At 49.6% G+C, this 70,184-nt stretch overlaps 2 protein-coding genes across 4 annotated transcripts; one reads left to right on the top strand and one right to left on the bottom strand.

Moving 5' to 3' along the window:
- Positions 1-6,093: 6,093 nt before the first annotated feature.
- On the bottom strand, positions 6,094-7,134 carry LOC141464089 (N-acetyllactosaminide beta-1,6-N-acetylglucosaminyl-transferase-like). The gene has a single exon (XM_074146815.1). The coding sequence runs from the start codon at positions 7,132-7,134 to the stop codon at positions 6,094-6,096; it is 1,041 nt and encodes a 346-aa protein (XP_074002916.1).
- Positions 7,135-28,419: 21,285 nt separating this feature from the next.
- Positions 28,420-47,525, top strand: TFAP2A (transcription factor AP-2 alpha). Of its 3 annotated transcripts, XM_074146247.1 has the most exons (8): positions 31,689-31,733; positions 35,129-35,155; positions 36,482-36,916; positions 39,928-39,979; positions 41,874-42,105; positions 43,066-43,184; positions 45,528-45,669; positions 47,237-47,525. In XM_074146247.1, exons 1-8 carry the CDS (start codon positions 31,689-31,691, stop codon positions 47,523-47,525), a joined length of 1,341 nt encoding a protein of 446 aa, XP_074002348.1. The 3 variants fall into 3 exon arrangements, with proteins under 3 accessions (XP_074002350.1, XP_074002349.1, XP_074002348.1); XM_074146249.1 differs by lacking the exons at positions 31,689-31,733; positions 35,129-35,155 and adding an exon at positions 28,420-28,452; XM_074146248.1 differs by lacking the exon at positions 35,129-35,155 and having other exon boundaries at positions 31,683-31,733.
- The last annotated feature ends 22,659 nt before the right edge of the window (positions 47,526-70,184 follow it).

The following is a 70,184-nucleotide window of genomic DNA, read 5'->3' as shown; positions in this document are numbered from 1 at the left end:
GTGCTGTGTTTCGGATTTAGGATGAGAATAATGTTGACGGCATGCTGATGGTTTTGGTTGTTGCTGAGCAGTGAAGGCCTTTTCTGCTCCTCACATCGCCCTGCCGGTGAGTAGGCTGGAGGTGCATAAAAAGTTGGGACAGATGACCCCAACTGACCAAAGGGATATTCCATGCCATATGACTTTGGGACAGCTGACCCAAGGGATATTCCATGCCATATAACATCATGCTCAACATGTAAAGCTGGGGGAAGAAGAAGGAATAGGAAGGATGTTTGGAGTTACGACATTTTGTCTTCCCAAGTAACGGTTACACATGATGGACCCCTGCTTTCCTGGAGATGGCTGAACACCTGCCTGCCGATGGGAAGCAGTGAATTAATTCCTTGTTTTGGTTTGCTTGTGTGCACGGCTTTTGCTTTTCTTATTAAACTGTCTTTATCTTAACCCAGGAACTTTTTCTCACTTTTACTCTTCTGATTCTCTCCCCCATCCCAACTGAGGAAAGTGAGCAAGAGGCCATGTGAGGCCTAGTTGCCAGCTGGGGTTAAACTATGACACAACTAAGCCATTAATTGTGTAACCACAATCAACAAAGCAAACATGTCTGTGCAAAGCCTGCATCCAGAGCACTGTATTCTGTCTTGTGCAGCAACACAGTGCCTTTTGGAGGCACACCGGCCATTCCTCAACCGTTTCCCTCAGGGACAATACCACATGAAGCATATTCCTGAAGTTCTAGCTCCTCTTGTTCGTGGCTCCGCACAGGCCCCTCAGTTGTGCTAGTGCAGTTTCTATAGAGCCACAGAGTGAACCCTGGGGGAACAGCACCCTGCTAAGAATAACCCTTGCCCTAAAACATTAGAGCACAGGTACAAAACCCGGTTTCTCCTTGTCATACCTGAACTGCTTGTAGTATTTGGCCAGCTTGGGTACCACAATGCAGCACTCCACTGTGCCTGGCCAGTGTGCTCCCGGAAGAGTTGTTCCCAAACTTAGAATCATAGAATCATCTAGGTTGGAAGGGACCTTCAAGATCATCTAGTCCAACCATCAACCTAAGTCTGACAAAAAAAACATCACTAAACCATGTCCCCCAGCACCATGTCAACCTGTCTTTTGAACGCCTCCAGGGATGGTGCCTCAACCACTTCCCTGGGCAGCCCATTCCAATGCTTGATAACCCTTTCAGTGTAAAAATTCTTCCTAATATCCAACCTGAACCTCCCCGGTGCAACTTGAGGCCATTTCCTCTGGTCCTGTCCCCTGTGACTTGGGAGAAGAGACCGACCCCCGCCTCTCTACAACCTCCCTTCAGGTAGTTGTAGAGAGCAAGAAGGTCTCCCCTCAGCCTCCTTTTCTCTAGGCTGAACAACCTCAGCTCCCTTAGCCTCTTCTCATAAGGCTTGTGCTCCAGACCCCTCACCAGCTTCGTTGCCCTTCTCTGGACCCACTCCAGCACCTCAATGTCTTTTTTGTGGTAAGGGGCCCAAAACTGGACACAGTGCTCGGGGTGGGTCCTCACCAGTGCTGAGTACAGGGGGACAATCACCTCTCGAGTCCTACTCACCACACTTCTTCGCCCAATTTCTTGAGTCTTGGCTGCAGTTCACTTCAAAATCCATCTGTAGCCATGTCCCCAGATGTAGCAACTCCTGCCTTTAGCAACAGAGAGGTCCTTCATATCCACTAGTGAACAGAGTGGAGGGCACCTCACGGCTGGCTCTGGTCAGAGGCCCTATGGAGAAGCAGTTGCTCTGCCAGCATCTCTTTCTGAGTAAATAGCTAGGACCTCATTTGCTTTTTCAATGGTATGGCATCTCCACGCGTATTTGTTAAGTTTTGAAGCTAAAGCGGCGACTGCTAAAATGCTGCTGTCCCCACCACCACAACAGAAGCTGTTGCAGGTACCCTGGTAAAGCAGGTCAGAGACAACACCTCGGGTATGTTTCCCAGGCTGCAGTAACAGTTCTGGTCTCTTTGCAACAGGGCAGAAGCTGTCAAGAGGGACTCCAGAAAGGGTCTGGATAAAATAGGACATTCTTGGCATGCCTGAATTTGGGAAAAATTTGGAAAACAAGTGCAGAAACTAGGAAAGATACTTACTATGCATGTTCACAAGTGTATTCAGTCACAGTTCTGAGAGAAGCAACAAGGAGGATGGCTAAATTACTCTGGGAGATGAGCCTCTGACCTAAATACATACTGCTGGCCCCTGGGGATTTATTCACTGTCCCTAAACACATCCTGGCTGTTCATTCCCATAACCACCAAATCCTTCAGTCCTGCCAGCTGAGACATTTATGGGCCTATGTAGTGATCCAGGGCAAGGGCTGATTTACATTTTCCAGGCAGATGTTAACCCAGATCATTTAAGACAGAAAGATCATCTGTGCAGATGAACCTGGTGCCAGTGGCACCTAGCAGAAAGGTCAAAGTAGAAAACAGATAATATTTTTACAGGATATTGCAGTGAACTTCCTGTGGCACACAGATAACATTTCTTCATCAGACTATGGGCTAGCCCTGTTAACATATTTGCTTTGGCTTTGAGGATGCACTCTTGAATATTTCCTTACAGCTTACTTGTCAGCTGGAGGGTGTGCACGGTATAATCTTGAAGATTAAAACAGGCAAAGTTATGACTTTTTTTTTCATTGAGGTTGATGTCAGAGAACTTCCTATATGCAAAAGCTTTAGCACAAAGACTTGAGCATGTGAGTTTTAAACAGGCAAAGTTTGTAAGAGTGGCATAACCCATGGGATTTTAAAGTTAAAGTTTCTATCTCCATATCATCATTTCCTAGAAATATGTCTTAAATGCAATAACAAAAATATATTCAACTAGCAGTGTTGCATTTTCGAATGAAAATTGTACAGAAACTGTTGATACTGATAAAACACGTGCAATGCCTTTAAATATTTCTGCCCTACCATTCCAAGCTCAGATGTTCAAAAATGCCTATGTGCAGGTGGCGTTGTAGAAGGTGGCTTGAGCCAGGCTTTCACTGAAAGTGGAAGGTCTGGCTCCTGATCCTCCTTCTCCTTCCCATTTTCCTCTCCTTTTTGCTCACACCTGCGTGTTAGCCCCCAGCTTTAATTTGTTCTGACTCCAGTGCTGACCAGGTTCTACACCAAGTCAATTCAATTCAGAGACTCAGAAAAAAAGTAGATCGTTTTTCTTCAGATCTAGTGAGTTGAACTGGCAAAACTCCTGGCACAGGGCTGCTGGGCAGAAGGGAGTGGGAAGGGATGTGCAGGAGAAAGTTTCCTATTTTGGCAACAATGAACTTTTAGCGCTCAGCCACCTTGTGCACCCTCACCCTTAGTAAAGATATGGGACTGGTGCAGAAGCGACAGTGCAACCACGCTCTGTTAGTCTGCAGGTGAGCCAATTCTGAAAAAGCAGTTTAATCCAACGCATTAGAGTAGGGGTCAGGCATCAGTGCTCCAGTGCTGGCTTATCCCATGGTCTAGATTAAGACACTGGGAATATCATTTCACCCCTTGCTGCCTGCTTCTTCGAATAGGAAATAAAAGCACCAATCTATCTTGTAAAAGCATGTTGATGTCTCTGAATGAGAACTGCCGCTATTACTTCTCCTAACCTTTATTTTCCTACTTGAATGTGGAGAAATACTAGTGTAAATTACTAGTATGTGTAAGTTAGCAGTGTATGTCAACGTACATATCAGTATGCACCCCCGAGGGATTATCACCTGAGACCGCCTGTACCCCAAGCCATGCATATGCTGTGACCATATTGGATGAAAGCGGGGACAGGATTTTGGCTTAGAAGAGGATTCAGTAAAGTTACCCTGAAGGACTCAGTAGCATGGGCTGTGGATGCACACCTCTCCCACCATGACTAGAACCTACTTTCTGCTCTACGTGAGCAGAGAGGGGAAAGGTGGCCCAGTGGTTATGCTGCTGACCTGGGACATGGCCACTGACCTGCACTGTGGTGGTACGTGAGACCTGGGGGAAGTGATTTAGGGCCAGTCACTTCAGGCCTACATACTTTGCAAATACTTTCCTCTAATTCTCCCATGTTTGTCTTCCTTATCTGAAAAGTGGCTTTCAAGAATTTTCTGTCACAAAGGAGCTGTGTGGGAGATAAGTGGCCTGAGATAAATACCAAAGGTAACTTCAGACTGTTATTTGAAAATCAGCTGAATGGGAAGTCTTTAGCCTTTAAGGGGCCAAAAAAAAAATCTTGGTCTTCGTTGAATGACTCTGGGTAATAAGCATGCTATTTCAAGGTCTGGTCTTTTTTTATCTTTTATCTGAACTGAGATTATCATGGCTGTTTGAAACTACAAATATCTGTTAGGTTTAGTTCTTTCATGATATGCTGTACATCCAAATTGGTCCTTAAATAATCTTTCCGCTTGCCTGGAGGCCTCTAAATATTTCTACTAACAGCTGGACACTGCCTGACACCATTATCTCTCCTTAATATGTCTGAAAAGCTAAAAGGAAGTGGCTTGGTCAAACTTGGACAAGAGGTTTTCGTTAGAGTCAGGAACTGAGTCCCAGGCAAACATTCCATGCACCGACAGGGACAACTTCTCACCCCAGTGTCACTTCGAGCTCTGGATCTGACTTGGATATGTTCAGGTGAGTGTCTGACACCCTGTGCTATGCTCACAAGTTTGGATTCAAAATCCTGGACACAGCAGCCCCCAAGTACATCTGTCAGATCTGCATGGCCACTTTTAGCCAGGGACCCTAAAGTGATGGCAGGGAAAACAAGGAAGAGGAAGGAAACGTATCTGCTATGGCAATATTTCTTCTTTTTCAGATTCCTCTTTTGGATGCAAAGAGAACAAGCACAAAGTGTTACACCAATGTGCAACGCTGGAAAGCATATGGTGATGATCATGGAAATAAACAATGAAATATGCAACCTATGGAAACTACACAGTTCAGCACAGCAATTGGGATCCACCTAAAGCTTTCTGATCGTGGAGAACATGTCTGGTCCCAGGTTTATTGATTTTGAGGCAACAAACTATAACAGGATCATAGCAACCAGCTTCCTGGGCAAGTCAGCTAGCCACAAATAATATATGCTGATGATTATACCGTAAATATCTCGATCAGTAATCATTTGTGCATGTTGTGCATGCCAGTTATAAAATATAATTATCAAAAGAGAAAGCACTACTCTCCGACAGTTATGTGATCATTTGAAAGCAGACTGCCCTTGCAAAATGTACCCCCAGTCTGCTGCTTAGGCTAAAGTAGACATGCTCTGCCTCTCTGTTGCTGCTACTGGTTTTTGTTTCCCACAAGTCACAGTAGGGAGGTGGTGGAAAGAAAAAAATAAAGACAAGAAGACAAGAGAAGAAATTTATCCTTGCTTCCATTGCTCACATCCCTGCTCAGGGCTGCTGTGAAGCTCTAGGGAGTCGGGAGCAGTAAAGTCCTACCTGGTGCTTTTAAAAGCAATGTGCTTGAGGAAGAAGTCCTGTGCGTCTTCCGACCCTTTCCCAGTCGTAAGAGCAAGGTAAAACTAATTTTAAATATTTAAGGTAAAGATGAAAATACTGGCTCTGATTCTGTTGCTCTGAACAAATCCTTGACCTTGTACAATGGAGTTTAGGCACTAGTTACGAGTACAGGTTTTTTTGCAGGTGTTACTAGAGAGCTGGTGTGTGTGCATGTGTGTGTGCACACAGAAAAGCGCATGATGACTAAAAGCAAATTCTAGCCCAAACTCAGATTTTTCTGGCTTTGGAGTAATAGATAGAGAGGGAGGAATTGACTTCTATTTGTGGAAAAATAAAATTCCACCCAGTAAAATGAGCATCTTCACTACAACGCTTACATAGCTTACATATTTTAATCTTTATTCCTTCTCTTTTCTCCACTTCAATTTATACAGGTAAAAGGCTTAAATCAGCTGAAATGTCCAAGGATTTAAATTTGAACTTAGATCCTCTGGGGTTCCTCCTGCTCAGACACAGAGCGGTAATGCACATCCTGAACAGCACAGTCATCTCTCCCTCAATGGGATTAAAAATAAAGGGCAAGTAAGTTTATTTGATAGATCAGCCTTTTATATCAATTAAGATCTGATTAAACTTTTCATCTAGGCTTTGTCACAGTCAGCCTCAGATATATGTCTCTGTGCGTGTGCGTGTGCACGTGAGCACCTGTGCGTGCATGTCTCTGCCTACGGAAAACAAAAGTGGAGGCACACTCACCCGGGATCCTGTTGAGCGTTACCCAGAAGTGCTCATCAGGGCTATAGGTGTCCTCAGACCACACCAGCAGATCGATGGCACGCTGGTCCTGCAGCACAAACTCCACGAAGGGCCGGGTGACGGCCACGTACGCAGAGCCGAAGTAGATGGTCAAGTTGTGGGGCGGGGGTGCCTTGCGCACAAATGTCCTCAGCATGAAAGAAAAGGAAGAGTATAATTGCTCCCTGTGCACGTATTTGGTGCGTGCAGTGATGTGCGGGGGTGGCAGCACCCCAGGGGTGATGTTTTTCCCCCTGAAGCTCTTCAGCAGCCGGATGATCTCCCGGTTGGTCTTCAAGGGGAAGTCCTGTCCGCAGGTGTTGAGCAGGTAGTGCCAGGGCACGGCTGAGGCCAGCAGGTCCCTCATGCAGTGGAGGTCAGCCCGCAGGCGGGAGATGCCACCGTAGACCACCTGCTCCGTCTGGGAGGCGAGGAAGGCGTTGGGGAAGCAGCCCACCAAGCGCTGCACCGCCTGCCGGAATGGGGCGGGCGCCTTGGCATCCACATGGACGCAGTAGACATTTTGGGGCATGTACACTGCCCTGAAGAGCCTCTCGAAGGTCTCAAATTCCTTGTGCAGGGTCATGATGTAGGCGATGGGGAAGGCAGCCTCCTCAGCCGAGAGGGTGCGGGTGACATAGTGGTTCTGCCTGATGTACTCCATGCAACCGGATTCACCAAATGATGTTTTTAAAGTGTTTTCCTTCAGAAAGGGCGCCTTATCTTCAGTAAGTGCTTTACAGGCTTCTGCTAAAGTTGAACTCACTGAGAAGTTCAACCTCTGAAGAGATTTTTGTGCATGCAAATCAGCAGCGTAGAAGACAAATGGAAGCGAAACACTGAGAACCAGAACAGCGAAAAAGCAATATCTGAGAGCATTCATTGCTGCTCAGAAAGAGTCTCACTTGAAATATTACAAAAAGGTCACACCAAACACCTCAAACAGCTTGTTTTGCGGGCTGCGCTTGCTTCCTGCCAGATAACGCATGCGTCCATCCGATGCATAGTATGCAGTTACTGTCCTTACTTTCAATATTAATGGTTTCATATACATCATCGATGTGGAAGCAGCACAAGTAGCAAACAACTTGCAAATGGAAGCTGCTCCACAGGACCCTGAAGATTAAGCAGACATGTAGCATAATTACTGGCTTGGCAATGAACAGGCGGTACTACATATTTCACAGTGTCCCTGAATTCAATTTATGGGCATGTTCTTAACTGCTCCCTCCCCACTCTCCCTGCACGTATCATATAGCTGTAAAATTTCCTGTGCGTGCACCCTGTGGCAGAAAAACCTCATGTTTACATCTTGCATCATTCTATTTTTTTACTTACAGGAACTTTTTTTTGAACCACCCAAGTGTATCAGTCATCACTGCTTCAGAATTACGAAAGGCTTGTTCAGCACACTGTGCTACCATGTAAGGCCACCAACACTCACATATAAGAGGCAGGAGAGTCTTTTTTCCTCCGTGTAGAGTTATATCAGAGTCATCAGGTTTCTTCAGCAATGTTTTCTTCAGTTGTAAATTTGAAATCTACCAAATAGTTTCTACTAAGTGTCATGGATAAGTTGTGATGAGCTCTGGGCTTATATCCACCGAAGGAACTGCGTTAGCGAAACCTGCTATTTAAACTACTTAAGCTAACCTTAGGCTTTCTGATGAGACATTCTTGTTTCTAAAAGCCGTGCATACATTTGGTATAACAACATGTTTATACAATGAGAGCTTCTAGCACAGCTCTGACTGAAGTATAATACTTGGTAACTCTCCCTCTTCCAACTCTGAGTCTGTTCATGTGAATCTGCTGCCATGAGACAGCACGTTTGAAGCATATTAACTTTTTCCACCATCATGATATTTTGCTTCAACATGAAGTAATGCTGAGGAAATATCAGATGATCTGAGATTACACCAGTAGACATTTTGACTGGGCAGTCCAGCCTGCTACAAAAACAGAAGTACCATCACCAACCTTCCAGCTCATGCAGACAAGCCACCTCAGACGCTGGCAGGACCCTCACAGAAGCTGCACTTTCCTCCCATCCTGGCTCCAGACACCCTGGGAGTCTCCGTTCAAACAGATTGAAGGCTGCAAGCAATGGCTTCAACCCATCAGGCACAGTCGCAAACTGTAGTGAGGAGAGGAGTGGTAGAGAAACTTTGTAAGGACTTGTGGCTAGATTGTCTGCCAAGAGGGTCACTGATGCAGGATAGACCTGGCAGTCAAGCTTACCTGGTGATGGCAAGCAGCGGAGCAGCTTCTCACCAGGATGTCAGCAGGGACAGGTAGGGACAGCTGTGGTCACACTGGAGTTCCAGTGCAGCCTTCTTTGTGGACACCAGCACCTTTGGAAGGAGGATGGCTCCGATGGAGCCGAGGGGCTGGAACAGAGCTGTGCAAAGTCCCAGGAAGTAACGGAGATCCGCCTGACGCTGCTGAGAAGTCATCTGGAAAATGCTGCCACAGCCCAACAGTACAGCTTGTAGTACTGTACTGTTGGGGATTCAGAGAGATGAGCAGATGCTGAGCTGAGACCACTGTCCAAGTCCAGCAAAGAAATACACAGCAAACACCACTGTAAAGGGAAAACATGTCCCAGTGCAGTGACTGGTGGATGCTGTCCTGAGGTGCACAGACCTTCCCCGAGTGCTTCAAACCACTGCTTCTTTCTAATTTGATTGTTGCAGTGAATTCTGTCCAGGAGCAAACAACGCTCACTTGCCTAACATCTTAGTAACACAAACTGCCGTGGCCACCGGTAACTAGAAGGCCAGCAGCCTCTTGCTCTCCTCTATGCACTCCATAGACCATTGAGTTCAATGTCTTCCCACCTGCTAAGTAAGCCAGCTGGCTGCAAGACCATTTCTTCCCCTGTGCCATGGTCTTAACATGAGATCTCCACCCAGCTGGTGTTATGAAAATGTGGAAGGAGAAAAACAGTGGATAGGCGCCAGCATTCCTGCAGGAGCCAGAGTTTCCTTGGAGAAGAATCAGCTGGGGGCAGAAAACACAGGTAGCTTTTCCAAAGTATCAAAGGCTGAGGTCTTCCAAGGCATGTAGATGCCTTCAAAACTGTCTGCCTGGGTGCTTTTAAAACTCTGTTTTAGGCACTGTGTAACCTACTACATGGCTAGGAAGACTTTTAAGAACTTAAAATATATATATTTATACATGTGTTTGTGTATACGGAGACTGTTTTTCTCCTAGGTGTTGACATTTGCAGTACTACTGTGGTCTGTAGCAAACAAGTAAGCTACAAGTAGAAAACAAGAGATAGGCCTGCTCATCATGGGAGTGAAATGCAAGGTTTAGCTTTTCCTTGGAGGTGTTTTTTTCTCGCACAGACATTGCTGCCAACACCCTTGTGGCAATCCAGACTAACTGTGATCCTTTGGTACTACTAGCCTTTGGGGAAGGAAGGCTGCATGCTTGGTGCTACTTCTTAATCCTAGTGCCTCAATTCTCCAGCATGGTTAGTATTTAAAAACTTGAAAACATGCATGCAAATGATTGCTGTAGAAAACCAAGCTCTAAAAACTTTTTTTTTTCTTATTTTACTAGTTCTACCTTGTGCTGATCTTTGTGAGATAGGATCCATGCCTGGGATTATAGGCAGAAATCACACATACGCGCACAAAAAAAAAGAGCAGGAAACAATGAAATAGAGCGTACAAGTCACATGAGCCACCTCAATGGAAAAACTCTTTCTCAGGTATTAGCGAGTTGTTAATTTTACAGGCTCATCTGAAGTTCAGATGCAGGGAGAAGCCAAATCTGAACCACATTATGGCAAATGTCGGTGAAAGAGCAGCAAAGTGGCAGTGGACTTCATGACGCTCATCGCTTCTCCTGTTGCAGATTGTATATTTTGCATATTTTGGGTGCAAAAACAGAGTTACTGGATTAAAAGATAATAGAAGATCAAATTTACTATGCTATTCAACAGAGGCTGCATAAGAGGGGTCTGTGCTTGTATAAATAAAACCACTGCTGACTGAGACTTAAAGCGTAGCTCCTTTTTATTGTTCCCTGGGCCTGCATCATAGCAATTCTCATTTCAACATGAAAGGAGCCTTTGGTGTAGCTGCTGTAGCGGAAACACACTCCCCGGTAGGATTAGCAATTGAAACGGCTTCCCACTGGATGCATGGGAACAGACCTTTCCTCATAATGAGGATATTATCTTAGGAATATAGTTAGTACTCAGTAAACTGCTCCTGGCCTTAATCAATATAGGTAATTGGTTTTAGCTAATTAAAAAGCAAGATGCACAGGCTTTGCACGTTGGTTTTGAGGTCCTGTTTGGCCTCGGTCAGTAGTGACAAACATTATACATTACATGTCTATTTGGAGTCACTTGGTATTTTCTATTCTATTGTTAGGACAAAACCATCTGTCTCATGACATTCCTTTTCATGACCCTCGCATGCAAAGCTGTCAGTTTGAATTGGCACCGTTGTTAAAAGCACAGCAAGTCCATGGTCAGCAAACAATTTCTCCTCAGTGTGGTTTTTCTGGTTAGGAAATGCAGGTAGCCATAATCCGCTGTTTTGTAAAGGATCTCCTCCTCCGTGACACCTTCTTGCACTGAGATGAACCTGCCTTGGTCTTCTGCTGCTCTGGGATGCCATGCAATGTGCACAGTCTCCCCAAAACTCTCCTCTTGGAGCAGCCCTGCCTGGAAGCAATCTTCTCTAACGTGTGTCTTACACACCCTGCCTGAGCTGGAAGGTATATAGATACTGTATAACACAAGGAAAAAGAAAGCAGTCTTAACACAAGAGCAGTTAAAGTTTATTCCTATTTATTCTCTTTGGCCTTCCCTTTTTTTCCTGTTCAGAGCAGCCCCTGGCATTCCTGCACTTCCCAGTCAGCCGTAATCTGGCAATTCAAAGAGAAACAAAAATACAAGCCTACCTGAAACAGGAGCTCCCAGGCAGACGCACTAACACCGGACAGTCAGAACGCAGCAGCACTCCCAGCGAATGGGAGGAGAGATGAAATGACACATCAAGGTAAACGCTAGCTCAGCTCACATGGTCCAGTAGAATCATCAAGTAATCTAATCGTACACAGTCAGTGAGCACATCTGTCTGTGCAAACAGCAGGGGCCAGACAGTACACCAACCCCTCCGCTTTTGTCTTGCCGTGCTCTCAAGCTCCAGACACGGAGCCTCTTATACTGTGGGAACTTTGCTGCCTGTCGGAATTTGCAGTAGACTTTTAGATATAAAGGTTTCAGGAATTGATAAGCTGCCTAGTCTCTAGCAGTGTGCATTTTGCAAGTCAGACTTCCTACTGGTCCAAAGCAGAGCACTCTGCTGCTCCCTTCTTCAATTAACTTCCAACAGGGACACGTACTCACCTCTGTGGAAACTACTCCTCATCAGCTGCTCAGGAGCAACAGCACGGCGTTCGCTTCCCTGCTCATTTATCCTCCTGCGTAGAGAAAGCAAGACGTAATTAAACATGTCCTAATAGAAGACAGGCAGGCTGTGGTGGTGAAGTTGGTTTTCTTCTGTTAAATATGACTAGATTTTATAGGTGATACTGGTGTAGTCAAGGCGTGGAGAGGGATCTGTTTCATTACTGCAGATTAATATATGCGTTAGTGCACAGTAAAGCACAAGTGTACACGTGCAGCTATTATTTGCACTGGAGGAGGGTCCAAAGGTAGCTTACACAGGATTTTGCAGACGTTTAGGCACTTGCTAACTTTATGAACATGAACCCAAGGCATTCCCCTCAGTGGGTGAAGTTGGGCAGCTGGTGTCAGACCCTTAGGGAGGTGCCAGGTTGGGGCAGTATCCCTGCATCTCAGTCTCTGCATGGCCAAGGGCCCATTCCCAGATGCAGGTGCCTTTGCAGCTACAGGAGTAAAGCAACTCCATCTGCAGGTTGGGAGCGACCTGCTCTGCCAAGCAAGGCAAACCACAGCCTTGCCTGCTGGTGCGTGTGTCTGGCTATGCCGGGGAGAGAGCAGCTACATGGATCACTCCTTCTATTTCCAATGGCTCCACTAAACGTTTTGCTTTATCATGCTCTTTATCCTGGCAATACAATTTGCTACCAGATGTGAAATGAGCAGAGAGTCCATAGGGATCTAGAAAACATCACCTGTCAGGAATGATGGAAAAATATATGGTTGTTTTGTCATTTAAAAAAAAAAAAAAAAAAAAAGGAAATGGCCAGAAGTTTTCAAATATGTAAAAAAGCAAACCCAGAAGCAAATCCTGATGCAAATAGAAAGGGAGTAGCTGGTTCTCCGTGTTCTCTGTGCATAGGACAAGAACTAATCATCTTAGATAACATCAGGAGAGGTGAAGATCAGACATTAGGGAAGCTTTGTAGTGATAAACAGCTAGATGTGGATTAGATTGTCTGGAGAGGCTGGAATTTGCCTGCTGATGGTTTTCAGGAGCAGGTTAGGCGTAGCTCTTTCAGAAGTTTTGCAGGTCATACTGGTCCAGACTTGGTAATTTTCTTGGTCTTTCCCAGCTCTCTTTCCTATGATTGTTTGTATTACAGTATCTCTTAGCTTGGCTGTAGCTGGCCTGGGGATCCTATTACATCTAGGAACTGTTAACAAAAGGACTCTGTCGTCACTTAGGAAATATGCTCATCATCTCTGCTATTTACATTAGCATTGCAATTTTGTAAACTCAGGGCAACCCTGGACCACTCTACAAGGAAAAGCATTTGTATGAAACTTTTGTGATTTATCCTAAGCATAAAGAAAAATTATTTAATAAATGATAAATCTGTAACTGTTTACATATTGGCAGGTATTTCACCTCTCATGTCTTTTCTCATCAGAAGACAAATTAGCTTGATGCCTGTCCCATCTTAGTTTTCTTTCAGTGAATTATCAAGATCCTCTTTCAGAGGGCCATGGTAGGTATCTGTTGTCTTTAAAGTTGTTCTGGCTGGAACAGACTTTTTGTTAGGTTTAGGTAGAACCAAGCCAGGACTCGTCTTTAAAAAGTCTCTTTCCCACTGCACCAGGCTATGAGCAGTGGTGAGGTGCCACCTGGTTTGTAGGGCTCCAGAGTCTCCCAAAGGGCTTTAGGATTGAAAGTGTCCCCATCACACTGCACTCCAGATCTGCTCAGGAGATGATGTTAGACATCCATGACCATTAGAGCCTGCCGGGTTCTTAGTGAGTAATGAAAAGCCACTGACAGAAGTAACTTGTGACTAGTGACAAACACTGGCTTCCACAGTGGGAAAGAAGTGGGCCAGTGCTGTGCAGCTGCAGTTTTCTTCCTTCCAGCAGAAGTGCTGCCATTTGTATCCCAAAGTACAAAGTTTTTCTTAAGGTTTAGCCTAAGATTAACTTCCATTGCCTCGTTTTCCTCCGGAGGCTTTACTGTATGCCAAGGTCTCCTCTTTGTATGACTGACGGTCTGGGCAAAGCAAGCTGATCCATCTGCCTCACACTGTGTAAGACCCAAACTTGCACTTAAAATTGCCACTGTCTTGATGTGAAGGCAGTCTTTTTCCACTATTCTTGCCACATACACCAGTTAACCAGTATCACCCTTTTCAGAACCAGCCCCGCTTCAGGTTCTATTCAGTTTTCACATCCATCTCCATGTCTTTTTCCCGATTGTCTTGTAGAGCAGCTGACATACACATAGCCAAAACAGCGTTCAGCAAAAGCCCCAAACTCCAATCCCAGGTATTTCAAATTGCCAAGCACTTTCTTGTTTGCTTTTGTTTTGGGTGGAGGCTCCTGCTTATGTTTTGGTCCCTTGTTCTACTGCTTATGCAAAGACTTTTTATGGCTCTCTTACGGGAAAGGCAGTGGCTGCAATCATCACTCACCAATGAGGTCGAAGGCAGACTCTGATGGCATTACCAAAGCTGGGACAATCTAGTCTCCCCATATTGGATTGCTGGAAGGTTGTAAAGAGGCTAGAAAACTACTAGAAATCTCCTGCCTTGCACAACATCTCATTCCTCAGCTCCTGCAGCCAGCCTCTTCTTGTCCGGTCCCTTCCTGCTAAGCTGCCTCTCCTAGGCCAGGGTTTTCTTATTGGGTTCCCCAGTTACCATACATACCTGGCAGCTGGTATGGGCATGGGTTTTCCATTCTGTGATGGGTTATTTCACGGTACTTTCTAGGACCTTCCTTTTTCAGCATGTCTGCATCCTGCCTTGAACTGCAATTCCACTCCGCAGTCTCAAAATTCTGCAAGTGTCTATTTCTTTTCTTCCAGGTTGGCTCAATTTCTCTATTTGGGAACTACTTACAGCTTCTCGCCTGTTGCTCACACTGAAGATACTCCTTGGCCTGAACCCCAAGCCTGTATTTAGGTTAATTTTTGCTTTACTTCTTTTTATTTGCAAAGAATCTGCACAAAGGCTTCTTTTTTCCCACACCTACAGCAAGCAGTAGAAAACAGGCTGCTTTACTCCTAAATCTCTGCTTGCTCCATCTCTCTGTGGTCTCTGTTAAAGAAGTGGCTGGGTAAGTTCATGAGAAAGGACCATTCTGGGATACACAGCAACCATGTCCATCTCGGGAAGACCCTGGTCTGCATATGGTTGGAGGCTGGAAGGCTGTCAGGGTAAGAGCTACATTTGCTTGCCTTGCTCCTTTGCTGTTCCAGAGGCCTCAGCTTCTGGCACTTGCTGGGGACATAATACTGGGCTGGGATGTTATGACCCTCCTAAGTTCCTGCTCCCTCTCAGAAGTGCTTTTCTCCCTCTCAGATCCTTTTCATAGACACACGTATAGCTCAAGACAGCTGCAAACTCTGCCCTGCTCCAGGCTGTTGGTTGTCAGTGGATACTGAAGTTTCTCCAAGTCAGGTCTTACTCAGGACATTAGACGCAGTCAGTGTCATGGACAGTGGCTTCTGTTGTTTCGGTGATGACTAAACAGGACGGGAGTTTGAGTTGCTCCCGGTGGTTAGCCTGAGCAGACCACAAAAAGGGACAGTGCATCCCTCAGCAGGCTCTGAGGATTCTTACGTACCCAGCTTGCTGTGTCCAGGATGAGGCCACCATGTCCTCTAATCAATGCAGCAGCTGTTGAGTGACTTGGCTTCTCTGTCAAAAAATAGTGCCTGAATTCATGTGCCTGTATTCAGAGAGCCCCATCTCAAAAATTTCAGCTGGGCCATCTCATAGTGGAAGTAAGACTTTTTCCAGGGGCATTAGCTGTGGGATCTCCAGAGTTATAGCCACATTAATCATGAATTCCCCAAGAAACTGCCCTACCCCATTAAATACACTGGCATATTTTTTAATAAGGTCACCTGCCTTGTGTCGGCTGAGATGGAGTAATTCCCACTTTCATTACCAGTTTGATCAATTTAATATCCAGCCTGCTCAGGGACTGAGCTCTAGTGATGCTGCTGTGTGTACAGCATAAAATTCGTGGTGGCTTGCATCCTATTCGATTGGTCTAAAAGCATACCACGTCTGTCGATGTCCCCCTGCTTTACCTTTCTCTTGCAAAGGTGGGTTCTTGCTCTCTCTTCCTTCAGCCAGTCCTGATGCTGCCACATCAGTGTGGAAAACTGCGTAGCCAGCTATGGAGCTGTGGCTGAAGACTCCACAGGGTTCTCACTTTCTGCTAGAACCTGACTGCTTCCATAAGGGCACCAGGAGGGTGGTCTTCTTCCTGTTGGCTGACTGGTCTTAAGTACCACATATTCCACCATGGTTTCAGTTGCATAGGTGCTGGTATCATATACCAGCTCTTTGTGGCAAAACTGTTGCAGGCCACCGTACTGTCCCCAAGCAGCCTGTCCTCGGCATTCACCAGCCAGCACCTTCTGTCCTGTGGTGATAATCTCCACTGTGGCAGCAGGACCTGCTGCATGACCTGGGGCCAGTGGCTGTATTGGGGTGTGCAGAGTAACCTCTGGCTGTCCCATCTATCTGGCATTTGCAAAAAGAAGACAATCCTTTTGACTCTTCTTATGCAACCACTTAAACCCAAGCAGTTGTTTTGGGGTTTTTTTTCATCCAATTAGTAGTGGAAAAGGACTGTCATTGGCTCCTTTGGGTTGGGCTTTGGTCCTTTGCGACCCAACTGATTCAGACCCAACTGTTTCCCTCTGGGCAACATGAAATGCCAGCATGGCCAAGCCATGAAGAGCAGGTGGGTGCTAGATATGTCCCAAAGCCCAGACCAGATCAATGTAAATATTGCAAATTTTCTTGGGAAAATAATGACCCTATATTTTTGCAGATTATTTTTACCAATACTCTTCTGCACTAGTTACTTAATGCTTGAGGTTTTGGGGAGCATCCTGGCTAGCAGCATCTCAAAAAATTCTACGTCCAGGTGAGTGTATTAGAGAGACCATTTTTTAATTTATTTAGCTCTGCAATCTATGAAGCAATAATAAAGCAAACATCTATTAAAGCACCAAAAACCTACACCACTAAAACAAACTAACTAACTAACAAAAAACCCCACCTGCAAATACAAACAGGATTTAGGATCCACTCCCAGCCATTCTTTGAAACAGGATGGATGCCCTTCAGCTAGTGCACCATCCCCTAGTTACGGTAAATGTTCACCCTCTTCTCTTCAACATCCCAGATAAGAGCAAGCTGGTGCTAGACAGCGATGCTGCAAGCTATCAGAAAATGACCTATTCTGTCCAACCATTAGCTTGCTGCCCAAGTTTGGGCCAACCTGTGGAGCCGCGTCATCACCGGGTACAGCGATTAAACAGACTAAGGAAGGTGTCGTCCCCCCCCACAATCTTGCCGGCAAGTCTCTCCCCTGTCATTTGTCCCCTCTGCCACTGGATGGCAATGCTGACTAAAGTACGGCGGAGGCGAGGAGAGCAGGGGCAAGGCGGGAGCGTCCTGCCGGGTCCATGGGAAACGCGTCCTGCTGGGACATCGCACCCTTTGCTGTTACTTCCAACCTGACAGGAGATGCAGGACCCACAGGGAGTGGCTTCTCAGGACCTCCAGATGTGGAGGACTTGGATAATGGAAAACTAGTATTGGGTGTCGAGGTTCTAAGCGTAGGAAGGGGTTGTCGGGCAGGAGCGACTGAGTCACGCATTGGCATGGCTTGCTAGAAATTGCCCAATTTTTATACTTAAAAACTGTACTTAGACTTTGTAAAAACGACTTTGTAAGCACGGCATTGCTGAGCTCAATGACTATTCAGTGAACTCATTTGAATGTGCATAGACAGGGCTTGCTTGAACTGCTGCATCAAAGAGAAATGCTGAAATGAGTCATTTGTGAATCACGGCTTATTTTCTGTTGTTAGCTCATCTGGAATCCCAGGGTGATCAAACAGCCTTTTACAATGTGTTAATACATCGCTACTCCATGTGTTTAGCAACAGCTCAGTTCCAATAAATTGTAGGTAGTCACCCATTATAAAGAGGTAGTGTTTTCTGCTGTGTGTAAACTGGCTGGGACCAAGTTGGAGGTGAAAACGCATGCGAAAATTCATGCTGTTCCAAACACTCTTTTCCTCATTGTTTCCACTCTGATTTCCTACCCGCTTTCTCTACCCCCACTTGTACAGTCCAGCCAGAAAAGACTGCCTGTGAGGGTGAGTGATCCTGTCCTCCAGGGGGGCTGCAAGTAGCCTCTCCAGCAGGAGCCAAGAACACTCCAGACGCAGGAATGGAAGGGAGGCAGGAGAAAAACGCCCTTGGCAGCAGTTTAAGGTAAGGCCCTGATTTCCAAATTGGTGGCTGTCCCCATCCTACACCTTCAGCTCCATGGGCTTGAGACCTTGGGCCAGACTATAATCAGGAATTGAGCTGCTAAAATTTGGAAGTGAGAGTAATCTCCCTTCCCTTTTTTTTTTTTCCTGTAATGAACGGAATCAATCCAGCAGGTCTGCAACAAGTTGACAGGAGACTGAGGAAGAGGGTGTGAATCTCTCAAGGCTGCTATTGTCATTGAACTCTCAGTGGTGTGAAACCACAGCCTGAGGTGCTGAGCTTCTCCAGAGAGCAACTGAGGCTCAGGAACCAATTCCCTTCTGCCAGCTCTTTTATTGGAGTGAGCGGCTGGAGATGGAAACATCTTCAACCAGCACAGCAAGCTTCACCGCAACCCGTCTGTCAGTGCCCTAAGCCCTGTCTGCTTGTATACGAGTTACATGGCATAAAGGCCAAAATACTCTCTGCCATCAGCTACTTAGACTTCTTCTGTCACACATAATTGTAGCTCAAAGGTTCTGAATAATTGCATTCATATTGGGCCTGATCCAGCCCCCAATAATAATCTTAATAATGCTGCTCTTAACCAGCCACATCAATCCCTTTCAATCCCCAATGCAGGCTCAGTCATGCTGTAATTCAGTAGAGGAGGCCATTCACTGAAGGGCTAATTTAGTTTAAAATGCAGACAGCCTATTTATGGGACAATTTTTTGTTCCTGCTCTAAATTCTTATGCTCAATCAACAGCCTGTAAACCGGGTCAAGCCAACACATGACCCATTAGCGTAGGCAGTTGGGGCTTACAGCCCTTAGGATCTGTATTTGTGCTGTGCTCCCTCACATACGGGCTAGATCCCCTATTTACCTAATGGGCCCTGTTGTAGGGGAAAAAATACAGAAACCCTTTTTCTACACTGGAAATCAATTTCATACCATTGCAGGGTTGAGTTTGACCCCACACTCACCCACTCATTAGCCACTAGCTTTTGCAACCAATGCTGGCCATCCAAAATGAAGAAGCACCACTTCTGTGCAGGAAGAACTGAGAACTGAGGTAAACAAAAGAGCATCACCCCGTTGAGATGAAGACAGTCCTCCCACCGTCTCTGCTGCAGGGAGCAGGATTCCCAGGAACATGGGGAAGGCTTTCCTCCTAGGGAGGGTCCACATGAACATAGGACTATTAACAAAGCTCGGGTTCCTTGATGGGTCTAAAAGAAGATTAAGTAGCTCATTAACAGGTTTTGAAACTCAACCTGCAGCACGTTGAGAGACTGGGCAGCAGTTAACACATGCCTGTATCCAGCAGGGAGGTGGGCAGGAAGGTACGTGTCTTGGGTCCTTACCCAGGACAAGACCCTTGATTTAAGCACCCCCTCCCTTTTCTCTCCAAGGTTATTCTTAAGCCATCTGACTAACTTCAGCAGTGTGCCTCACCAAGAGCTTTGGTGGGGCAATCTAATACTGTGGGAGGGGAAGGGTGGAAACAGAACAAGAAATCAGGGGGAGGGAGGTGAGAGATGCCTTTGGGGACAGCTTCCCCTGGTGTGGGGACCTGTGGCCTTAGGGGCCAGATTTACCTGTGACAAGGGAGCCTGTGAGTGAAGAACCGGTGAAAGGAGTAATAAGCACTCCAGGTGGGAAACAAAGGTAGGGTAACCACCCACCCATAAATATAGGCAGGGCAGGGCCACATCTACATTGCCTACAGCTGGGGCCATCTGTCTAAAGGCAGGGAAGGGTGAGATAGGCGTCAGGAGAGGAGGGCTTGTTCCAGGTTAGTGAGGTTAAGTGCAAAGCAGGTGATGCTGATTCTGGGGCAAGTGATAGCCTGCCTGTGTTTGCATGCCGTATTTTTCCAGTGACACTTCACAGAGTGTGTGCCTGTGTGTTTTCTGAACAGCCCCAAATAAGCACCGCACCCCACAGGCCTATGTCTCTCTTATGTGATTTGAAGTAAGTACTGATGGCTGGAAGATGGGAAAGGGGACAAAGACTTGGGAGACTCGGTTTTATACCGAGACCTCCAACAGAGTAATTCTTGCTAGAACTCAGCCTGGCTTGGTTTCTGTCCTCTTTGTCCAGCTGTCTCACAGAGTCCCTGCACCCTTAGGAGACTCACTTCATTCCTCTGTGTCCCAGTTATCTTGAAGATGCAGGATAAATAATGCCACCTAAGTCACAGAAAAATGCTTACAGTTTCTCTTTGGATTTTCCTAGGGTTTTATGCTGAATTTCCTCTGCTCTGCCTTTGCCTTTGAAGAACTCAGGGATTTATACTGCAATCTGATGCAGAGGTACGGGCATGTATTTCCCACAAGCACAGTGTTGCCTGTCTAATTTGTAAATCTGACCCCTTGAGAGCCTAAGATACTTTGAAGTATCTTTCCTATTTTTCCTTTTTTTTTTTTCTTTAAGGCTCTTTCCAGTCTGTACCTCACGCATACTGGGAGATACAGGGATGTAGAAAAGATGATGATAAATGTCACGACTCCAGGAAGTGGTGCTTTAAAAACATTAGTCACTTTGGATGAAGTTGCTGAAGAGAGTAATTCCAGCATCTAAAGGAGGATAGGTAAGGATGGGGAAATTGCACAGCTCAAATTAGGGTCGACTGTTGGGTAGCAGTGTCCAGGCTGCCCTCGCAGAGCTCTCCTGCGTTCAAGCAGGGTTTTTTCTGGTTGAAGAATAGTCTGGGGTTGTTCTGCCACTGGATTTCTCAAAAAGGAGACACACAGGGGCGCCAAAGACTTAGGAAAAGAAACCTAAGCCTGAGCCTTTCCCTGCCTGGCTCCTTTCTGGGCAGGCTCCTCGCCCCGAGGAGTCAGGCAGCGGGAAGGGCTCAGCTCCGGAGCGGGTAGTGTTAAGGGAGCAGCTTATCAGGCCTGGCCTGATTTTTTTTTGCAAATGCGCTGGGGCTTCGCAATCGCTTAAACTCGCCTGGTGTAAACAGGCTGGGTGGCTGCTGGCTGCTAATAACCCTGCGCCTCTCGCAAGAGGAGTCCCAAGGAGCTGCTGCCGAAGGAGGGACAGCGTGCGTTCGGGTGGGGGCCTAACTCCAGTGGGAGGCTGATGCATCACTTGGTCCTTCTCACACAGCACTGGCAAGAACGGCCCCAAACTTGCTCTGAACAAATTGCCCAGATAAATTCGCTCCAGTATTATAATACCGCCCTTTGGAAAATAAATATTTGCTGTCCAGTCTCCCAGTAACTGTTTGCTTTAATGGGCATGACGATGATGGTGGTCCAAACCATCATCCAGTTGGTTTGTCCTTATGAGGTGAATCTGGCGTGGTGGTGTCTGCAGCTGCTGTAGTGGACACCAAAGTGAAAATTCTCAGGACGCCTGTAACGTGGGTGTACATCAGCCGTAACCTTCATCCTCCAACCGCACCCTCGTTTCCCTTTAGCATCGGGAGGAGGCTAGCGTAAGAGCGATTACATCAGGTCTTGACTGCCATTAGATTACACACACATAGCGGGTTGATATTCCTTCAATGGCCATATGGAGCGATTATACCAGATTACCCAGCTCACAGCCTGCTCTTTCACTCCCTTCCAGAGGTTTTACACCATAGTTGTCAGGCAGGCAGGGAGCACGCGCTGGTATAAAACACCACATAAATACAACTGAGCCAAGAAAACTAGACCCACAGTATAGGCTGCCATGGGAAAAAAAAAAAAAAAGCCATGCTGTTCACTGTTTTGTTTTGTTTTACTCTCCACCAAGTGATATATCTTAGTGACAAGTTGCTCTAGCCATACAGCATTGCTTTTAATACCATAAAGTGTCATGGGGTGTAGGCATGTGCTAGGACAATGGCTAGAGCTAATGTTAAAGGCTAAATGTATTGCAGCTGCATGCAAGCTGGGCTAGATTAAAGACTACAGCTTTGGAAACTTCTCATTTAAAAAAAATCACTTAGAGTTTTTTTGTGCATATTAATACTGTCTTGGACATCAGAGCCACCAACAGTCATTTTCCAGTAATACGGCTTTTTGTAATTATTCGACACTTTAAAATATATGCCTTGTAGACAGCAGTTCTTATGTTAGCATAGACATATCAAAGTAGATTTTATTTAAACTCTTCTGTGGGTAATACCAAGCTTTGTTTTTTAAGCATGTCTTGGAATTATTAGGGTGTTTTATTCAATGCGCTAAAGAATGAAATTCCACTTCCAATATATTATATCATGCCAGCATGGATGCAACTCCACAGTATCATTAGAGAAGCTGACAGTTTCAAATGTGGGTGCCCAAGTTTAGCTATCAAAGAGCACAATCAGGCACCTGACCGGAAATGCCCTGGTTTATGTAGCTCCTGATCACCTGCCGCTCCTCTTAATATCACTTTCCTGGCTATGGGACATGCTGTCACCAGCAGTGGAAGGAGCAGCTACTGATCTGGTGGTTAGTTCAGTCCCGATTCTTGGTTTCGCTTCCTTTCCTTCACTTGATCTCCAGGAAACCAGCTGCAGACCTTGGGGAAATTCCTTATCTTCTCCTTGCATCAGTTTACTTATCTGTAAAGCAGATAAACTAATAACACTGCACCTCTCGAGGGTTTTTGAAGCTTATTATACGGTAGTGAGTGCTTTGAGAAGGAAGTCATTATAAAAACGACAGTGTTAATACGACATGAAGGTAACACGGAGGAGCCCCGTTCTGCCCCATGCAAGTTAGCGGAGCTCTGTTATTTGCTTTAGCAGAAACGGGGATTTGGCCTATGCTTAAATGACTTGCATTTGTTTTTCTTCTTGAATGCTAATATATAGTTAAGAGATAGCATTACAAGGAAAGCTCATTCCTGCCTATGGGTAAATATTTAGCAGCTGAATAGGCGTTATTTAGCAGGGCACAGTTTCTGCTTCTCCACAGTTTCTAAGGATGTTGGTACAGACTCATTCTAAGCTGCTACAGATCAGAAGATACACCAAAATTACCAGATCAAAATCCTTTCCATATAAGTGTACACATACAGAATTTATTTTACTGGGCAATTAAATGTGTAAGATAAATATCCCTGGGGGAGGAGGGTTGTTTGAGGTTTTATGGCATATCTTATTATGGGCTCAGTTTCGAAATCTTAATCCAAGCAAAACTCTCCACGTAGAGGCTTAACGCTGGAGTGTAACTTTGTGTTTCGTACTCAGGATATGTGCAGTTGCATCAGTGGATTTTAGGGCAGAGGGGGGAGTGAAGTCACTGAAGCTTCACCTGAAGAAAAGCAGCCCTTTCTGGAACGTTAGTATTAGCCATAACACTTTGATCAGGCAGGTCATGTTGAAGGACTTCAGGCAGCACACTTTTCTGGATTTCACCTGACAATTTTATTGATGAAAAATTAAAAATAAATGTCAAGTAAAACTTATTTGCAATTAGATTTGGGTGGCACGGTCAGTAAAACTGCAATCTACTGCAGCTATGAGATTGTTGGCAAAATAGTTGCCTATGCAAAAGCTTTTTTGGAGGACATGTGAGCAGTCAGAATTGCCCAGAAAATACTCCAATTTTATATCCAAGCTGTAAATGCAACTATTTTCTTAAAACTGGGTGGTATTTTCTATTTAGGAAATGAAAGGTACAACAGAAAAAGTGGCCAGGTTGGAGGAGTAAACAAAGAAATAGATCTTGACATGCTTATAGAGTATAGATTTCTTTTTCTAAAGACAAAAGCACTTGGTGCCTTTAGCATGTATTTATTGTGCTTTACAAAAAAAAAAAAAAAGACCAATTCCTCACAAACATTTTTATTTGAGACCATACAACTGCTTCCCCAGTAATCAAAAAAACACACAAACAAACAAACAAACTGAAAAAACTGAAGCACAAGTTTGGCCTTAAAGGGCCAAGCTTGAGGAAGAGTTCTCTGGTGAAGCAGAAGGTACCTGTTACATTTCCATAGGGCGTCTCCAGCATGGGAATTCGTACCGTGTGGTTGCTCATGCAAACACCGGCCGGTCCTCAGTAGATGGATTGCGTTGGTACCTCAGTGTGCGCTCAGGTTTAACTCGTGATTGCTTCCTGGTTTGGCTTGTTTAATTGCTTTAGAGTAGTTAGTTAAGCAATTAAATATTAAAGGAGCAGGCCGAAGACCCACGTGCTCCTTGGAAAAACTTTGCTTTCTCTCCTCCCTCAAAAAAGTTTTCATCTCGCTTTCAAAAAGTGGCACTCCGATCCTCCCTGCCCCTTCGTTTGGCATTGGAACAACAACAACAACAACAAAAGCTGTTTATATGCAGAGTTGATGTCCAAACTGCTCAGCCCCCTGACAGCATTCTGGGGCTTCAAAGCGCCGGGCCGGGGGCCCCGGGGGTCTCTGGGCGGGGTGCGCAGCAGAAGACAAGCGGAGAGGTGCCGCAGTGCCGAACCCAGGGGCACAGCATCTTCATCATCCTCCTCCCGCTCCTCCGCAGCGGCACCGCAGGGACGCCGGCCACGCCGTGCCCTGGCGCCGGCTCCGCGTCCTGTCCCTCGCCTGCCCCACGCGTGTCGTCCCACACCCGCTTCCGAAGTGTGTCTTGGAGCAAAGCCCCGACGGGGAGAGCGGGAGGAGGAAAAGGAGGGAAGGGGGTTGCCTTTCGTGAGGTGCCGGCAGCGGGCTGAGGCGACCTGTTGCACTCAGTGAGCTTCTCTTCCGTGGGAAACGGGCTGGAAAGAAAACAAACTCTGCCAAAGTGAGCAGCCGGGTGTCGTGGTTTGGGAGACAGCACTGTGGGCAGGTGGAAGCGGACGGATTTCTTCTCTCATCCTTTGTTTCCTCTCCTTCACACCATCCCCACATCGCGCATGGGAAGGACGTCCCCGGACCCGCCGGGGAGAGGTTTGGGGCTGCTCCACCGCGGTTCCCCCCGCCCCGTAGGGCATAAAAGCAAGACACGAGCCCCAAGATCAGGCGAGGAAAAACCTCTCCGCTAACGCCCGAGACGCGGCACTTCCCCTTCTCTGACACCAGCCCCCAAAACTCATTGAATCATACTGGACTGCAAAGTGTGAGGCGAGGAAGGGCGGGGGGTGCCTACTTCCTTCTTCTTCTTTCCCCTTTTGTCTTTGTCTTATAGGGTTTTGGGTGGTTTTGTTTTTTAGCCGTTTTTTGCTTCTTTCCTTCTGCTCCCCCCCTCTGCGCAAAGGTGCGCCCGGGAAGACGTCCCGTCCCCAGGGCGAAGGGGACCCTCATCCCGGGGCCAGCCTCTGCCCCGCTTCCCCCCGTCCCCACAGAGCCAAGGCAGACCCACACCAACCTGAAGCTCTCCTTTCTCCCTCCGAAAACACCGGCGCCAGGAGTTCAGCCTGGAGAGGGGAAGGAAGGGGAGAGAAGGGGGGTTCCCTCCCGACCACGCCGGGGAACAAGCCCGCCCTGCTGCCGGCCGCAGCCCCGAGACGGGACGGCGCGGACCTCTGCCGGCCCTGGCTGGGCTACAAGTGGCCCTACGGGGACAGGCTGGCCACGGCCAAAAATGAACTGAAAAAAAAAAAAAAGTGATTTAGGTAGCAGCGAGCCGATGGAAGCCGCGCCTCCCCCCAGCCGGGCGGCACTGGGGCAGGGAGAAGGAAAAAGCAACAGTGCGAGGAATAACCAACCCTAAACTCCCCAGAGAGCATCGGGAGCCGGGTTTATCCCACGGTCCTGCCCTGGGGGCAGGCAGGAGGGAGAAGGGAAGGTCTGTCCGGCAGCTGGGGGCCGGGCAGGTAGGGATATTCCCAGCTCAGGGTTCAAGGACCCGTCGGTAACTCAGACCGGCTGGGGAAACTCCGTACCGGGCTCCCCGAGAGCATTTCTTCTCCCCTTTCCCGGCTGGGAAGAGATACGCGGCGGGGTTTAGCCGCAGGGGTGCTGCTGATGGAGGGGAAGGGGAGCGGGCAGGGCTTTGCCCCGTCTGCTGCCCGCGCTGTGACACGCGAGGAGGGACCCGGCGGGTCCATCAGATATAAATTACAGGGGGTGGAGACCGGCGGTGACTCTCTGCCATCCACCTGCCAAAAATCACTGCCGAGCTGTGAAATAGCCGGTGTTACAAAGACGGGAGAGGGAAAAAAAAAAAAAAATAAAAAAAAAAAAGCAAAAGGCGAAAAAAAAAGCTGCATAGGTCTTTGTTTTAAAAAAGACTGTTTTGTCGGGAAAGAGAGGTTTCCTCAGCCTCATCTTCCCTTTGCGCGGGGAGGAGGCAGGCGGCAGGGCAGGCAGGATGAGGAAGACACCCAGGGCTGGCACCTCAGGGGTGACAGCAGCCCGAGGTGGTGTGGTTTCAGACCCCTGCACCTTCACCTGTCGGATTTGCCCTCAAGGCTGCTAAGGAAAGGAGTCCTCCAAACTCCCGGGCCGGGGAAGCCGAATTAACCCCCGAAGTGCGGTCACCAAACGCCCCGAGGAGAGGAAAAGGAGCGCCCCACAACCCCCGGGCTCCGCAGCACGCCCAGCCCGTGCCCTCCTCCCCTGGGCTACAAAAAAGCGCAGGGATGAGCCCGATGCGAGCCAGAGCTGCCCTGTAGCCCCAAAAGCCCGGGTCCCGCCCCCGCCCCGCGGGCTGGGGCCGCCTCTCTGCCAAGTCCCGCGGGGCAGAGCCGGGCTGCGGGACCTGGGTCCCGACCGGGGAAATTTAACCCTGCGTGGGGAGCGATGGAGGCAGGGAGAAGGGATAAAGATCCCTGAGGGGACGCCCCAGAGGAAAGACAACAGAAACGCATCATCCGACTTCACCGGCAACGTTTCGCCGAAGGCCACCTTCCAATCGGATTAATTCCCATCCCCGCAAAAACAATAATAAAAAGTAGCATTTAAAAATAATTGTAACGGCGCCAAAATCGCCGTCTCTCGGAGGGGCAGGGTGACCGGGGAGCGGAAAAGCAGAGGCGGCAGAGTCCCACAGCCACGACATTTTCGCGCGTCTTCCCCATCCCTCTCCCACTTCGCGCGGGGCCGTCTGCTGCTCCGCGTCTTCCCCGGGAAGGAGCCTCCGTGGGACCGGAGGGGTGGGGAAGGGGCAGGGCTGGGTAATTAAATTCCGGTGCCCGGCTAATTGCTGTAATTTGACGCTAACTGTACACCGCGGGCAGGCGCTGGGAGCGGCGGTGTGAAGCGCGCCTCGCACGGCCCATTGACCGCGTCCCGCCCCGCCGCCACGCAGAAGCCGCCGGTCCCCGCCGACCGTGGCTCGCTGGGGCGCGGGCGGGGGGGGTGATGGTGGTGGGAAGCGGAGCCCCGCGGCACTGCAGGAGCTGGAGCTTCAAGTGCCCGCGGCCCCGGCGCTCCCCCGGGTCCGAATGGCTGCGGGTGCCCGGTCTCGCCTCCCCCTTTTCACCTGCCTGGAGACAGGGCCTGATCCTCCTTCTGCAAGGTCCTTGTCCCCAAGCTCTTAGGGTGAGGGCAAGAGGGTGCGTTCCTCTTCCCTCCACTGAAGGCTGAGACCAGCCCAGGACCCCAAGACCCGACCCGGCACAGCCTCACAGGTGGGGGGCAATGCGCCCCGGCTTTTAGGAGGCCTCGAAGTGACCCCCACACCTGGGATACGATGCCACCTTCCTCTGTCTCTGAAATGCGAAGGGCTTGCTGTGCAACTTGCACAGTGGAAATTAAGTGCATCCCTCTCCAAAATCCTGTAGCTGGAGTACTGTTTCCCCCCCCTCCCCCCTGCCCAGCCCCTGGAGCTGTGCCCCCTCTCTTTCAGGGTGTGAAATCAGAGCTGTGCCGCACCCTGGCCACTTCCCGGGGCACTTCGGCACTTGAAACCCCGAGGGGGGAAAAAAAAACACGGGCGGGAACAAGGGGTGCAGTCACGGAGAGGTCCCAGGGCCACAGAATGTCGCAGGCCGGCTTCTCCTGGCGGGGGTGTGTGTGTGTGTGTGTGTGTGGCAGCAGCCTCCCGCCCGGCCGCTGCCGCCCAGCCCCGTGTATCATGGGCTGGGAGCACCGTCTGCACTTGGGGGGGGTGTTTGTCTCCCCCGGACTCCCCCGGCCGCTTGGAGCGCCTCCGTTACCCGCTTGGGCTGGTTCAGACACACCTTCCCCCCCCCGGTGCTTTGTCTTTTTGGGTTGCTGTTGTTATTATTATTATTATTACTACTACTATTATTGCTACAAGCACGCCCTCACTGACAACTTGCCACCAAGGAAACCTACCGGCCCCCTCGGGGGAGGTGAGGGGGGAGCTCACCCGTCCCCAGCAGGGCGGGTAGAGCTGCCCCCCACTCGGGTTTGGGGCTGGGGGAGCAGCGAAGGGGGCAGCTGCCCGGCGGCTGCGGCATGCCCGGGGGGGAGGTGGCGGGGTCCTCGGCGGGCCGGTCGCCGTGGGAGCGGGGTGGTGGGGGACAGCGCGCAGGCAGCGCGGAAGCAGCGCGCAGGCGCAGGCAGGGAGCACCCAGCTCTTTATGGCCAGGTGAGAGAGTCCCGGCGCAGGTAAGGGGAGGATTTACCCACAGGCATCCCGGGCGGCTGGCTCGCCCGCCCAGTCCATGACCGGCAGGCACCTGGGGATCCGGAGCCCGCAGCCAGGATGTCTATCCTTGCTAAAATGGGGGACTGGCAGGTAAGGCGACCCCCCCTGCCCTGTGCGGGGAGGGGAGCGGAGCGGGGGGTATTGTTATTTTGGGATGGGAGGTAAGGCTGGAGCGGGAAAGGTGACGGGCCGGGAGGGAGCGGGGGCAAAAGCGGTGGCGATTTTGCTGGCTCCCCGCGCTGGCAGCTGCCCCCGGCCGCAACAGGTAGAGAGCGGCGGGCCAGGGCCGGGAGGGGCGAGAGCTGCCCCGCTGCCGCCGCCGGGGGTGTCCCAGCCCGGGGGCTGAGCTGCCCGCCAGCGTGGGGCGGCGAAGGGCGGCGTGTGCCCTCCCGCCGTCCCTCTGCTCGGGGCTGGCGGCGGCCGTCCCGCCGGGGGAGCCCTGGGGGCTGCCCACGACGCGCGCCGGGACCCCACGCGGGGGCAGTGCCCGCGGGGCCCGCCGAGCTTCGGGAACGGGCCGCGGGGAGGCTGAAATCTCGCTGTGAGCTGGCACCCGAGCCCGTCCCGTGGAAAAATAACGCTGCCGGGTCCCACGCAGCGGCAGACGCGCCCGGAGCGCCCGTGAAAGGCGCTCCGGTGGAGATAAACTGGAGGGAAAAGCAGTACCCACTAGCGAAAGCGGCCAGGCGGGGGAAACGCCTCGCCCAGCCCCGCGGACCCGGGGTATCTGCCCGCACCACGGGCGAGCCGACACGTGTGGGGTTACGGCGGGTCCCGAGGCGAGAGACACTTGGAAATCCCTGCAGCAGGCCGGATCCCGGTGTTTCCCGGTTGATAAAAGGGAAGAAGAACCGTCCGTCCAGTTCAAACCCCCGGGCTTTTAGTACCGAAAACGGTCTTTTTTTTTTTTTTTGCTCCCCCCCGCAGGACAGTCCAGTTCAAGATGGGAGCCTGGCTTCTTTTTCTGCTCCCAACTTTTCAAAATCTCGCGACTAAGTCTTTCTCCGGGCTGCCTTATTTAATTTTTTTTTTTTTTTAGGGTAGCAGTAAGTCGGCTGCAAAAAAAAAAAAAAAAAAAAAAGAAAGAAAATGCAGTAAACAAAAATATCTTTTAAAATTATTTTTATTGTGTTTATAGTCAGAAGTGGCGTCTTTTTATCAGGTCAGTGCGGAGAAGCGATCAAAAGAGGATTTAAGAACTTTATATATATATTTCATTTTTTTCCACTGAAGTCAACTCTTATGTAATCTCACTTACGGACTATCTGCCTTGAAATCTATTCCCGACTTTTCCTTACACCCCCGGCCTTCCTTGCTCCCGCTCCCTGGAGCTGCCGTCCCTCCTCCCCGTCCCCGCCGGGGCCAGGCCGGGCCGGAGGGGCCGGGTCGGGCGGACCCGCTGCGGGGCGGGCAGCAGCCGCCTCCCGCTGCCCTCGGTGGGGGGGGTCTCTTGAGGGAAAGCCTCCCCCTCCTCTTCTACCCCCGCACGCCGGCCGAGCTGGGCCCTTTGCCCCGGGGCCTCGCCTTTGGCCCACGGGAGTCCCGTGCGGCCGCGGCCGGGAGGCTTCCCGGCCGGCCCGGCTCCGCCAGGACGGCGCTGAGGGGCGACGGGCCCCTTCGTTACCCGCCTCCCCTCCTCTTTTTCTCATCTCATTCCCCCCCCCCCGCCCCCGGGGGCATTAACTAGGCTTAATCTGCCAGCTCCATTTGAACCTCAATGGGAGTAAAAACAACAATTTACTCTCCTGCCACTTGCAGACAAAAGCGCTGGTGAAAAAGAGCATCGGGGGGGCGGAGGAGGGGTGAAGAGGAAAGGAGGGTGGTGGGGGGGAATAATCCATTTTGGGGATGTAAATATATGTATGTGTGTGGAGGAGCAGGCCCGAGAGCCTGGAGGCTTTGTAGCCCTTCCCGGCGTGGGGACGCGTGTGCCGGGCCCCTCGGGGGGCCCACGGCGGCTTCCCCCCGCGGAGTGGAGGGGGCCGTTTGGTCCTGGAGGCAGTATATTTTTCCCCGGCGGCGGGGGGTGGCCCCGGGAGGGTCTCCCAGGCCGACAGGGCAGGTTTTGCTGTTGGCAGAGGGAAGTTTCGGGAGGGAAGTTTCGGGGAGCGGTAGGACAGTCAGGTGCTCGCCCCCCACCCCGCGCCGGGATGCCCAGCCCCGGGGGACGCGTGGGGAGCCGCGCCAGGCCCGACACGCCGGCCCCGAGGAGAGGAGGATGCCTCGCCGTTAGGAGCGGCGCGGGATCAGCGAGAGGAAAAAAGAAGAAAACGGGAGAAAACGAAGTCTTTCACGGATGGATCAAGGCTGGGCACCCGGGGAAATGAAAGGAAAGGGTGGAAAAGCAACCCCCGAGGAGGGGGGGGGCCCGAGCGCTCGTTTAGCGGCGCATTGTTAAGCAAACGAAGCGCTCCACCTAAGAAAGTACCAAAGTTTTATTATGGTCATTGTTTTGTCCCTTCGCTCAAGTGCTTGCAAAAGACTTTTTGGCTCCTGCTGCATTCACATTACCACTCGCCCACTTCTATCCGGGAGGTTATGTTGGGTTTGTTTGGTTTTTTGGGGGTGGTTTTTTTTTTTTTTTTTTTTTTTTTTTTTTTTTGGAAGACCAATAGCCAACAGATCCGAGAGGAACAAAACAGCTTGCAAAAGAAAGAAGCTTTTCAAATATCCACCAAAAAGATCAAATCAAAACCAGAGCGCAACAGAAGCCTCCGCAGACAATAACCTTCGTTAGAGCAAGACCCGAGTCTCGTTTCTGCTCGCTTTGGTATCTTTAAACCCCGTGGAAAGAAAAAAAAACAAAAAACGGGGGGGGGGGAGGAGGGGATGGTATCATGGCTAGCCCCAAACATTCTGCAGATGAAGGGACGGTCGCCTTTTTGATTTCGCTGGCCACTTTCCTCCCCGCTGGCAGGCAGAGGCGCGGGGGGAGCGGCGACAGGCAGGCAGGGCCCCGCTGTCCGTGTGTCCCCCCCCGCCCCGCGCCGGGGCTCGGCGGGTTAGAGAAAGCCGATTTTTTTTTTTTTTTTTTTAATTATTTTTGTGTGTGTGTGTGCTCGTGGGTCCTTTCTACCTGTGTCCATCGCTGCAGGTTGTTGTGCTGGCGAGCAATTGGGCTGTTGTTGATATGCTAATGAGGCGATTAGGCTGTGGGTGAAGAGCTGGGAAAAGGGAAAAGTTTCCACCATTAGAGGGAGATCTCCGAGCGCGGACGGGAGCGCTGCAGAGCCTCCGCCAGCCGCGCTCCCCACGCCGCCCCGGCACCGCCACCGTAGGGAAAGGCAGGGAGAACCCAATCCTCTCTCTCACGCCAATCCATGAAAATGCTTTGGAAACTGACGGATAATATCAAGTATGAGGAATGTGAGGTAAGCGCTTCCCCCGGCCGGGGCAGAGCTCCCCGGCCCCGCAACTGCGAGCATCCCTCCGTCTCTCAATTTCGTTTAGGAAAACTTCTGCTCCTTCGCCAGGCTTCCTTGCGGTCCTGCAGCTGGAGAGGGGCTGGGGTCCTTCCCCAGGAACTTCGGGGCTTGTGGAAACCCGGCTTTGTCGGAAGTGTATGAGGAAAGGCAAACAGGATCCAGCAGCAGCTTGGTCTATAGGTAGATCCTCCTTAGATAAGGCTTTGTAGGATGCTACACTCATCCATATGGATGGATGGCTGAATGAATGGACGGATGAATGAATGAATGAAAGGGCAAAGAGACAAAGGGAAGGGAACTATTCTTACACGCCAGGTACCCGAGGCATCCCAATAAATTGGCTCAGGACCGACGCTTAAATTCAGCCTTTTCGATGTAGCTGCGAGTTGATTATACCGAGCCGCACAAATTTGCAGGGGTCAGCTGCTCAGCCGAAATCACGGCTTTGGGAGTGGTGTTCCCCCAGCCTCCTAATTTTCAGGGCCACGCTTTCACGGCTTTCAGCAATAATATTTTAACAGCCTGGGAAAAAAAAAAAATTACAAGCCACCTAATTTGGTTTTGGAGCCGTTCAGCGCAGATTGTGTGCGCGCATCTCTGTGTCTGCGTGTGCATCCCTACTTTTAGAAAGAGGCGATTGTCTTTTTAATCTGACAAAAAAGGAGAAGCAGAGGAAAAAGAAGAGCGGTGCCCAGGACCCATGCTTAGTCCCAAACCAACGAATACTATTGTCACCCGTTTCGCAAAAGTTGCCTGCGCTGTGCGTTTAAACCGCGCAATAAAGGACTCCACTTTGCAAATGAATGCAGTGATTTGGTGGTGACCCACGCGGGAAGGTCCCCCCAGCCTCGGCGGAGCCTTGCCGACATGCATGTGTGGGGCGAAGGGGGGGGGGGGGGGGGCCGCGCTCCCATCCGACCCTGCCGCTGCTTTGGGCGATGCTGTAGCTTAGAAATGGGACCGAGGACTCGCCGGACTCGCCGCCGACTAAACGATTTGGTGGTTTAGTCCTGGATCGAGGAGTTTGGGGTAAAGCTGTCTCCCGGGGCGGGAGCTGAGCTCTAAGAGCTACTCGCTGGAGGATGTTTGATTTCTAAGAATGAGGTGTCAGGGGTGCTTTTTGTAAATTTTTTTTTTTTTTTTAAGACGGAAGAAAATAGCATATATTCCTCAGCTGGATTTCGGGAAGCTGGATTTCGGGAGGAAAGCGTGTCTCTCCCCCTCCTTCCTCCCCAGGATCGGTGTTCAAGCGCGCACACGTGCTGAGCGTGTGGATTTCATCGCAAACGGCTTTTGTTGCCTTGCGCTAATGGGACTTTGCACCGAGGTGCTACCAAACACGGCCAGGGAGCAGCGGCCGCTCCGGCGGAGCCCGCCGGCTTCCGTGCGGGCGTGTGCGTGCGTGCGGCTGGCTCCCCCCGTTTTTCCTCGGGAGCGAGATGATGGAAAAGAGGGTGGCTGTACCCTGACGGGGATACCTGCCTCTAAAAGAGTGGGGGGAGAGAAAAAGAAAGAAAGAAAAGCGGAATAAAAGCCCGGCAAGCTGCTCTCCGCGCCCGGGGCGGCGGAGGGCCGGGAGCGGGCGGGCGTAGCGTGGAGCCGGGCGCCGGCGGCGCGGAGGCTGCGGCGGGGCAGCGGCGGAGGAGCGGTGCCTGCTTGAGGGAGTTGTTTGGGAGTTGCACAGCCAGTCCGACGGGTTGCGCCGGAGCCCCGGCTTGTCTGGGCCGGGAGAAGCGCTCGCCTTGCCTCTTTTTTTTTTTTTTTTTTTTTTTTTTTCCCCCGACTCCCTCTCCCCACCGCGTCCCTCCCGCCCTCCTTCCCTCCCCGTCTCGCCGCCTCCTGCCTTTTCCCCCCTGCCTTTTCCCGGATCCTCCGAGAGGGGGGCCGCGGGGAGCCCGGCGGATGCTCCTTGGGCTCCCCAGCCCCCCCGCCCCGGGCGCCCGCCGGCCTCGGCGCTGGGTTCGAACCGGAGGAGGAGGAAGAGGAGGAGGAGGAGGGCTGACACCCAGAAGGGGAGACACCCAAAAAAAAAAAAAAAAAAAAAAAACTTTCCCAGCCGGTTTCCGGGACGCGGGGCACGGAGGCGAGGAGCCGGCTCGGCGGCGCGGGGCGGCCGCCGCGGGGGCAGCGGCCAGGGGAGCCCCTTGGCGGGGCGCCGTCGAGGCATGGACGGGGCGGCGGCGGCGGCGGGCGGCCCCGCGGAGCCCACCCCGCGGAAAGGCGGCGGGGCGGCCGAGGGCAGCAAGAGCCAAGCGGGCAGCCAGCAGCCGCTCTTCTCCCTGGGCTTTGAGGCCGGCTACGCGCAGCAGCCGCAGCCCGAGGTGCGCCCGCGAAGGACCGCGGGGCTGGGGGCAGGGGGAGGCGGCGGCAAGGGGGGTGGGTGGGGGGGAGGGAGGGAGGGAGGAGAAGCAAAGGGAAGGGGAGGAAGGGGGGATCCCGCGCCCCCTCCCCTCTCTCCTTCTGCCCGTCTCTCCCACCACCACCACCCCCCCGCCCGCACCCCCCTCCTGGCTCCCACCCTCTCCCTCTCTCCGGATCTCTTTCTCTTTCACTTTTGCATGCCCTGCAACCTTTTAAAATGTTGCCCCTTTCCTGTGATTCGTCAGACGCAGCAGCATGTCCCCCCTCTCTCTCTCCCGCTCCCTCTCTCTCCCTTTTTGTCTCTCTCTCCCTCTCCCTCTCCCCCATCTCTGATTAGATACACTGATTCTTCATTCAATGGACGTCATTTAGAACAGGCTCTGCCTTGAGTTGCCTTCTCGCTTCACGCTCGATTTCCAGCCATTCTTCCCTTATTAAGTATTCGTGTAATATTAATAGTCATGAATATCTGCTATTAGGAGTCTCCAGGAAGGCAGCAGATCTGTTATTAGGAGCTCAAGTGAAGCAGCAGCTAAGTCAAAGGAGAAAAAGAAAGAGACAGAGGAAAAAAAAAAAAAAGGATTGACACACACACGCTAAAAACAAAACAAAACAAAAAAGGCAAAAAAAAAGCGCAAAACAAAAAAAAAAAAAAAGAAAAACAAAAAAAGCAACCAACTTTGACTCCTCACATCACGCCAGGATAGAGAGCTCGCCTTGGCAACACCCGATGAAGGGCAGCAGAGATCGGTGCAAGTTCTGATGGATTATCGTGGCGCGCCCGCGGTGCAGGAGCAGCCCCGGCGCCCTGGTCCCGCCGCCCGCGCCTAGCGCCGGGTCCGGCCGCGCTCCCTCCGCGCCCGCGCACCGCCCGCACCCGCGGGGCTCCGCCGGGGGCTGCGGCTCCGCCGGTCCCTTTCCTCTGCCTTTTTTTTTTTTTTTTTTTTCTACCTTGACTTGTAACCCCCGACTCTTCGCAGATGTTAGTACACAGTTTTTCGGCTATGGTGAGTTGCTTCACGTTTCTCTCGGAGGGGGTTTGGTGTGCGCTGGGTGTTGCTATTGTTGTCGGCGGTGGCGGTCGGGGTTTCGCATCCAGCTTTCCGGAGAGGGCTTTTTTTCCTTTCTTTCATTTTTATAAATTCGGTGGTTTGCATTTTTTCCCCCCTCTCCTTCTTTCTTTCTGTTTTTTTCACACCCCCCTCCTTTTTTAAATTTTTTTTTTTTTTTTTGGTTTGCTTCGAGCGAACGGCAAAAGGCTTTGCTTGGACCCGACCGCTTCGGTTTCTTCACCTTGCCACCTGCAAACGGGATATTTTCAGCTTTCTCGTTTCCCTTTTTTCGGGATCATGGCTCTTTCCCTTGAATCCTCCTCTTCCTCCTCCTCCTCCGAGGAGGCCATGCCTTTTTTCCACGGACATACCTGTGGGCTCCTCTGCCCGGCTGCGGCAGCCGGCACAGCCCTGCCGAAACGCCGGGGCGCATTTCGGTTGCCGCTGGCCCCGTCGGTGCGGCGGGGCTCGGGGCGATGCTCCCCCCTCCCGCCCGGCGCATTCCTCCGCTTGCCCTGCCGGCCCCCCCCCCCCCCCGCCCCGCTCCCAAATCGCCCGCTGGCGAGCTCGGCCGGGCACCGGGGAGGCTCTCCCCGTAGGTGGGGAACCGCGGCAGCGCCTTCCCCCCGAAACCTTCGTAAAACTCACGGGGGGAACGACCGGTTTGTTTAGAGCCTCTTTCGGCGTCTTCTGGTAACAAAATGGCAGTGGGCTCGGATTTTCCAGGGTTTTCTCGGGATGCGTTATCGGTAATCCCAGCGACGGTATTTGTCTCGGCTCTGTCCAGGGCCAGGGGGAGGATTTTTGGGTCGTGGTGCAATTATTATTTTAATAATGCCCGCTTATGAATTAATCTTTTCATTTGCGGGAAATACCTGCTCCTGAAATGCCGGGGCGCGATCTGTTGGGAATCCACGCTGTATCGCCGCAATGTTTTATTAATTATTATAAACAATCGTGTTATAATTATTGCTATTATTGCTGTTATCGTTCTTGCCGTTATTATTATTATTTACAAAGCGAGGCTGCCTCTTAATTGTGTGCGAAGGGAAATCAGAGGCAGAGAAACCCCCAGATCTGCTTTTCTCCGCCTCGGAGCGGACGAATTGCCCATCGTTGCCCGATAGGTGAAATTCTCAGGACGATTTTGAGGAGAAACAGTTTGATTTTTATCTTTGTTTTTCTTTTCTCCCCCGTCCTTCCCCCTCCCCCTCTTCTTCCCCCTCTCCCCTCCCCCCGTCGCTCCCCCTGCTCTTCCTCCCCCCCCCCCCCCCACCTCAGGAGCGCCACGACAGTACCAGCAACGGGACAGCCCGGCTACCCCAGTTGGGGACCGTGGGTCAGTCTCCCTACACCAGCGCCCCGCCGCTCTCCCACACCCCCAACGCCGACTTCCAGCCCCCCTATTTCCCTCCCCCTTACCAGCCCATCTACCCCCAATCTCAGGACCCCTACTCCCACGTCAACGACCCCTACAGCCTCAATCCCCTCCATGCCCAGCCGCAGCCCCAGCACCCAGGATGGCCGGGACAGAGGCAGAGCCAGGAGACGGGGCTGCTCCACACGCACCGGGGTTTGCCCCACCAGCTCTCGGGGCTGGACCCACGCAGGGACTACCGGCGGCACGACGACCTGCTGCACGCCCCCCACGGGCTAGGCTCGGGGCTGGCCGACTTGCCCCTCCACTCCATCCCACACGCCATCGAGGACGTGCCGGTAAGCAATGGGGCTCCCCCTGGGGCCCGCTCGCCCTTCTCCCCCCTCCCCGTCCCCATCCCTGCGGGAGCCGAACTTCGGGAGGAGGAAGGGGGACACACACTTCCTCCCATTCGAAAAAAAAAAAAAAAAGGGGGGGGGGAGGGAAGAAAAGACACCCCTCCTCTCCAGGGAAAGGCGAAGCCCCCACCTAGAACAATAGGTTCTCGAAGCTCGTCCCTGCGCGACGCCTCCCCGCTAACGCTCCCGCTAAAATATAAATAAATCAAATTACTGTCATCGTTAACAATATCTTTCCTTCTCAATGACAATAAGCTGTTACGATTGGAAGAATATATAATATCACCACAGGGCCGTGCATTTGGGGATTTCTCGCTGCCTTGGGAAAAACACGAGTCTGAAATGCGAGATCTCATTAAATGTCCTCCCAGGCAAACGTAAAGGGGGAAGGAACAAAAAAATAAAAGAAAAAGTGGGTGAAAGTGGCCTAAGAAGGAAAAATTGGTTTTCCCGTGATCACAGAATTAGCATATGGGATAACGAAACCCGAAGTTGTAAGAGGATAGGGGCAGATCCTCTTTTCTAAAGGAATTAATTGACAAATCAGAGAAGAGGTATATTAAAACGCTGCCTTCTTCTTTTAGCAGCGGTGCAAAGGGATGACCTCATAAATCATTAGCTATAGGTTATCAAATTCGAGCCAGACCTGCTACACCCCATATTAAATTAAATGTTGGGAGCCTATTGGAGGATGCGTTATTTGGGGGACCTAATTCTGTTATCGATAAATACAGATTAAAAAAAAATGATTTCTAATTAAGCATGACATTAGCGCATGGGCTATTTACAAAGCAAGCCAGGGCTATTGTTCGGTTAGGAAACTGGCCTTATGCGATGCAATAGGCTGTGATCAAAGTTCATCTTTCTGGGTTTCTCCCCAAAAATGGAATTAGAACATGCCAATAAATTTATTAAAGCCCACAGAGCTTGTGCTGAGGGACTGAAGCTGCTCGACTTGCAGGAGGAAAGAGGAGGAGGGAACTGTGGTATCTGGATGTGATTTTTGCTGAAATGCCATCCCAAATTACAGGATCAAATATTACAACAATATATTCGCTGACAGTTTAATGAGTACAGTTTCGTGTTGCAAGGATAATGTTCAGATGAACTTACCTATTTTTGGGGGTCATTTTGAAATCTTTTGTAAATTATACTCGGGGAAAATAGTGAATTTATTACAGTCCTCATCTGGCTAAATTAGCCACAGAAAATTGCTGGTTATGTTTAGCAGTTTTGCAATAAACGCATACGTTTCCCAAAGTGGAGGATTTAGTAACCAATTTGGATCCGTTAAAAGCAGGTCGATTCTTTAAACTTGAAATAAAATAACATGGAGGCAATAGTAAGAATAAACTTAATTTGTTGACTGCAAGCCCCTGATTGCTGTAGGAAGAACATGACCTAAAATGTTCTTTTGAATTCTCCCTCTCCTCAATGGTGCTCCGTGGCAGTGGGCTCATCCGGGAAGCCTCCTCTGCAGATATTTTAAGTACAAATCATTTGATTTGCCTTTCAGGGATCTATGAATTAATAGCATTGCTGTACTTCGTGAAAACCAAATGCCATCTGGTTTAAATCCTTAAACCAGCCCAGCCAATTTTTTTTTTTCTCTCTGTAAAACTGAATCAGCAGGCTGCATGAAGAAAAGCATATAAATAAAAAGATGTATCTTTTTTAGGACTATCTTATCTAGTTTTTTTAAAAAAAATCCTTTACAGAAATATGGGTCAGGAAAGGGTCGGTTTTGAATTTTTCCGTTGCTGCAACAGTTAACCTTTAATAAAAAAGACTGCTAAATATTTAAGAAAATCAAGTAGACGGTGAAAATTATTTAATCATAAATATCTCTGTGGGATTTTAAACTTAACAGTCCTCCCTGTATGGAATATATGTAGAAATAACACAAATAAAAGTATTATGCCACACTACATTTACTTTATGGGTTTAGGGTGCATGCATAAAGGGATCATATTTCCCCATATAGTTAAAACACAAGAACTGCAGCAGTAGTCATTTCTGAACATTTCTCAATTTAATTATACTTAAATCCAGAAGCACTTTAGGCAAGTTACAAATGAGAGCATTGAGTATAATAAAACCTGTAATAAAGCAACTTAGTACCATCCACCCGGAATCATTGAGATCAGGCACAATTAACAGGAGCATAAATCCAAGACAGAATGGAAAATGTTAGAATCAGTATTATTGTTGGACAAAGACTAGAGAAGGAAGTAATAGTTTTTTAAATGGTAATGCCTGGGTTTTGTAACGATTGCGAAATCTTCTATCTCAGCAGCACTGGTGTTAATTTGTAAACACAGCCAGACATTATATTGCCTGTCAGTTTTTGGAATTAGAAAACATGATTTCATTTGACTTTCTAATCACGTCGTGACTCCGCCGCGCGAACCCCAGCTGTAGCCGCGACCGCGGAACCTGCGAGGGGACAATAGTGGGGGGGGAGCCCGGGGGTGCGTGGGACCGCGTGGGGTCCCCCCGACACTGCACCGGTCCCCGCTCCTTTGTGCTTTCCCTCCCGCGGGCGTGGGAGCGGGGAAGGGCCGGGCCGGGCCGGGGTCGCTTCCCGGGGAGGAGGGAAGGCGAGGGGGGTTCAGAGGGAGCCCGCAGAAGCTGGAGGCCACTTGGGTTTTGGGCTCGGCCGGGCAAGACCCGGGGGGTTGGGGGGAGGTTTATTTTATTTTTTTCCATTCCTTGGGGAACGGGGGAAGAGCAGGGAGGGATGCAGCATTCCTCCCGATAAAGGAAATCCTCCCCCCACCCCCCGCACCCCCCCAATCCCGTCTCCCGCCGAAGGATGTGTTGTTTCCCTCCCTGCATCATGCTCAAGGTGGTGGGGGACACAACTTCTCCTGCACCCCATTCCGCCCCAGCCCCCCCTGCCTTTTGTTGTGGTTGTGCATTTACATCCCTGCCTGTTCCTTTTGTTGCAGCACGTAGAAGACCCCGGTATTAACATCCCAGATCAAACTGTAATTAAGAAAGGTAAGCCGTTTCCTTGCGCATACCAAACATGTCGTCACAAGCTGGGGACTACTTGCAGGGAGGACTTACCCGGCCTTCCCCCAGCCCCCCCTCTCCCCTCCATCCCCCCTCCCCGCCCCGGTCCCCCGGCCCCGGGCTCCTTCCTCTGGCACGTACTGTTGGCCAAAAGGTTGGAGGCAGGGAAAGAAAACGGGCGATGCGGCTCGAAATCCGCCCTCTTAAATGGCCGCGTTTGCCGGGTATTTTAATTATTGTTGTCGTTAACGAGGAAAAATGTTAGCAGATGATCTAGAAAATCCGAGCCGGTATTTGAGTGCATTAGCGAGCAATTCGGTTTCACGATCTGCCCCGTGGATCCGGCTGAGCGGCGGGGTTTAATCGTTGTCGGTAAACTGGGATGTGAAAGAGCAAACGTTGTCCCTCCTTCTTCGGGGTTTTCTTATTTAAATCGCGGCGGTGATGAGACGGGTTGTTGGAGAACAAGGGGGCGAGTTTCTGCCAACTGATGTCTGTCCGTCGGGGCGGTTTTGGGTTTCGTTGGCTTTGTGCGCTTGTTTCACTGGGAACAGAACTGCTGGTCCCCAAATCATGCAAAATATTTATGGGGCGTTTTCAGTGGGTTTTCTTTCCCCGTCTTTCTTCGGGCGGCTGAAGGATCGGGAAAGCTGGCACCAGGGCAGTTTGCAAAGGAAGTTGTCAGTGTAAAGCGGTCGGTTTGCGTTTGGATCCTGTGTAGGGAGCTGCTGCTGGAGTTAAAACTGGGGGGGGGGGGCTGAAGGCATAGCGGGCTGCTGCGTGCGCTGAGGGGTGCCACGGCTCTCCAGCCGCCGGGAATTTGGGTACCCCGGCCGCCACCGAAGCCAGGTGCTGAACAGAGCCGCTCTCTTCTCTAACCCTAATGGCTGCACAGCCAGCCAGCTCAAAGTTTCATTTCCCCCCCCCCCCGTCTGCGAAGCCTTTGTCACGTCAAATTAGATGTGCAAGGGATAAATCTTAAGAGATGCTCTTTCCAAGTCGACATGATAATTGGCTCTTTTATTAGTAATCTCAAGAGTTCGTTTAACTCCTGTTGTATCTATTAGCCTTCCCAGAGCTATTAATGTCACAAGCCATCTATCCAAAACGCAGAGAGCCCCCCGCTCGGTCGGGCCGTGGGGTAGGGTGGAGGAGACGGGGAAGGCGACCGCATGCCGGGGCGGCGGGGCCCGGCCCGGGAACCAGAGGCCGGCGGGCACCGCAAGCCGAACGGTGACCCGGCCCGGCTCCTCCCCGCCAGCCACCGCCGGGAGGGACCGGGCTTTATTTTGGGGGAGCGGGGGGTAACGGGATGCCCGGGCGCTGGCTCCCGCCGCCGGGGGCACACGTGTGGCGGCTGCTCGCCGCGTTACGGCTTTTTCCCACGCCAAAAGTTGTGCGCTGGCGGGGTGGGACGGGACGGACGGGGGGACGGGCACCGAGCGGCCACCTCAGCGCTGGTTGTGTCGCTCCCCGGGGCGCTGCCTGCCCTCCGCCGTGCCCGCTGCGGGCCGGCCTTGCCCGTGACGTCTTCACACGGCCGGTGATGACGTCCTTTTTAACAAACCGCCATCAAGCTTCCCCCGACGGCGTGTGTGCGCTCTGGGCTGGGGGGCGCGGACTGTGTGTAAATCTCTTTGCTGCGGGTGGAGGGTTGCCCCGCTCTCTCCCTACTCCCCCCGGCGAGCGGGGGGTGTCCTCGCTGGCCGCCCTGCCCTCGCCCGACCCCGGTCCCCCTCTGCAGGCGGTGCGGGGCCGGGGCTGGCCGCAGCGAGCGGCTCGGATGCCCGGCGAGGGTGATGGCGGACCCCCACCATCCTTCCCCGTCTCCCCGCCCGCTCCTCCTCACCCTCACCTCCCTGCTCCTCCCTCCCTGCAGGCCCCGTGTCCCTCTCCAAGTCTAACAACAACGCCGTCTCCTCCATCCCCATCAACAAGGACGCGCTCTTCGGCGGGGTGGTGAACCCCAACGAGGTCTTCTGCTCGGTGCCGGGCCGCCTCTCGCTGCTCAGCTCCACCTCCAAGTACAAGGTCACGGTGGCGGAAGTGCAGCGGCGCCTCTCGCCGCCCGAGTGCCTCAACGCCTCCCTGCTGGGCGGAGTGCTGCGGAGGTGAGTGAGAGGGGCGGGGGGGAAGGCGGGGTGATGGCGGCGGCGGATAACGCCCGCCGCCGCCGTGCCGGGCGGGATGGAGGGAGGAGGATGAGGATGAGGAAGGCCTGGAGTTGGGGGGGGGGGGGGAGGCGCTGGGGCGGCCGCCGCTAGGGGGCGGTCCGCGCTGCTAGGCGGCCGCGGGGGGGGGGGAGGGAGGGGAAGGGGGGCGCTGCGCTGTAACCATGGCAACGTGCAGCCTTGTGTGGCCCCCCCCCCCCCGCGGTCCCAGCGCCGCCCGTCGGTGTGTCTGTGTCCTCCCACCCGTGTCAGATCGTCCCGTCATGGCGATGAACCCCCCCGTACTCCACACACTCACTGGGAGTGGGGGGGTTACTGGTGGGTGCCCACCCTGCCACGCCGGGGGTCTCACCCAGGCAATTAGGCAGTGCCCAGGCAGGGAATAGGATCCAGGATTAATTAAACCTGCTCCCACCTCCTCGGCCTGGCTCTGCTGAAAAGCCACAGGCCAGGCAGGGATCAGTGTGGGGCTGATGGGGGCTGCCCGCCTTACAAATCTGTCTCCCCCATAACACCTGGGGGCTGCAGGGAGGAGATCCCCTCCCCAGGTCCCTGGCACCTTGGGACCTCAGGTGGCACCTCAGGGATCCAGTCCAGCCCTGGCCACAACATGGCCTGAACTCTCCCTGCCAGCTTGGGGGCTGATCCAGATCTGAGTGAGAGCCCCTGCTCCCTAGACATGGAGCCACCCAAAGCCCCATCCCTGTCCCTGTGTCTGAGACTCGGTAACACTCGCTCTTCAGCCCCCACAAACATGTGTGTGTGTGTGTGTGTGTGTGTATCCCAAACCCTTTACTCCCCTCCACAGGAAGGTGATGTGTCAAGGCGCTCTGTGGTTGGGAGCATGTGTCCCCCCGCCAGCCCCGTGTCTCAGTGCTTTTTTTTTTTTGTGCGGAGCAGGGCAAAGTCTAAAAACGGAGGGAGATCTCTGAGGGAGAAACTGGACAAAATAGGATTAAACCTGCCGGCCGGGAGGCGTAAAGCTGCTAACGTTACCTTGCTCACGTCGCTGGTGGAGGGTAAGTGACTCAAAAAGCCTTTGGATAATGTGCCTGTTGCTTTTGCCTAATGGGAGAAAACTTGATGTTGAGGGTTTTTTTTGGTGTGGGTTTTTTTTTTTTTTTTCCCCTTGAGTTGGTGTAGCTTGTTGGAAATTGGAAGTGCGTTATTTCTTATGCCTTGAAAAAAAATTCTAATTGTGTGCCTTTGCCTTTTGTTTTAACCCGAAGTGGATTTGGTGAGTCCTGCAGACTCAGCATTGCATTCCACTGTTTTTATTTGCTTTTAAGGCTCTGAACTAAACGTTTTCAGGGCCCCATCTTTCTCCCTCGTTCAAGTGAGTAATCTCTCCCCAGAGTAAGTGGGTCTCAGTGGGAGCAGCACAGGGAGGATCCCTGCCAACAGGAGCTGTGGGCTCAGCCCTGGAAGTGACCCCCGAGTGTTGAGTTGGAAGTTACAGGGAGCAGAGCCTTTAACGCTTCACTGCCGTCCTTCTGCCACAGGTGGACAGCCAAGCAATTTTAAATGTCAGAAACTGCAGCTACTTTAAGTTTGTTCTCCCTCCCAGCCCGTAGCCACATAACAGTAAATCATTTAAGTTTTCTGACATCTGCATTTGAGAAATGCGTGACCATTACTTCCTGAATTAATTTGGGAATCCTTGACCTCAGCCATGAATTAATGGTGTCCTGAAAGCCTCAAAGTTGCACCACCGCCCCCCCCCCCCCCCCTTTTGGTTCTCATTTTCAGAACATATGTTTCCTTGGCTATAGCGTTCTCCTCTACTTTGCTCTGGCCAGAAAAGTTGCAACTTACTTTTAACGCCCTAAGATGTCCTACACTGTCAGAACTGGGAGATGGGAAAGTCAAAGAGTTTGCAGTCACTCACTTTTCGAAGCGGTTGCTGTGTCAGACCAACCGGCACAAAGCAAGCCCAAGGCCAGCAAATAGATCTCCCTCCCATCCCCTCGCTCCTGGGTTCGACAACGTTTTAGACCAGTTCAGTCCGCAAAGCGCTTCTAAGCTCAGCCCGGGCTGCGCAGGTTTAGCTTGAGTTTGGTTGTGTAGGAGGGAATTTGTTGCTTTGTTTTGTTGTCACTTTGCATTCTGTGAGAAATGTTTCATGTTCAAAGGGACGGGGAAAGAAGTGCTGCACAATGCCAGCTGTCATTTTTTTTTTTTTTAAACATCAGGATTAGCGGCCGCAGTATATTTACACTGTGAAAATGTCTGTGTCTTCATGTTTTTGAAAAGGCTCTGCAAGTGCATCCACGGGCTGTAGTAAAAAAGCACAAGGGGAAAACTTGTAAAAAGTCTAGATTTGGTAGATGCTTAACATTATTTGCAATGTTAATGAATATGGAGAAGGTTTTATGGTAATCTATTGTTCTGTTTGGCTTTCACATACAATGGCTTTAAAAGAATGATTTTTTTAAAAAACAAACAAACAAAACCAGAGGCCCAATCTCCAGATGACTTAGCACGGTGGCTAATTTTTTTGGGGGGGGGATGATAGTATAAACATTGCTGGAGCTTTTGAGTCCTGTAGCGATGAGGCAGTTTCTAGAGTACTGTTATTGTTTATGATCCGCTCCATTTTATGGAAACAAGCTCACTGGACTGAGGCTTTGAAGCTCTAATTGGCGCATGCGTTCTTCCGGAGCTAGAGCTAATGGCAGGAAGCCCTGCAGTAAAAACCAACTGGTTCAGGAAATTAAAACCAAAGATTTGAAAATCAACAAAACAGACAGACTCGGTGGAATGACCTTAAAATTCTCATGGTTAATCGTTTGGGGGTGAACATATAATTATATGCGATCAAGTTAAATTTTAAACACTTAGCTGTTTAATGCATTTTATTTAGAAGAGCTCTAGGAGTAATTATGATCAATATTAATCATTGATGCATTGCAAAAGAATATAGAGAGGTGGCTGAGGCAAACAAACATTTCCAGAGTAAATAGCTGTGAATGGAATGTACGTAAGTGGCTGTGTATAGGTATGGATATGTAAATCTAAGCTCACTTTGTAGGTGGATGGAGCCTGCCTGTCTAAAAGTATCTGTTAGTCAGTGTAAACTTTAAAAAATTCTTATGGGAGATTTCACTTGTTACAATTGTCATGAAAATACACGTTTGCATTGCCCTCAACTGAAGCAAAGCAAACTCCTGCAAGATAAGATGTGATTAGCATTTCTTACCCTGCCTTTTTCAAAGCGAGAAAAAAAAAAAGTCCAAGCCTTTTAGAAGAAAAGCCCAAGTAGAATGTAGTGCTTTTTTTCCTAATGGATTTTTGCCTCTGTGCGATGTGTACTGATGAGCTGTGTGTTTCCCTCTCATCCCCACCCGTGCCTCCCTTTTCAGGAGAAGCAGTACATCTAGCTAGAGATTTTGGGTACGTTTGTGAGACAGAATTTCCTGCCAAAGCAGTAGCTGAATTTCTCAACCGACAACATTCCGATCCAAACGAGCAAGTCACAAGAAAAAACATGCTTCTAGCTACAAAGTAAGACATTTACCTTTCTGGCATGTTGCTCAGAAGTGAGGGGAGGGTGATAAACCCGGGTTTGGGGCTTTTATTTGTGAGCGTTTGCCATATCGCCAGTGGCTGCTGGTTTTGCAAATTCTAAGGGGGTGCATTTGCCCTCCTGCTATCGGAGAACTCTATAACCCAGCTTGGTTTCCATCAAGTCAGTTTGTGCAGATTACCTTGAAAGCGAGTCGTGATAATTGTGGGTGGATGTTTAGTTAAAGAAAAAGCAGTAATTCTTCAGAGGAAAACATTTTCTGGGCCTTTTCACTTAGCTTGTCAATTTAGGTAGAAGGGGAAGGCTTCCTATTGACAGTAAAATAAAACTGGCACATTAAACTGATTTCAGTTCATTAAAATCTGCAGCGGTTCTTTCTGCCTAAGCAGCTCTGTTACTTAGTGAATATAGGGATATTAAAAATATATTTTAAATGACAATCTGTACGCAGTTAAAATGCTAGCAGAGTTTATCATTGGTGGGGCTGCCTAGACTTCCAGGTGGTGCGTGAAAAGAAAATGATTGTTTTGATATGTTTGCTGGAAATTAAAAGGGTTGTTTAGTAGACCTTAATTACCAATGGAGGTGTCACCAAAGGGCACAGTGCCAGAGGGCGCAGGGAGAAGATGGGAGCCGCTTTATGGCTGGGAGACATTAATGCGGGTTTTAGAATACAAACTCTTTCAACACGCCTCTGAGCTCTCTTGCTATAAGGTGTGTTATTTCCCCGACCATTTGGGCAGCGGCTGGATGATATAACATACATAACTTCTGCTCCATGCCCTCGTATCCTCTCTTCCCACCTCCCTGGAAGGAAATTTCCAGACCCCAGTTAGCGTCAGCCTTTCCCTTTGTGGGAAGGTCCCTTTGGATTTGGAGATAGAGGTGTACATATATAAATGTTTCAGAATACCCTAATTTAAAGCCTCGATTCCCCTCTCTGCCCTCGCTCCTTCTTCCTGACACACAGGCGTGTTTGAGCCTTGTGAAGGAAGAAGAGGCCAGCGCCTCTCCCCATTTCCAAAAAAAAAGATCTTCCAAGAGCTGGATAAATCCCTGAACCTGCCTTTGCATATCGCGCCCCATCTACTCCCTTCCGACGCTCTGGGGAACTTCAAACTACCTGACCGCTCCAAAACCCAGCTGGGCAGGGATGTGTCTTGGTGGGGGGGTGGCTGCACCATGGGGGTCGGCGGGAAGCGGGTGTCTGTGTGTGCCTGTTATTTGTCCCCGCGTTGGCTGGGGCCGGGAGGCGATGCGTGTGCGCAGTGGTGTGTGCAGGCGAGGTGAAGGGGAGAGGGTTGTGCGTGCCGGGGAAGGGTGAGAATTAGGGGGGAGGATGTGTAGAGGAGAGGGGGAGGCGAGAGAGCCGTGTGTGTGCACTCGTGGGCAGCAGCCCCCTTCACCCAGGGGCTCGTGTAAGCTAGCAGGGAGCACGCACAGGCTTTGCCGCCGCCAGTGATGGTTCATTTCTCTCCCTCTCTCTTCCCTTCCCTCCCTTCCCTCCCTCCCTCCCTCTGTCTCTCTGCTCCATTTGTGCTACAGACAGATCTGTAAAGAGTTCACCGACCTGCTGGCTCAGGACCGATCTCCCCTGGGGAACTCGCGGCCCAACCCCATTTTGGAGCCGGGCATCCAGAGCTGCCTGACCCACTTCAACCTCATCTCGCACGGCTTCGGGAGCCCGGCGGTGTGCGCTGCCGTCACCGCCCTGCAGAACTATCTCACCGAGGCGCTCAAGGCCATGGACAAAATGTACCTCAGCAACAATCCCAACAGCCACACAGACAACAGCACCAAAAGCGGCGACAAAGAGGAGAAACACCGAAAGTGAGGATCCCCTCCCTCCCTCCCCTACACACACGCTCCTCTCCCTTCCCCCTCATACCCCATCGATCCATTCATCTCCCTCCTCCCTCTCCCCTGCACCCAGCACCCCAGGCTACAGCAGCAGAATGAGCGTCCTTCTGCCAATCCTGTTCTCTGACTCCGCAGGACTGCTCTGCCCCTTTCCCCACACCCCTTCCCAGCATCCACGTTTCCATTTGCTCCCTCTTAATTTCCACACCCCCCCCCGCCACTTCCCTCTCCCCACTGCCGCCGTCGTTTTACCCCAGTTTGGAGCCTAAGAGAACAGAACAGGGGGACGGAGCCAGCAAAGAAAAAAAAAAGTTCTGTCTTGAGTTTGTGAACTTTTTTTTAAATAAAACAAAAGGAGGAAAAAAAAATCCACAAAAACAAAACAAAAAAAGAAAAGGACTTTTTTTTTTTTTCTAAAAAATATATAAAAAATAAAAAAAAAACCAAAAAGAAATAAATAATACTTAAAAAATTCTATGAGCTTCACCGGACTGAATCACCACCTTCCCTTACATAAACTTCAGTTAAGATTGTAGCCATATTAAAAACGAAAAAAAGTGAAAAAAGTACAACAGCAGCAGCAACAGCAAACAAACAAGAGGCAAAAAGGACTGATGACATTTTATCAGTATTGTGAATAAACTTGAACACAAAACACAAGCAGTTCCATGTCATATCTTCAGTTGTAGAACTTTTTCCTGTCCAAGGTAAAGCGACCAACTTGAACTTTCTATTGCAACACGATTCACGGTTATTATATAAGGGAATCAGTGTTCATGTATGTATATATTTATTTATGTGTAATTTAATGGGAATTGTAAATATGGTGAGTCTGTTTTAAGCCTTTTTTTATTTATCTGGTGATCTCGTTTACCTCTTGTTTAGTGGGTTTTAAATCTTCCCCTCTTAGTTCATCATGTGGTTCATGGTACTTATTTAGATATCAGAGGTTTTTTGGGGGTTTTTCTCTGGGATTCATCATTTTTAGCCCTGTTGTAGCATGTTAAAGGCGACAATGAAGCAGCTGAACAAATAAAAAACCATGAACTTTTATATATAATTAGTATGACATTTAGTTTCTCATTGAAGATAAAATAAAGTGATGTTGGACCCTGGCAAGGTTTTTAAACATGTTAGTGGTTTTACAACCCTTATGTGTTGTGGAAAATGAAAGAAGATATTTTCATCCACTGTCCTTCTCCCGAAAGCACCATCAGAGCAATAAATTAATATTGTCTTTTAAAACAAGATTTAGCTTTTCTTTCCTTCCCCCCACCTTTTTTTTTTCTTCTTTCTCCCTTTCTTTTGTTTTTCTTTTTCTCCTTTTTTTTTTTTTTTTTCCAAAGAACTTCAAACATTCGGGACCACCTGGTATCCTGTATTTCCACTGGCCATATTGGAAGCAGTTATAGTTGTATTGTATTGAGTTGTGCCGGCAGTAGTTTCCATGCCTGTCAATGTATCATAGTCCTTTGTTGCCCAGATAAATAAATATTTGATACGCTTTATGTCGATTTTTTTATTCAGTGGCTGTCTTTACCCAGGCGTATTTTTGTTCTTGGCAGTATTTTTTATTCAGTATGGTTACAGTAATTGAGTTTAACTCTCCCTTGACAATTGCTCCTTGCAATAAGCAGCTGAACCCATTGTTTCCCTCAAGTATAATAAAAACTTACTTTCAACTTGGAGTTCAGAGCAGGGTATCATTTAGATATTCCACTGAGTCTGTATTCAGACAAATGACACAATAAAGCACAATGTATTCTTTTGGATAAAAAATTGTCTGTACTACTAACAAAATGACACAATATCTTTTCTTTAACCAAAACATAATTTTATTTAAAAAATAAAGTTTTATTTTATTTATGTTGACCTCTAGGTTTTTATTTATGTTTATATATAGCATGCAGACTTATAAGCCGATAAAATTTTGTACGTGTAGTTGTCTTAACGGAGAGCAGAGATTATTAAAAAACATTATCTCGAGAAGGACATTTTAAAAGGAATCATTACTGAGCAAATACAGAAAATTAGGTGCTATGAAAAAAATTATATACTGGTGAATCAGAGCCGGGTGCTCCCTCCCCCTCAAGAAAAAAGAAAAGCTCCGTAGTTGATGCCAACAAAATCATCTCACGGTTGTGAACTTTAGTGAAATCTTGCAGGAGACAGATTATTTCTGATTGATGGTTCGTGTTTTAGTGGAATGCACAGATTGACATTTTGAGATGGTGGTGTCAGTTTATACGGGACTGAATTTTTTATCTTGAGTTTCTTCTTGTGGAAACCAGTTGGAAAATAGGGGAGTTTGCTTTTAAAAAAATTGGAGCGTGCGTCTTGAAGATGGGCTGTAAAAAACATGTGAGAATTCAGACTTTGAATCTATTTTCTTTGGCCCAGGGGGTAGGTGAAGTCAGGATCAGGCTGGATTATATTATATCATAGGAAGGGAGGCTAATGCAGTTTAGAATGTAAAGGCATTTTAAAGAGATGGTCTCCTTTAAGTGCTGATGGTATTTTGGTGGTGGTGGCTGATTTTTCTCTATTTCCTTCCCTCCCTGACTGTCTCTCTCTCTCTCTCTCTCTCTCTCCTTTTTTTTTCCCCTTTTTGCTCAGGCAGAAATTGAGGAGGTTAAGAGGGAGGTGTTTACAATAAAGCTGCAAAGAGAATTAACATTTGCTCATATATTTTGACGTTTGGTAGGGCTGGTGAAGCAAAGCATTAGATAAAGCCCAAGATGTTTCATTTTCCTTTGGTAATCTACTTATGGAAGGCAGTGTAAAATCAATCTTGCCAAGCAGAAAGAGAGTTGGTGGAGTCTAAATTCTATTTTCGAGAGCCAGCCAGTTTATAAAAATGGTGAATATTTTTTTTCCTATAAATTGAAAGTGGATCTTTTGAATGCAAAGCTGCAATTGTTTTAAAAACAGTTATTTATTATTTCCAAGAGAGACTGGTTAACTGTAAAGTAGATGTAACAAAATAATGAGGTGAATGAACCCTAACTGTACATATTCTTGACATAAATGAAATGCACAGTATTGTAGCAGGTGAAGTGAAGCATTGTCTATCAGGGCTGTTTTTCTTGGCTGCATCTCAGATTGTGTGTGGGATCCTAACCTCAGGCACAATAGCATTCATAAACAGCAATACATTGCTGCTCTTTCTACAGCAACACATAAATACTCATTTTTAAACGAAAACAATCTTATTAAATACCATTCATTCATATCTGGATTTACAGATGCTTGTTACTTTTTGAAACCTGTACCCAATATAATCGTTTTATACTGGGCAATGTATAAAGCAGTCTTATGCTAGAACATTATAAGGTCATAATAAATAATGTTTTAAAGATATAATTAGCTACTTTATGCTAGGAGAGCGCATTTTAAGTATCCTGCTGCTGCACTAGCAAGCCACCAGAAAAGAGAAAAGAAATGACCTTGCATAGATTCCTTTATTGCTATTATTTCTAAGGAAGGGTTTTACAGGCGATAATGGAAATTAGACTAGCTTCGGTTCAGCCTTTTCTGCTGTGACCAATATGCGGTTACTAAAACATGCTAATTACTTTAGCGTTCTTTGGATGCGTTTTTAACGTTGTGATCAATGCGCAGCAGTGAAATTCTAGGTCATGCTTTTATACACTAAACAAAAATCTGCTGTTTTATTTTTTCCCCCCAGATTGGCTGAAATGAGGGTGAGCGGTGGCTGAGCGTTAGACCGTTGCTGCCACACTAAGCTAATTCCTACATGTGAACCAAAATACAGCTCGGTGCTCTTTCACCGTGAACAAGGACAGCCCTCCTCTTTGTACCGTAATTTACCCCACCCTCCAAAAATCGAATATTAATATAATTTGAGATTTAACTGGTGGAACAGCCATCAGGACAGCAATGCCCCGCAGCTGAAATAATATTTAAAATAGAAGGGATTTGACATTTGAGAAGTCAGTGGCTTGAAATACCCAGTTGTACTTAGCTAATTCAGTCCTTAACCTCTGGTTTCAAATAAATCAATTACAGTCGATTCCACTTCAGTTCAGAAGTGCACGAGGTTTTTAGTTAATTGAATACATTTTATTCACTTGCTAGGAGTATTCATTTATCCAAACCCTTACATTTAGAGGCGATTTCTTTATTGTCCATGATAAATTCGACTGCGTAATCAGATCAGCTCCTTGTTTGTTTACTCGTCTTCTGCCTCGCATTTAAATTCCAGAATGTGCACTTCCCATTTCCTCCTCAGTACATGCGTGTCTCAGCCCAGAACAGATTCCCAGAGTGTCAGCCCTCGCGTTTGCAAAGTGGAGCTAAAATCACAAGCGCCCTTCCGATGGGGAGCACCGTGAAGCCCGTCCCAGCTAGTGAGGGCAAAGTGAGTTAAACCGGCTCGATAATCGAATGCGAAAGGTCGGGAGTGTAAAAAATAAATGGTGTCCCATGTACCTTTTCTGAATCGACGGGCTATGTCTCGGCTCCCTGCCCTGCGAGGGATTTGGAGCCAGCTCAGTGTCGGCTGGAGAAGATTTTTGTCGCGCGCTGGGCAATGAAGTTGTGTCGCTGATCCGGTGTACTTTGTGTGCGTTGTTTGCGGAATCCTGCTGGCGTTGGTTTGCTGTTTTGGAAAGGAAAGGGGTTAATTAGCGTCATTATCAATCACTAATGCTTGTCTAACGTGTCCAAAGAATAATCAAGTTAGGGGACAGCATGAAGCTAACATCTGCTTCATTCCAGCTAAAGATTTTTCCCTATATCGTTCAATTATTGGAAGTCCACACCGGTTTCAGGCTTTGTCAGGGCCATAAAACAGGGTCAGATCATTAGAAATCTAGAATGGAGGGGAAAGTGCAATATAAATAACAAATGGCTTCATTATTTGAGTTACAGGTGCAAGAATGGCCGTGAAAATGAGCAGGGATTACTAGAATGTGTTCCTTCTTTTTATCTCCAATATGGAGGGGAAAAGAAATCAGCCAAACCCAGTTCTTAAATCATTTATTCTGCATAGGTTGCAGTCTGTCTATTAGCAGTATGTGGTTTGGTAACCCCAAACTCTACAAAATAAGTAGTTTAAAGCAAGCGATTGGAAGCAGAGGAAAAGTATAGGTCTTTCATGGACCCATTACTAGTGGAGATTTACCAGCTTCAGAATACCAAAATAGCCTTGTTTCTCTTCCTCTAGTTGAAGATTCTAGGCTTTCTTGGGTGGCTGAAACAGCTGATATTTCAGGCAGGGTAAACAGAAATATAGCTTATGATGGCGGTAAAGATTTGTGTCCTTGAACTGTTACCCCTCCATTCTGGTGCTGTAGATACAAGGGCAACGGCTCTGTGGTCTTTTATTCCCTCTTACAACCACTGTAGTCATGTCTCTCTGATGCCGAGTTCAGCGCTGGTGGCTCAAAGGGCCAAAATTTCATATCTAACCAATGGAGCTGTTACAGCACCTTCACTGAGAGAACACAGCATGGAAATCAGACAAAGACTAACTGGAGCTTTCTGGTAGGATAAGAGCCACCCGTTGGTTCCCAGTGGCTCTTTTCTTTTAGGCCCTGATTTTGCAAGGCAGGTGCCAGCGCTCTGAGCCTGTCCTTGAGAGCCTGTGTGAGTCCCTCCCTCTCGAAACCAGCGCCCTGAGGTTACTCCAAGCTCCATGATCATTGTCCAGTTCGTAGTCATGGAGCTCGTTTGTGCAGACACCTTCAAAGCAGGGTAAGGAGGGTAAACTGGAGAAGCACAACCTAGGTGAAGAAGGAATCATCTTGTGTTCGGAGCAGGGAGGTGGAGGACTGCCGGGTGTGAAGTGCGAGACATTTTACCATGTCATTGCTCGAATGTGCTGTGTCCTAGTTTCTATAGGAGACCTGCAGGATCTACATGAAGACCTTCTCCATCCAGAGATGCTCTCAAGCCCCATTGCTGTTGTTGCCTGTGGTATAGTTAATTCCCTTTGTAATACTCTATTGAAAGCAGATGCAGGGGCTTTGAATAGAGAGCTGTTTTCCAGCAGAAGTGTGGGCTGTGCAGTTACACTCGCAGGCTGAGGGGTGTATATTGCTTCTCCACGAGTGTTTTGGTTATGTTCCTTCCCGCTCATTCATCCTGCAAAACTTCCTGCCTCGGTGCAGCTTTGGGCACAGCTGGCCCCCTCCTCTCTGTGTACAATCCACCCTGAGCCCCAAAGCTGAGGATAAAGAAGCAGAGGTGTGAAATATTTGGGGCATGTTTCTGATTGTAGAGCAGAGCATTTTTCGGAGCTCCCAAGAGGAAGGGGAGAGCTGCCTTCCCTTTCCTTCTCTCTTTCTTCTTCCCTCCCTCCTAAGGCTACTGGCAGCCTCCCCTCCCTCCGCCATGCCCTCCTTGCCCTCTCCCTTGCTGCTGGACGCTTGGTCCCTGTGCTTGTCCTGTCTCTCCTCTCATGCTGTGGCCATTCCTCTCCTGTGACGGAGGTTATCTTTCTGTCTTGCAAGCGGGCCAACTTGGACGATAGCTGGGGAGACACCCCACGCTGTGCCACATGCTGGGGCGCCCAGACAGGGGAAGGGCAGTGGAGCAGCGCTGTGGGGGGGGAAGGCAGGGTCTGCGCCTGGCCTCAGCACTCCTTTCCTCGTTAGGTCCAATGATCTACACCATAATAGCACTAAAAAGGTGCTCCTGCCATCCCTGCCCAGGTTTTGGAGCCTGTGGCTTATAGTATGGGGGTAGACGATGCAGGCCAGAAGCTGATGGGTGTCCTATTGCCACAGAGCCTGGATGCAGGCTGCTATTGGGGTGCTGGATAGGGGCTGGCAGTCTGGCTGCTGGGGCTTCTCTTCTGGGGCTGCTGGAAAGGAGGGTTTTTGCAGGAAGCTAGGGAAAGGGAGAGAAAGCAGGAGGTGAATTAGGCCTGGAAGAAAATCAGGTGGAAAAGGGGCAATTGAGGTTTTTGCCCTGTATCTCCAGGGGAGCCTGGACAGAGTCCTGGTAGGAGGGGGAACAGAGATCACCCCATCACTTGCTGCAGCTGCTTTTGGAAAGTTTCCTGGGAAAGGGCTGGGGAAACTAGAGCCTCCAGCAGAACTGGCTGCTGCTACGACCCTCTCGGAGGCCGGCTGTTTATTTGTTCGCATTGTCATACCCGGGGAGGTTTTTCACCTACGGTGCCTCTTTCTCCCTGCCTGTCTGCGTGTCTGTGTGTAGAGATGTGTACGCGTGCAGCTGTATGTGGAGGTGTGCGTGCATCTATCTTTATGGGTGTTTGTGCGTATGTGCATATCTATCTATTTATCTTTATGGGCGTGTGTATTTATCTCTCCATCCCTGAGACTTTTGGAGAGGCTGGGAGAAGAGGGGGGGGTGGGTGGGCTGTCTCCCGGATAGTTGATATTCCAGGTTCAGCCTCTTTCTCCGCTCTCATTCTCTAAACCCAGCCAGGGGGAGTGTCGCCCCAGGCCGAACATATGCTTCTTTCCATTGCACTAATCCACCTTCAGCGTGGAGGAATAATTGCTCGAGTGTCCATGGCTCCTCGGCGCTTTGTCCCTCGCTGGCTCCCATCAGCTTGGCACACGCCATTTCAATCAAATCCTTTCAGAGCCCTGTCTCCTTTTATCACGTCCCCGCTCCGGCGAGAGGAGGGAGGGGAGGACCGGGCTCCCCGCCGCCCGGGGGTGGACGAGCCGGGCCGGGTCCCCCTTCCCTCGGGGCGGGGGGACGACTCTCCCGCCCCACCGGGAACAAAAGGGCCACCGAGCAGCACCGGGCTGAGTTCCCCCTGCCTGCAAAGGCAGAGTATTTTTTTGTTGATGATGGAAACAAAACAAACAAACAAAAAGAAACGGAAAAAAAGGAAAAGAGGGACTATCCCGCCGGGCGGTTGAGCTCTTTTCCCCGATGCGGCAGCTCCGGTAGCCAGCCCGGCCAGCCAAGCCGTGCACACCGGGGGCAAGGAGAGGGGCTGGGAGGATGTTTGTGAAACCTCCACCTCTCGGTAGTTGAGCGGCTGGTGACAGGGCAAGGACTGGGAATTAGCGGCTGGAAAACTCCCCCGACCCCTCGTGGCCAGGGAAAAGGGGGGTGGGGGTGGTTTGCAGGAATCTGCCCTCGCCCCAGCTTTGCCCCTCTCGCCCCGCGGGACAGAGCCGCTGGGCACGGAGAGGGGCAGGGGTGCTCCTACCCTCCCCGGCAGGCCCGGGGGGGGTCCGCAAGAACGGGGCCGGGACCCTCGGAGGGGCAGCATGGGGCAGGGTCTGCCCCGCGGCATCGAAGGGCTCCGTCATTTATTTATTTATTTATTTTTCCTCCGCCCTCAGGCGAGGGGGTCATGGATGTTGCCGAGGGTGTTAAAAATTCCTCCTAGGAGCCCCGAGCTGAGGGAGTGAACGGAGAGGCAGGCAGGATGGTTAACCGAGGGAGATTTAACATTAGAGGAAAAAAAAAAAAAGAGAAAGAGAAAGATGTGCGCGATCTTGACATCCTTGCGGGACCGTTAGGCTCTTTCTTTCCTCTTGTTTTTGGGCAGCTGCCTGGGATGGCTGATGGGGGCCAGCCCCCACCCCAGGCCCACCTTTCCCGGGAAGGCCGCCGCGCTCCCTGAGGCAGGGGGAGGGGGGGCTGCCTGCTAACCTGCCCGCCTGGCTGCTGGGGAGCCGGGCTGGCTGCCAGGCGGGAAGGATGGGGGAGCTCTAGGGGGGGGGGGGGTCCCGCCTCTCCCGTCAGCTCTTTGGGGTTGCCGCAGGTGAGGACAGAGGCAGGGTGTCAGGGCACCGCCGGGATGCTGCCCCGCACTTCGCACCCCTCCATCCGCCCTCCCTCCCTCCATCCTCCCCGTCCCGGGCTCCAAGGCATCCCGCAGAGCCCCGTCCCAGGGCTTTGCCGGGAGCACCGGCGAAAGCTGCTGCGGGGGGAGAGGGAAGAGCTGCCCGGCAAACATGCGACGGCGTTTTCTCCTCGCAACGTTTGCCTCCTGAGTCCCTGAATAGTTGGGGTTTTTTGTTATTGTTGTGGGTTTTTTTGTTTGTAGTTTTTTTTTTTTTTACTAAAGCGTGGTTCTTTCCAGCTGCTGAGAAAAATCGCCTTTAAAAAAAAATTAAAAAAAAAAAATATTCCCTCTCCACTAGGTTTAGATTTAACCGCAACACCCACAGAAACTGCCTTATGAAAACCAGACTTTTCTATGCAAAGACTCTTCTGGCAGCAATTAGTCTGGCTTTCTTTAACAAAATTCTTTGTAATGTCATTCAGCGGGAAAAAAAAAATCCCAGGATAATTTTGATTATCCAGTGAAAAAAAGTAAAATAATAAAAAAAAGAAATTAGCACAATTCGGTTTGTCCTGTTAAAAGAAAAAAAAAAAGTTAAAATTTCCCATTGATGGGAAAAAAAGTCGCTAAAATTTTGCGAGGTTGGGCTTTCACGGTAAATAGGCTCGTTCAGTTCCTGTGTGACGGGCGTAAAAGGCATTAAATGCACACACCCGTTACCGACTAATTTCAGGGGCTTTGCCTCAGCCTCATCACGGCTGGGAAGCGGCAGGCAGGCGGGAACGGGAGTGGGAGGTTCGTGTCGGGCCCCACGCAGCTGCGCCCGCCCCCCGGCAGGCAGCGCTCGGCTGAAAATCGCGCGGCTGCTCTGCGCGCAGGGAGATGCGCTTTCCTCCCCACCCCCCCATCCCGGGAGCAGGGGGATCCTGCGTGGGTTCCGGTCCCCGGCGGGGCAGCAGTGCTCACCCCGATTCCTGGGCACCCTGCCTGCAGCCCCCTGCCCACCGGAGGAGGAGGAAGAAGATGAAGGTGGGGGGAGGGGGGAATCTTGCCCCAGGAGGCGGAGGAAGGTGGGGGTAGCTGCCTACCTGGAAGCCTGTCGCGGATGCTCGGGCAAAGCCAGTCCCTCCGCCTCATCCGCGGGTTTTTGCTACTTTCCCCCCTCCCTCCCTCTCTCTCTCCCTCCGTGCTCTGGTGAAAGGTTGCATGTTCCAGCCCAGAGATTCAAACGTTAAATTGCTAAACCAGAGGAGGAAAGGGGGGGGGGGGGGGGGGGGGGAAGGCGTGTTTATATTTCAGATCTTTTAAAAGGTCGGCTTTAATTAGGTTAAATACAAGTATTATTGGCCCAGAAACACATACTGCACTAAGCTCGTTACAAGCCTAATTGCAACGCAGGGGAAAAAAAAAAAAAGTGCGTGGGGAGAGAGAAGAAGAGCCGTGCTCTTTCAGCACGACCCACTGCTCCCAGTGTGTGCGTGGGGTTGCGCGGCACCTCGCGGAGCGGCCGCCGTGCGGGGTGCCACATATTCGCACGCAGGTGCGCATCCCTTCCCACCCCGGCCTCCATCCTTTTGGGGTGCGTTTCGCTCTTCCCCGCGGTGCTTGCCCGGAGTGGGGCGTAGCTTTCGCGGCTGAGCGGGATGTGGAGTGTCCGTGCATGAATCTGCTCTGAACTTGCCGTGGAGCCCGGTCCCGCTTGACCCTCCAAAATAGCTCCTCTCCCCAGCTGGTCCTGCTCTCTCAAGCCCTTGGCAACACAACTTGAGGGGGGAAGGGGGAACCATTTGCCCTGAATCACAAATTTTCATGGCTTGGAAAGAAAAAGGTAACCCTCATGTCTAGCTCAATTAATAAACATGGTAATTTCACACCCAAAAGGAGGACATTATTTCACGGGAGCGCTATCGGCTTCATCACAAAGGGTCACAGCGCAGCTGTGGCGAGCCCGGGGTTATTATGCAGCCTGATGATAGGATCCCGCTTGCCATCCCGGCTCCTTCCTCGGGGCGACCAATAGCCCCCGGCAGGGCTTGTGCCACCTCATGATAAAGGACTTACCCGACGTGTGAGGAAATGGAGCAGCTTTCAGATGAGAGGTAATCAGCTTGCAGGCGCAGCCCCAGCCCCTCTCTTCCCCCCCCGCCCCGTCTCCTGCCTTGCCATTTAACTTTTTTTTTTTCCCCTTCCTCCCCCCGAACAACAACAAGAAGTTATTTATTTATTTTAACGCAAATAAATAAAGGTGACGCTCCCTCTCACCTTCTCTGGCCTCCGTGGGAAGCAGAGACGGGAGACACCCCCCCGCCCACCCCTCACGGCTGCCGGTGGCAGGAGGAGCCTCCGCTGCACGGAGGGACAGTTGTGGCTGATAGATTTCTGGTGTCAGGAATTGGGTCCAGAAGCTGTGAGGCAACATATTAACTGCGGTCCCATAATCTCTTAATCACATTACATTTTAAGTGAGCATGTGTAATTTCACCCATCAATGATTTATTTAAGCAAGGGAGCACGATTACTTGTCTCGCACACAAACGCTGGCTGGGGGAGCATTGTTTGCCAGAAATAAAATCTGCGGTTTCAGGGACTATCTGTTTCTCGGTGCTGAGGAACCCCAGACCCACGCTCCTGAGGACAGGAGTTACCGCGGCTGATCCTCCTACTCAGGCAAGGCGAGGGCGAGATTTTCCACCCTTTCCATCCCCTTTTCAACAAATCAGCCCGGCAGCAAGATCTGGCGCTGGTGAGGTGAGAAGTGCCTTCAGCTGCCCGGTCCCCCGGTGCTTCCCTCAAGCCCTTGCTCAGGCGAAGTCTAAGGGAGGTTTGCTGGCGGGGGGGTGGGAGGGATTTGTCCCTTCTGCACCGTTTTGACTAAAGCAGATATAATTTATGGGGAAAGCTGATCTTAACACGGTTTCACTCTTCCCAGGTCGAAGAGGGAAAGGCGAGTAACCTCTCCTGGCGCAATGCTGAACACCGCTCCGGGCATTTTACTCCTCCGACTCTCGCCAGGACATCTCCGGCGTTGCGGGAGCCGAAGGATGCTCGGCATGTCGGCACGCCAGCCCTTCCCTCTCTGCGCCTGGGCTGCCCCCCCGCTTCCCCCGCCAGGCCGGGCCGACCCGTTAAAGTTGCCCCAAGAAGAGCCACGCGACGTTTCGGCGGGAGGGCGGCATCCATCCCCCATTCTCCATCTTCCTCGGCCCGGGACCCGCTTTCCCGGCTGCGGGGTGGCACCCCCGTCGCCTTCCTGCCCCACCATGTGCCTTGCGGTGAGGGGAGGCGGGCACGCAGGGGTCCCCCCTGCCCCTCCAGACCTCCCCTCCGCTGGCCCCGGGCCACCCAGTCCCGCCGTGCAGCCTGGCCCCAGCGCCAGGCTGGAAACAGCTCAACAGCTTTATTGCCATTATCGTTATTATTGTTATTATTACTGTTAACCCCCTGGCAGATCGCTCTGTGAGGAATGGCTGGACCCTCCGTGCTCGCGGCTAGGAGGGAGGGCTACCCGAGGAAGGCGTAGGACTGCCCAGGAGCCGATGCCTTTCCCAAACCGGGCTGGGCGTTCCCAAAGATTTCGCCCTGCTCGTGCCGGTATTTTTATTAAACCGTCGATGCAAGAAGGTGCCTGAGAGAAAAAATCTTTGGCTAAAGAGACAAAAAGAGACCTCCTCCCCTTTCATTAAGCTTTTAATTTTTTTTTAATTTTATTTTTATTTTCTGGAGCTGCCTTAGTCAGGCGTTTGGCAGATTTAACGTTGCAAAGGAAACAAAGAAAAAAAAAAGTAATTACATTTTTGGAAAACAAACAATAATTACACGATAGAAGCGGTATAACAGTAAGCGAAACACAGCAGCGGGAGTTAGAAACAATATTCTAGCCATGGAGATGGGCTCCGCCGCTGACTCAGCGGTTTTGAATACTCCAAATTATCCTTACATCGGATTTCTGTAGCGTAGTTCAGCTGCAGTCTATTGGCTTTTAAATTAAAACGCATCTCGCTGATTAGGCACGTATTAGCGCCTAAAAAAAAAAAAAAGAAAAAAAAAAAGAAAAAAGGAAGCGGGTTTCCCTAGGTTAAAATAATTCCGGTGGATCAGGAATATTTCATGAGCCCTGTTTCTCTATTTGTATGTAAAGCCCAGGAGTCGCGTTTGCAGGGCCAGCCCCCACTCCCCGGTTATTGATGCCTTTGGCGGGGGCGGGAGGGGAGCGGGAGAGCCCCCCCCGCATCTGAATTGCTGCAGCACCTGTCACCTGGAGAAGTTGTGACTTCACATGCCCCGCGGCTGTGACTTCACGTTGGGGCACATTATTTCATCACCGAGCGGTGTTGACATAAACACCACCTCCCCCCCTAACCTTCTACACCCCCCACCCCGGGTTTGCCCGACTTTCACACGAATATTTGGGATGATCTCTAGGACGGCAGAAAAGTTGTATGTGTGTATTTGGTTTTGTGGGGTTTTTGTTTGTTTGTTTGTTTGTTTTTTTCTAATTAACTATTTTTTTTCCTATTTTTTTTTTTCCCAATTCACTCAATTTTGTTTTAATCGGGAGCCCCTAGGATTAATTGGAACGATATGAATGGTTAAGTTGGGAAGGGCTCAAGGCTGGAAAACGCTCTCTCCTCGGAAGAAAATACTAGACATCCCGCAGAAATAACCGTGCAGAGTGTAGGTCTTATGTAGATGGAAAGAAATCATAGGGCTGACGGTGTAATGTAATGTTCGTGAAATCTAGCGTTTGTTCAATCAAACCTTTGTTCTGCTTCCCATTAACTGCCGAATCAAAAAAAAAAAAGGAAAAAAAAAAAGGCAGAAACGGAAAAAAAAAAGGCAAAAAAGGAAGAGACATGAGAAAAAGAAAATTACTTTAATTGCCCCCAAATGCTAATTCCTACCACTAAAACCTGTGTATCCCAGAGAAAAGTTTTGAGCTGCGCTGCTGCTCAGCCCTGGTTCTGCTCTCGGGACCCTGAATTCCCAGGGAACAGGCGCACGGGCAGTGACAACGGCGGCAGCAGCAAATGCGAGGCTCCTCGTCGCCTGCTCCTTTGAAAACAAGCCTCATCTATTTTTGGTCAGGCAACTCCAGACAGAAGTGGCAACTAAAGCTTTAAACGCTTTGGAAATTCCTTTCTGATTTAAAGAGAGAGCCAGGGGGCTTTCGTCCTCTCCCTGTCGTTGGTTGCGAGGAAGGGCAACAAAAGAGGTAAAATGCCTTCTCCAACTAACTGGCTCAGCGTTTCATAAGCATCAAAGGGAAAGCAAGAGCTAATCCGAAAATGACCACTTTAATGTACACAAAACCGTTGCGAACCCATGGCTACAGCAGCAGAACTGAGGGGGATTTTGAACTCCCCACCACAACAAAACCCTACACTTAATGTCATAATAACAGATATTAAACAAAGCGGAATGAAAGGATCTCACGCTGGTTTTTCTGCATTCTTGAGTCTAATTAAAAATATACAGAAAAAAGACATAGTTTTGGGTCAAAATGGCATGAGAGCCGCCTTGTGCCAGTGAAGGGGCTACAATTATCAGCTTAGAGGCCAGATCCTAGAGGTCTTATTCACTCTTCAGCTCCAGGGGAGCTGAAAGCCAGTGCAGGGGCGAGGGTAGAATGGATGCATGCCTGGCCAGGGCTGGGAGATGGGGGCTGAGAGACCCTTGTCCTCTTCTTTCCCCTTACCCCAGACAGCAAAGGGGGACTAAAACAAACAAGGCAGAGCCCCGCAAGACTTTTTTTTTAATTTTTTTTTTTTTTTTTTCTGGAGGCCACTTGGACAGCTCTTCCATTCAAATGGAGCCAGGGTGTTTACTTAGTGTCAGGTTGTGACTCCGCTTCTGCCTTTGGGGCTGGTGCCTGCTGGCCTGGGAGGGGAAGGCTGCGGTGAGCAACAAGTGCCTTGCATGACAATACCTCCCCAGGGAGAAAATACCAGGCACAGAAAGAACCATCTCCAAAACTGGAGGCTAGAAGCTGGAGACAGACAAATTCAAATGCGAGATAAAGCACATGCAGGCGATCAACCACTTGAATAAGCTACTGAGGGCAGCAGCAGGTCGACATCCCTTGCTGTATTTTGGCAGAGGAGTGGATGTCCCTGCAGATGTGATTGAGTCCAATCCAAGTGACTGGGATCAATATAGAAGTATTGTGGTAAAACATGACAGTGTGCAGTGTGAGAAGGCTCAGATGAAGCCCTCGCAGCCATGACTCACGAATGACTACAAGACTTGGTGATTTGTCCCCTTATAAATATCCGTAGTGGTGTTTTGGTGGTATTGGTATTTGGCTAGTATTACTGATATTTAACAGTAGGCAAACTGTCTTTTCCTTGGCTCCTATGGAGGACAGTCTCTTTTAATGCTTGTTTATTTTATTTCCAGAGGAGCCAGACTCGGCTGGGTGTCAAGAAGATGGGTCCTCTGCAAAGAGTCACCAGCATCTCTGCTCTCCATAGACCCTTTTCCACCTTTGCAGGAGACGTTCTCAGTGTCTGCAGGCATGTTGGGCAGCACCCAAGGTATTCCTATCCACCAGCGTGGCCAGCGATGGAAGGGACTCTTTCAGCCAAAGCAGTTGAGGAGACCTATGGATGGTGCTCCCACCCCAGAGAAGGGACATAATTGGAAACACAGTGGGGTGGAAGTCAAAACAATGGGAGAGGGGATCAATGCTTCTCTCATCTCGTGGCAACCACAGGGAGTAAAGTATACCTGAGCTCAGTTCCTATCTACCTTCCTCCCTGCCTCAACTGGTCTGACGGACCAACTCGGAGCACCTCAAAGCATTGAATATATGTTTCAGTGTGTAAAGATACAAAGAGATCATCCCCCAGTCTTGCTCCCACCAGGACGTGGGTGGCCTGATGGATCCTTCTTTCTTAGGTGGTGTCTGTGCCTTGTCTTAAGATGCTTCAGCTGCCCAGGCCAACCTGTCTCTCAGGGAGAAGTGGTGCCTTTCCAGCTTACCTCGCAAGGCCTTCCTAACCTGAGGGCCTTTACAAGATCCCCAGGAAACCTTCCCCCATAATTGTAGGGTGCTCAGCTCAGGGCTGTATGTGCAGTGCAATTATCATTTACCAACACGCTGACTCCTACTAACCCCGCAGCACAGCTGTCTCACTGGAGCTAAAGGTTAAGTATTAACTTCTGCCAGTAAATCCGAGAGGTCTTCTGCAGGCAACATCACTAATACTTCTGAGGCTGGATTTATGCTGAGTTTTTGAGGAAAAACTGTCAAACAGAGGTTTCAGCTAACACCACTCCTTAGCCTGTAAAACTGTATAGGGTGGAGAAAAATATCTGATATCTGAGTGCTTGAGCTGGGGCTCTCCACCTTCCATTTTCTTTATGACTGTGGAGTGACACCTAGGCAGCGGCGTTTGAAACATTTATGTGCTGTTTTCAGCAAACAGCTGCAGAGAGATCCTGCTGCCCTTTGCAGGGAGCACTGGTGGGACTGGAGAGGGAGGGACGTCCTTGCTCGTTTTCTTGCTTGCAGGTGTGGGCTTGTGCTACTTAACCCTGCTGTGGTCTTTGGCTACTGCAGCTGGGGTAGCTGAGCATTACAGGGTCCTCCCTACATGCTCCCTGGGATGGACACTGCTCTGTGTCCCCCCGGGGTGTGCAGGCTCCTGCACTGGGTTGGCTGAAGATACATTATCAGGTAGGGGAGCCCAGCTTAAACAGGGCTTCCAGCATCCCATGTGCTGTAAGGGAATCCTGACCCTGTGGTGCCTTTCTTTGAGGTAGAGTGCCCAGAAGATATAGGAGCTGAGTGGGAAGCTATGAGGGTGCCCACACTGCCCTGCCCATCTCCTAAAGACAGGCTTTAAGTGAAGCTCACAGCTCAGAATATGGATTTTGGAGAAGCTGAGGTGTGTTTCCTTAGTCCCCCGTGTGTGAGGCATGGCATGGAAGCATGGGTGCGATTGTCATCAGGGTAAGTACATTAAAAATAACAACAGACAGATTTAAAAATAAAAGTGATTCTGTGCAGCAGCAGCTTTGTAGACAATTAATTCCTTGAGAGAGTGACTTAAGTAACTGCCCTGTTGTAAAGCCAGTTGGACTCTCAAGGTACAAACAGCAGGAGGAATTTAAATCTAACAATAAAATTATCGTCATCATCACCCTAAAGGAAATGGTAAATGACAGTCAGAAGGATCTTGACTGTCTTTGCCAGGCTAGTAAAATAATCTTCTGGTTCATTTTGCTTGTATCTGATTAACATTGTGTCTAATTGCCATGCCGGTTGCAGTTCTGTTGCCGGTATAATTTTGAAGTGTTTTACTGTTCTTTGGTTTTGTTTTTTTTTTGTAAAAATTTGCCTTCTTATGAGTCTTGGTTTATAGATTATTCACTGGGAAGCGTAAATTTTCTTAACAAACATTATACACAATGATTAGTTAAGCCATGAGAATAAATGCTGACATATTTAGGGCCCAAACCCGTCAACATTTCACTTTTATTAGTGTGAGCACTCACGGCATGTTCTGCATGGGCCCATTTCTAGTGGGGCTGCTTGTTCACCTCTTGGCCAGCATGATGGCTTGGTGGGTGTGCTGGGATGGGGATGGAGGTGATGGCGGTGGGGAGACTGGGAACCAGGCTGGGACCTGGGAGGTCTGTGCTCTCTTCTGTTATTTCTGTCATAGGGAATAGGTAGGAGGAGATGGGATCATAAAATGGTGCACAAGTACCATGCTTTTGTTGTCTGTTAGAGGAATATAATTAATTATAACTGATTAGCACAGGCTCCTGTACTAAGATTATCCCCAACACATGTGTCTGGCTGGTGCGGATTAAACTGTAAAACATGACTCGCAAGCTGTTGAGACTTCAGAGAAATGAAAGGCACCGTGTCACTTCTGTAATCTACAGTTTGTTCTTCACATTTTTCCAGTATAGAGGTACCGGGATTAAATTCACTAGTCTGTGTCCAGTTCTTCTGCACTGAGAGCAATGGGAAACAGCTAGGTGTCTCTCTGCACTTTCAGGTACTTCAGTGCTTTAAAAATCTGATCCCCGTGTGTCTATGTCCTTAAGATCAGCCTAACTGACTTGGAAGCAGGTGAAAATGTTACCAAAATTACTAGCTGGCCTGTTTCTAAGTATAAGTTAGAAAATAAAGACAAAAAGGATACTTTGGGTCTATGCTATCCAAGTTTACATTTGTCAGGGGAGCACCTAATAATGCCAGGTGGAGAGCTGGATCCTGCAGATGATGATACATGGGACAGTCTGCATGCATTGTGTTTGGGGGGGGTCTCCTCACTTCAGGAAATCCACTTCAAAACCTCAGCATTTGGAGATCTGGACAAAGAGATCGAGCCGTTGAGGTGTTGTGTTATCACTCACACCCTTACCAACAGATCCTTCTCTTCTGGTTTTACTGATAAAACTCGCTGGGTTTACTGATAAAATTCACGAGAAGGAAAAATTGTCAAGGAAAAGAAGCAAACCCCACAACCCTGCTTATAAATAATGCTGAGGTTTGAACCCAAAGTGACGGGGAAGTCACATTTTAAGCTGTGCCTGTGTCCTGGATTCACCTCATTGAGCAAGAAAGCGGTACTGTCACTTCAGATTCCCTCCTTGCTGTTGCCCGGGCAGTGTCCAGGGTGGGAATGGCTGCATGCATCTACTGCTGTGTTTCTTCTGTGTCACATTTCTCTGGCTGCTTCTCAAAGGGGTTGTTTGTCCCTAAACTCAATGGCCTCCCCCAGACCCAGTCTCCGGTATTCGACATGAATCTTGCTGGCAGAATGCGTCCTGGCAGCCTTTTCCACAGGATGCTCTGAGTGATGGGCAGACCTGTGGCTCCTCAACCGTTGCCCTTCGTCCTGTCCCTAAGCGCCTCCTGTGAACTTCCACAAAAGGACTCTGAACACAGCTGAGCAGCGTGATATGTCTTGGCATCCCTGCCTAGGCCTCTTCAAAATGTGCTTCCCCTTGTTCATAGCAATCAGGCCATTTCCGATGATGGTTCAGCAATGCCTCCCAGGCAAGCGAGGGCATGATCAGTCCTTCTTCTCCAAATTTCGTTCTGAGTGAGTCAGATAAGTCAGCTAGGGAAGGAGAGGCTCTGCAAGTCAGAGGAGAGTGGTGGCTTGCAGTGTTTACGTGCCCCTCGCAGCCCTGCTTGGAGAGAGAAAATTGCTTCTGGAGCTATGCACCCAGGAACCTCCGTGCTTCTGGGGTGCAGTGGGGGGTGTTGCCAACACCCTGGTACCTATGGCTGTAAGTTGTGGAGCCTAAGGGGGCCAAGCTCTGTAATTTCTCCTGTTTCCTTTCCAGTGTGTCTCCCAGGAAATTAGCCAGACAGCCCCACTGATTTCAGGGGGGGACTCATTACCAAAAGACTTGACTACTTTTTGGTTTTGTCTAAAACTGGTTGTAGAGGGGGTGATACAAATATCTGTCCTCTTTCAAACACAGATATCATATAGACAGACATCTGTATCTCTCCGTGTTGGTCTAGGGTTATATTCTGGTGTCCCTGGCTTTGGACATCTTGGTGCTAGGAGATTGGCAGGTGATGAATTCAGTGATTTTCATGGGTCCCTCGTCTTTAAAGGCAGAGCTGTCGTTGCATCTAGCTGTACATTCTACAACAGTGCAGACATATGGCAATGTGTTGCTAGCAGTATGACAAAACCCAGAAATGACCCCTCTGTCACTTCTCATGAAGCAGCCACCAAGGTAGGAAGGAGTTTTTATTCTAAAAAAGTAATTTATCTTTCCATTGTTACTTGATGTTTCAGTCAATCCATTCATTTTTCATGAGGACCTGTTAAGATCAGGGTTTATTTTATCCCCTCCTAAGTACAGGACAGAAAACTGTACCAAATGAAGATTGGGGAAAAAGGAAAGGGTTTTCTATGATTATTTATTTTTGAGGTAGCAGAAGGCACACATATCCTATCTTTTCCTAAAAAAAGGATCCTCTAGCTAGGCATTTTGCATAGTGACTGGGCAGAGGTTTATGTGTTAAGTGTCCACCAAGGTACTTGATTAACCCCAACCACAGCTGAGCGTGCTGCTGCTGCTCCTCCTCCTCCTCCTCCCTTCGTAATAATACATCCTAGACAGGAGAGCCGATAAACTTCACCAGAGCAGGGGCTTACAAAGACAGAAGCAATTTCCCTGGGAAATGTATGGTCTGCAGACCCCACTCAGATGGCTTACCCCTAAATTATCTTCTATTTGGGCAGCTCTTGTTAGCAGGAAAAGGCCTTGGGATCAGGCCATGTGGGATCTGGGGCCCGGAGCAGCCTTGAACGGAGGAAGCAGGAGCTTTTGTTGTTTCGCTCGTCAGTAGAGCAATTCCAGCAGGAACAAAAGCCATACAAGGACTGTGCATTTACAGCGCGTGACACTTCCATCTTGGGCTTGTAGGACAGTGCCGACGTCAGTCCATTAATGAGAGGGGAATCAAAGCACCGAGTTGTTAAAGGAGTTGTTCAAGGCCAAACATCCCGCCCCACACAGAGCTGGAAAGAAATGCAAGCCTCTTGCCTTTCAAATTCTGGTGTAAACCACTTTTCTCTGCTTCCCCCTGTAGACTGGTATAGGATTCCCAGTGCACTGGGGAAAATAAGCATGGTATAGATGTATAGAATAAAAAGAAGATATGAAAGAGCCTGCACTAGGGTGTGAATTTTCAGGAAGAAAACGAAAAGTGCCTTGTAATTTTTTTTTTTTTTTTTTTTTTTTTTTTTAGATTATTGGGGGCAAAGAAGGATTTGGCGTGTATTCATGGATAGAATAATGAATGAAATTTGCTTTAACTAAATCCCACGAACGTGCCAGTCTTTTGTGCTTGTATGGCTGATATCACGTGGTAGACTAGAGTTACAAACTCACTGCTCAAGACATGCAGAAGTTTTACATAAGGATATTGCAAATGCAAAGGATGAGAATAGAGGTTTCCCATTCACCTTTAATTCCTGCTCGATGTGTGAATTTGCAGCACCTAAATGGTGGCGATGGGTGTTTCTTTTGCACTATTTGCTTTTTAAAGACGCAATTCAAATGGGATTGTAACATCTACTGCGTTTTACCCCAAATTCACCTAGTAGCAAAAGAAAGTAAGAGTATGCGTGGAAACAGGTCCCCCATGCGAGGCTCGCGTTGGCTGTGGGCTGTGAAGCACTGGTCACCCGTGTTGCGGAGCGGCAGACTAGGTTGTCTGCGATGGTCTCTGACATCTCTACATCACTCGAATGAAACTCTTTGCAGAGCACGTGAAACCTTCAATTTACACAGCCTGGACTGGCTCTTTCTGTCTGCAGCAGCCGCCACCGCCGTTCTCCAACCCTGTCTGCTGCCTGGGCTACAGTAAACGCTTTATTAGTGCCAGGATAAATTAAAATGCCTGCATAACCCAGGAGAAAGCCTGCCTATATTTAGCATCTCCTCCGCTGCAGCGGGCAGCTCTCTCTCGCCTCTGCTCTGCCCTGCTGATGGGCTGACGTCCCCTCGGTCCCAGCGCAGGAGCCTGGGGCCGGGAGCCAAACCCGGCCACAGCTACAGCCCTGGGTCACCACAAATGAACCCGGTGGGGCTCACAGGGAAAAAAAAGAACCCAAAAAGTTAACTCCGCAGCATTATCATAAAAAGTATAGGTGCACAAGGGGCTATTCTCTCTGCTGTGTTTCTGTGGCTCTCCTGTTCGTGCTAATAGCAGCGATGTTTGTATGTCCCGTGGTGGGAACAAACCTCTTAGTGAATAATGTAGTGTTAAATTCTGGGTAAGACATCAAAGTGCCAGTAAAACCAGTGCTATAAGATTACCTCTGGCAGCTCCAGCTTGTGACCAAGCTATTTTTAATATTATAAAATCTGTTGCTCCTCTCCCATGAATAGGCATACTGTGTTTTGCTCTTTCAAGTCAGAACGTGCTTTTGTGAATTTCTTTCTCATTTTTTTTTCCTCTTTTTTTAAGATATATATATCTCAGTACTCTCCCTGTCCTCTCAGAAAAAAAAATTGAGTAAAATTGAGAATTCAAGTTTTCAGGGAAACTAAGACACTCATATTTTAATTTGCAATACAGACTATTCTTCGAAGGTGGGCTGGGCATTTGATGTAAACCAAGAGAAACTGTGTGCCTAGGTATACTTGTACATATGGCCCCTACAAATATCATGTGCTTATTGATCTGGGGTCTCAGCAATACCTAAGCATAAGGAGAGCGTAAGAACCATGAGAAGAGGGCATGGGAACAGGAAAAGGCCCTTTTAATTCCACCTTCCTGCATTTCCATCCTCCTCCCCCATCCAGCAACAAACCTAGGTGTCTGTGGAACTCATTTACATGCTTTACTTCCACTGCCTACTCCCCTAATTTATTCCATATGTTTATTGCCTTTTGTGTGCAATATTCCTGCCTGTGTTCCCTATTTGCTTATAATTTCCTAATTTTTCAGGTTCTACCTCCTGTCTTTTTTTTTTTTTTTTTTTTTAACCTGCTCACCCATGTGTGATATCTGTGAAATTTCTGCTTAAAGCAAAGTTAGCAGCAGCTACTGGTGCCTCTTGGAGCTTTGGCAAAGTGGGACTCCTAAAGCGATGCCTTGTTCAGAGGTACTACACCGAGACTGCAGACAGGATTGGACCTACTGGGAGATCCAATTAGTACGAGCCCTGCTTCAGTGAGTCAACTTTCCCCTTCTCCTCTGCTGTTTTGGGAGCCACAGCTTTCTAGAATGGGCCCATAAGGAGGGGAAATATCAAGGCACCTCTCAGTACGTGGCTTGGTTTAACAAAATGCTGAGCTGTGCACAGCGGCTCCGACTCAACAGAAAAATGCTCAGAGTCTGAGAGAGTTCTTTTGAGCCTGAGATTTGTTTTTGAAAGCATTAGCTGTGCT

This window comes from Numenius arquata, chromosome 4, assembly GCF_964106895.1.
Source record: "Numenius arquata chromosome 4, bNumArq3.hap1.1, whole genome shotgun sequence".
NCBI classification, from domain to species: domain Eukaryota; kingdom Metazoa; phylum Chordata; class Aves; order Charadriiformes; family Scolopacidae; genus Numenius; species Numenius arquata.
This window is presented reverse-complemented; position numbering and strand designations above follow the sequence as displayed.

Coding starts and splice junctions, on each gene's coding strand:
- LOC141464089 (XM_074146815.1), bottom strand. CDS start 7,134: ATGAATGCTCTCAGATATTGCTTTTTCGCTGTTCTGGTTCTCAGTGTT.
- TFAP2A (XM_074146247.1), top strand. CDS start 31,689: ATGCTTTGGAAACTGACGGATAATATCAAGTATGAGGAATGTGAG. Junction 36,917..39,927: donor ACGCCATCGAGGACGTGCCG/GTAAGCAATGGG, acceptor CTTTTGTTGCAG/CACGTAGAAGACCCCGGTAT. Junction 42,106..43,065: donor CTGGGCGGAGTGCTGCGGAG/GTGAGTGAGAGG, acceptor TGTGCGGAGCAG/GGCAAAGTCTAAAAACGGAG.